This window comes from Bufo gargarizans, chromosome 1 (assembly GCF_014858855.1).
Source record: "Bufo gargarizans isolate SCDJY-AF-19 chromosome 1, ASM1485885v1, whole genome shotgun sequence".
NCBI lineage: Eukaryota > Metazoa > Chordata > Amphibia > Anura > Bufonidae > Bufo > Bufo gargarizans.
Window position 1 is genome coordinate 194,069,525 of NC_058080.1, and position 72,089 is coordinate 194,141,613.

General features: G+C 44.2%; 2 protein-coding genes across 3 annotated transcripts in view; one reads left to right on the forward strand and one right to left on the reverse strand.

Annotated features, from left to right (window-relative positions):
- Positions 1-1,583: 1,583 nt before the first annotated feature.
- Positions 1,584-57,441, forward strand: CLGN (calmegin). Its single transcript, XM_044302446.1, has 14 exons — positions 1,584-1,644; positions 14,096-14,172; positions 18,421-18,479; positions 20,774-20,915; positions 21,805-21,886; positions 36,067-36,259; positions 38,235-38,424; positions 44,176-44,289; positions 47,708-47,864; positions 47,951-48,166; positions 50,746-50,865; positions 51,688-51,832; positions 54,833-54,927; positions 56,906-57,441. The coding sequence occupies exons 2-14, from the start codon at positions 14,102-14,104 to the stop codon at positions 56,984-56,986; spliced, it is 1,665 nt and encodes a 554-aa protein (XP_044158381.1). The 5' UTR covers positions 1,584-1,644; positions 14,096-14,101; the 3' UTR covers positions 56,987-57,441.
- A 7,015-nt stretch (positions 57,442-64,456) lies between these two features.
- Positions 64,457-72,089, reverse strand: part of SCOC (short coiled-coil protein) — a 17,180-nt gene continuing 9,547 nt past the window's right edge. For both annotated transcript variants that reach the window (XM_044302582.1, XM_044302508.1), the window contains exon 4: positions 64,457-66,389. In XM_044302582.1, coding sequence (XP_044158517.1) covers positions 66,247-66,389 — 143 coding nt within the window. In that variant the 3' untranslated portion in view covers positions 64,457-66,246. The remainder of the gene's footprint in view (positions 66,390-72,089) is intronic.

The window sequence follows — 72,089 nt, forward strand, 5'->3', positions numbered from 1 at the left end:
ATATAGCCACCTTTCTTTGCAAGGACACTCAAAAGCCTGCCATCCATGGATTCTGTCAGTGTTTTGATCTGTTCACCATCAACATTGCGTGCAGCAGCAACCACAGCCTCCCAGACACTGTTCAGAGAGGTGTTCTGTTTTCCCTCCTTGTAAATCTCACATTTGATGATGGACCACAGGTTCTCAATAGGGTTCAGATCAGGTGAACAAGAAGGCCATGTCATTAGATTTTCTTCTTTTATACCCTGTCTTGCCAGCCACGTTGTGGAGTACTTGGACGCGTGTGATGGAGCATTGTCCTGCATGAAAATCATGTTTTTCTTACCTTGCAGACTTCTTCCTGTACCACTGCTTGAAGAAGGTGTCTTCCAGAAACTGGCAGTAGGACTGGGAGTTGAGCTTGACTCCATCCTCAACCCAAAAAGGCCCCACAAGCTCATCTTTGATGATACCAGCCCAAACCAGTACTCCACCTCCACCTTGCTGGCGTCTGAGTCGGACTGGAGCTCTCTGCCCTTTACCAATCCAGCCATCTGGCCCATCAAGACTCACTCTCATTTCATAAGTCCATAAAACCTTAGAAAAATCAGTCTTGAGATATTTCTTGGCCCAGTCTTGACGTTTCAGCTTGTGTGTCTTGTTCAGTGGTGGTCGTCTTTCAGCCTTTCTTACCTTGGCCATGTCTCTGAGTATTGCACACCTTGTGCTTTTGGGCACTCCAGTGATGTTGCAGCTCTGAAATATGGCCAAACTGGTGGCAAGTGGCATCTTGGCAGCTGCACGCTTGACTTTTCTCAGTTCATGGGCAGTTATTTTGCGCCTTGGTTTTTCCACACGCTTCTTGCTACCCTGTTGACTATTTTGAATGAAACGCTTGATTGGTCTATGATCACGCTTCAGAAGCTTTGCAATTTTAAGAGTGCTGCATCCCTCTGCAAGATATCTCACTATTTTTGACTTTTCTGAGCCTGTCAAGTCCTTCTTTTGACCCATTTTGCCAAAGGAAAGGAAGTTGCCTAATAATTATGCACACCTGATATAGGGTGTTGATGTCATTAGACCACACCCCTTCTCATTACAGAGATGCACATCACCTAATATGCTTAATTGGTAGTAGGCTTTCGAGCCTATACAGCTTGGAGTAAGACAACATGCATAAAGAGGATGATGTGGTCAAAATACTCATTTGCCTAATAATTCTGCACGTAGTGTATGTGAAAGTGGAGTGAGCTGTCAGAGTCCTGATAAATCTGGCCCCATGAGTGTTTCATCATACCAAGTCGACATGACAATGCATCATATGTTATTTTATATGCTGTGGCATAAAGCCTAGAAATCGTTTTAGAATTCTGTCTGAAATAGTTTGTTTGTGGTAAGTACATCATATAGACTTGTAAATGAATGTGCCCCTGTCCGTTCTCTGGCATTGCTCTGTGTATGTGACCAGTCAGCAGTGCTCCTCACGTCTTATGTGTTTGGTGCTTCCAGGGCCTTAGAATGCAGCCAGAGTGGAGATGGACATGTCTGGCCCTATTTCTTGTTTGCATGACAACTGCAGAAGTCAGTGACAAAGAAGAGGATAATGAGGATGATGTGATAGACACCACAGAAACCAATGGAGAAGAGCATAAGAGTTATTTAGAGGTAGGAGCTGCATATTTTCTACACTGTGGCCCAGATTTATTAAAGTATTGGCGCCTAAAATCTGCTTATAAAGTGGCACATCTAGGGTTTCTACACTTTTTTCCGACATGGGGCCTAAGGGGTTGGGGGCCTAAGTTGCACCATTATGTTCCCCAACTGCACCACGTTTCTGGTGTAAAGTTCTTTCTGAGAGTAAGCCAACCAATAATTTTTATACAGTCAACGAAAAGTGACTATCCCTACACCAGATTTATCATCCAGCCTGAGCCCCTCTGATAATTCTGGTGCAGGTCTAGACTGCCCAAGTTCTAAGCATCTACAGAATTAGTAGATCTGGGCCTGAATAGTGTGGTACCATGTTAGCCAGAAAAATTTATGTGATGTTAAATACTTTTGCGTTAAAGAGGACTTTTCACCACTCCTGACATGTCTGTTTTAAAAGCTATATGCATTCCCCATGTAATAATGCAGGGTACAGAAATACACTGCTTAAGGGCTTATGCACACGAACGTATTTTCTTTCCGCTTCCGTTCCTTTTTTTTTTTTTTTTACAGACCGTATGCAGAGCAATTCACTTCAATGGCGCTGTAGTAAATGGTGTCAAGAGCAAGGATTTGGCTTTGTTTCTCATGATAGCTCTACTTGGAATAGAAAGGAACTGTACAAAAAAGATGGTTTGCATCTTTCTCTCAAAGGAACAAATGTACTTAGTGAACAACTCCAAGAATTTGCGAAAGAGTATTTAAACTAGGAAGGGGGGGCAAAAGAGTGAAAATAAAAGAGTCCAATTGCCCCCCGAAACAATGCCAGAACAGGTCAGAAGCACAGAGGTTAAGAAATGATAAGCTCAGAGTCCTGTCTACAAATGCTCGCAGTTTAGGTAAAAAAAATCAATGAACTTGGGTCAATAATGGCATCTTAGAATGTAGATTTAGTGGCTGTTACGGAGACATGGTTTAATGAAAGAAATGACTGGGACATAACCATACCAGGGTACTCTTTATACAGAAGAGACAGAGAAGGCAAGAAAGGAGGAGGAGTGGCCCTGTATGTGAAAGATAGCATTAAATCTAACCTAATACAAGTTGGTGAGGCCAACATAGAGTCAGTTTGGGTTACGTTGCAGTTTGCTAATCATGCAGTAACTCGTGTAGGTGTGATATATAGACCACTTGGTCAAGTTAAAGAACTAGATGATCTACTAGTTGAAGAAATAGCTAAAATGACAATGAAAGGAGAAGTTGTCATTATGGGAGATTTCAATCTTCCAGATATAAACTGGAAAACCAAAATAGCAAGTTCTACCAGGAGTACAGATATTCTAAATTCCCTACTGGGGTTATCTCTACAACAAATGGTTGAGGAGCCAACCCGGAGGGAGGCCATTTTGGATTTGGTATTCACAAATGGGGATTCGGTATATAATGTCATTGTAGGCGAAACCTTGGGATCTAGTGATCACCAGTCAGTGTGGTTTAATATAAGAACTGTGAAAGAGTCCCACCACACAAAAACAAAAGTTTTAGATTTTAGAAAAACAGACTTTTCAAAAATGAAATTAGTCATAAACGAGTCCTTATCAGACTGGAACGGATTACATGGAGTCCAGGAGAAATGGGACTACTTAAAAGGTGCATTATTGAAGGCAACAGAAAATTGCATTAGACTTGTCAGTAAAAGCAAAAAAAGGAAGAGACCACTGTGGTACTCAGCAGAAGTGGCCCAAATCATTAAAAATAAAAAGCTAGCATTTTGTAATTATAAAAAAAACCAGAGCAATGAAGATAAGGAAATCTACAAGATTAGGCAGAAAGAGGTCAAGCAAGTTATAAGAACTTCTAAAGCTCAGGCAGAAGAAAAACTAGCTCAGTCTATGAAAAAAGGGGATAAGACATTCTTCAGATATATAAATGAAAAAAGGAAATTAAAACAAGGAATAACTAAATTAAAAACAAAGCACAGAAGGTATGTAGAAGAGAATAAAAGGGCTAGCCGACTGCCTTAATGAATACTTCAGTTCAGTTTTTACAAAAGAAAAAGAAGGAGAAGGACCTCCACTAGAAAGGATGACAAATAAATCGTTTGATGCATGTGTCTTTACAGAGGAAGATGTTCTAAGTTTGCTGTCTAAAGTGAAGACAAATAAGTCACAGGGGCCTGATGAGATACACCCAAAATTATTAAAAGAGCTTAGTGGTGAGCTGGCAAAACCGTTAACAGATTTATTTAACCAATCATTAGTAACAGGAGTCGTCCCGGAAGATTGGAAATTAGCAAATGTTGTGCCCATTCACAAGAAAGGTAGTAGGGAGGAATCGAGCAACTATAGACCAGTGAGTCTGACATCAATAGTGGGCAAATTAATGGAAACCCTATTAAAGGATAGGATTGTGGAACATCTAAAATCCCATGGATTGCAAGATGAAAAACAACATGGGTTTACTTCAGGGAGATCATGTCAAACAAATCTTATAGATTTTTTTGACTGGGTGACTAAAATAATAGACGGTGGAGGTGCAGTAGACATCGCATATCTAGATTTTAGTAAGGCTTTTGACACTGTCCCACATAGAAGACTTATCAATAAACTGCAGTCATTGAGCATGGACTCCCATATTGTTGAGTGGATTAGGCAGTGGCTGAGTGACAGACAACAGAGGGTTGTAGTCAATGGAGAACATTCAAAACAAGGTCATGTTACCAGTGGGGTTCCACAGGGATCTGTACTGGGACCAATTTTGTTTAATATCTTCATAAGTGATATTGCAAAAGGCCTCGATGGTAAGGTTTGTCTTTTTGCTGATGACACAAAGATATGTAACAGGGTTGATGTTCCTGGAGGGAAACGCCAAATGGAAAAGGATTTAGGAAAACTAGAAGAATGGTCAGAACTCTGGCAACTGAAATTTAATGTGGATAAGTGCAAGATAATGCACCTGGGGCGTAAAAACCCAAGGGCAGAATATAGAATATTTGACACAGTCCTGACCTCAGTATCTGAGGAAAGGGATTTAGGAGTAATTATTTCAGAAGACTTAAAGGTGGGAAGACAATGTAATAGAGCAGCACGAAATGCCAGCAGAATGCTTGGATGTATAGGGAGAGGTATAAGCAGTAGAAAGAGTGAAGTGCTTATGCCGCTGTACAGAACACTGGTGAGACCTCACTTGGAGTATTGTGCGCAGTACTGGAGGCCATATCTCCAGAAGGATATAGATACTCTAGAGAGAGTTCAGAGAAGAGCTACTAAACTGGTACATGGATTGCAGGATAAAACTTACCAGGAAAGGTTAAAATACCTTAATATGTATAGCTTGGAAGAAAGAAGAGACAGAGGGGATATGATAGAAACTTTTAAATACATAAAGGGAATCAACTCGGTAACGGAGGAGAGCATATTTAAAAGAAGAAAAACTACCACAAGAGGACACAGTTTTAAATTAGAGGGGCAAAGGTTTAAAAGTAATATAAGGAAGTATTACTTTACTGAGAGAGTAGCGGATGCATGGAATAGCCTTCCTGCAGAAGTGGTAGCTGCAAATACAGTGGAGGAGTTTAAGCATGCATGGGATAGGCATAAGGCTATCCTTCATATAAGATAGGGCCAGGGACTATTCATAGGATTCAGATATATTGGGCAGACTAGATGGGCCAAATGGTTCTTATCTGCCGACACATTCTATGTTTCTATGTAGAAAATACTGAAGTTACTCCGTGTGCATTCCTTTTCCGTTTGTCCGCATGGCCGTTCCACAAAAAAGTAGTGCATTTCTTATTATTGTCCGCAAATCACGGTCTGAGGCCCCATTCAAGTCAATAGGTCCGCAAAAAATACGGAACGTACACAGAACACATCCGTGTGTCATCCATATTTCATCCATATTTTGCAAATCCATACTGTAGAAATGCTATGCCCAGCCCATATTGTTCATTTGTTTGGTGATTAATAAGTTACTGTTTCCGATCCGCAAAAATGGATCAAATACGGAAACCATACGGATATGCTTTGTGGAATAACAGAACGGAAGAGGACTTAAATCAGAGAAAAAAAGCCTCAGATACAGACAAACGGATCCGTGAAAAACGGACCGCAAAACAACGGTCGTGTGCATGAGCCCTAATACTGTGATTGAGTTTCATGAAAATGTGCTTGTGCCTGAGTTCCCATAATGTTGTATAGAGAGGGGACGTTGTAACAAACCTCCCATGGCTGACTCCGCCCTGCTCTCAGGGAGCAGAAGTAGGAGGAGAGTGTGATGTCTGAGGAAAAAGCTGCACCTCATTAGCCATTTTGCAGAGTTATCAAAACTTCAGAGTTAGTTCCATGTACCAGCCCATAGAAGGGAAAGGTTACAGAAGATCCAGGCAACCCAGAGAGGGAGTGAGAATATTGGCAAAGGAAGGTAATTGTCGTTTATCAGGCTCTAGTCTCCTTTGCATTAAGTGGAAAGATTCTACCAGCTGCCCACCATAACCAAAGACAGAAAGGCCACCTGTCAGGAGATAGTATTCCTAGAGAGGATATAGAAGTATATGACTGTACAGTACAGCAGAGATAGTACATCCCTCCAGCCTGGGATTGATTGATAGGGGAAAACCTCCCCTTATGCAACTTTTGGGAACTAACCTGAGCCCTTGTAGAAGCCGCCTTGCTGTAAATGACTTTTGCACACATTGATGACCTTTGGATCAGCTTCAGTAAAGTACTGGGAATTTGTTAAGAGAACTGCTCTCCTTATTGTGCGAACTTATAACTTATTTGCACCCTACGGTGCTGGCGTCACGAACACCAGGGACCCTGCCTCCATGGCACCTTAAACCCACACCACCAAGGGCAACTCAACCAGCATCTGGCGGGAGTCCCTGAACAACAGAGTGTGCCCCGAAGGAACTGGTGCTGTCCTTCCCTTCACTGCATGCTGGCCCAGGGAGCGCTGCTAACCGTGAGTCAAACTGCTACTACCCCCATCAGCCCACCATAATTTACACATATTGCCCCTGTGGCCTGGTCGTTGCAATAGCAATTCTGGAGCATATATTGTTATGACTCTATGTTGTGCTATTCCTTTATTATTTCTACTAGAAGTTAGGAATGAATTGCTAGCAGTCTGCAGTACGGGTACAAAGGGGTGTACCTGCACAGTCTGAAAATGGCAGCACTGATTGGATAGAGTGAGTCTATGCAGGGACACCCCCCTAAATTGTTACTTTAAAAATGAGAACAGTATAGCAGTGATACCTTTTATTGGCTAACCAAAAAAATTCTGTTTTCAAGCTTTCAGAGCGCAGAACTTCCTTCATCAGGCAGTATACAAATGAATGACTGTGAGAAAGGCACAACACTTAAAAGATGTTACAGACATTTGTACATGAGGTGATACATCATCAAGATAAGGCTTTATTCACACGTCAGTGTTTTGGTCAGTGATTTCCATCAGTGATTTTGAGCCAAAACCAGATAAGGCTCTAAACACAGAACAGGAGCAGATCCCTTTCCCTTAAACCTTATGTCTGTGGAGGATCCAATCCTGGTTCTGGCTCACAGTCACTGATGGAAATCACTGACCAAAACACTGATAGGGCTAAGAGAGCAATAAAACTGCAATTATTGTTACAGATGGACAGGCAATAGGGATATTACAGTAGATTGTCGAGAAGGAAACGTTCCTTCCCGACAATCTGCTGATCGTTGGTGGAATGCAGAGATCTCTTCCAGAGTATGGGGTGGAACGATCGCTAATGCCATCGCTCTTCCCCATACTGATAGACTTGTTTGCCGGCAGCAGATTGTGTTTACACAACGCGATCTGCTGCCGGTAAACAAGGATTTTTGTGTTCGCACACAAACAAATCTAATTAGCCGATGAACAAGGTTTCGCTCATTCATCAGGTAATCAGTGGTACATTTACACCGCCAGATCGTTACTATAAATGCTCGTTAGTGATGATCTATACGATTCTCGTCCTGTTAAAGGACCCTTCAGGAATCAAGGGGATATGGAATCCGTCTAATGGGGAGGGAGAGAAAGGGTGTCCATGTAACAGGGCATAGATCCAGGTGTCAGACTGAGTTCTCTTTTCAGTGATTGCAATGTGATCAAATTGAATTCCCAGATCTTTCTCTCCCTGCTGGTTTTGAATTTACCTTCAGTATTAAGACCTTGAAGCCCATGATACTGTGGTCTGGTCCAGAGGTGTGTGCAGTTTTTCCTTTATTGTGTGCCTATGTAAATTCATCCTTGAACTGAGATTCTGCATGGTTTCGTTAAAGGGCTTCTGTCAGCCCACTAAACCGTTTTTTTGTTTTTTTTGCTTACTAATAATCCCTATACTGCGAGCTCTGCATACATAAGTTAAATAATCATTTTGGTTCAGTAGAATTTGATAAAATGCTATTTTTAAAATATGCAAATTAGGGCTGAAACGATTATTCGAATAACTCAATTAAATCGAGTCAAAAAATTCATCGATGCAGTTTCCCTGCATCGAGGAATCGTTTACATCACGTGATCACGGAGCGGGAGTGAAATTAAGCGTCTCACTCACCGCTTCCGTGTCCTCCGGAGGCCAGAGAGGCAGGACTGAGCCGGCCGGCACAGCTGAGGGAGGAGGAGGGAGCGAGGAGGAGGGAGGAGGGAGGAGGAGGGAGTCTCTCCCTCCCCACTGTGCGCGGCTGCCGCTGAAGACCAATGAGGACAGAGTAGGAGGAGGAGGGGAGGGACTGTGGCCACTGCGCCACCAATGAATGTGCCGGCCATATCCCACAGGGTCCCCCTCCTCCCCCCCCCCCCCATCATTGGTGGCAGTGTCAGTTCCGATCGGAGCCCCAGCAGTGTAATGCTGGGGCTCCGATCGGTTACCATGGCAGCCAGGACGCTACTAAGGTCCTGGCTGCCATGGTATGTTAGTGAGCAGAGAGCAGCGCATTATACTCACGTGCGCTGTGGCCGCCGGTCGCTCCTTCTTCTGTCTGTGCGGCGGATTGCTAATGCTTACAGCATTAGCAATGCGCCGCACAGACCTATGAGAAGGAGCGACCGCCGGCCACAGCGCACGTGAGTATAATGCGCTGCTCTCTGCTCACTAACATACCATGGCAGCCAGGACTTCAGTAGCGTGACTCCTGGCTGCAATGGTAACCGATCGGAGCCCCAGCATTACACTGCTGGGGCTCCGATCGGAACTGACACTGCCACCAATGATGGGGGGGAGGAGGGGGACCCTGTGGCCACTGCCACCAATGATTAATACTGGGGAGGGAGGGGGGGGGGGGTTGCGTTACCAGAGGGGGCAGGCAGATCAGAGGCTGGGGGGAGGGGGGCAGGCAGATCAGAGGCTGGGGGGAGGGGGGGAGGCAGATCAGAGGCTGGGGGGGAGGCAGATCAGAGGCTGGGGGGAGGCAGATCAGAGGCTGGGGAGAGGCAGATCAGAGGCTGGGGAGAGACAGATCAGAGGCTGGGGAGAGGCAGATCAGAGGCTGGGGAGAGGCAGATCAGAGGCTGGGGAGAGGCAGATCAGAGGCTGGGGAGAGGCAGATCAGAGGCTGGGCGAAGGCAGATCAGAGGCTGGGGGGAGGGGGGGAGGCAGATCAGAGGCTGGGGGGGGAGGCAGATCAGAGGCTGGGGGAGGCAGATCAGAGGCTGGGGGGGAGGCAGATCAGAGGCTGGGGGGAGAGGCAGATCAGAGGCTGGGGGAGGCAGATCAGAGGCTGGGGGGGAGGCAGATCAGAGGCTGGGGGGGAGGCAGATCAGAGGCTGGGGGGGAGGCAGATCAGAGGCTGGGGGGGAGGCAGATCAGAGGCTGGGGAGAGGACAGATCAGAGGCTGGGGAGAGGCAGATCAGAGGCTGGGGAGAGGCAGATCAGAGGCTGGGCGCAGGCAGATCAGAGGCTGGGGGAGGGGGGAGGCAGATCAGAGGCTGGGGGGGAGGCAGATCAGAGGCTGGGGGGGGAGGCAGATCAGAGGCTGGGGGGGCAGATCAGAGGCTGGGGGGGGAGGCAGATCAGAGGCTGGGGGGGAGGCAGATCAAAGGCTGGGGGGGAGGCAGATCAAAGGCTGGGGGGGAGGCAGATCAGAGGCTGGGGGGAGGCAGATCAGAGGCTGGGGGGAGGCAGATCAGAGGCTGGGGGGGAGGCAGATCAGAGGCTGGGGGGAGGCAGATCAGAGGCTGGGGGGGAGGCAGATCAGAGGCTGGGGGGGAGGCAGATCAGAGGCTGGGGGGGAGGCAGATCAGAGGCTGGGGGGAGGCAGATCAGAGGCTGGGGGGGGAGACACTGCTGGGGCTCCGATCGGAACTGACACTGCCACCAATGATGGGGGGGAGGAGGGGGACCCTGTGGCCACTGCCACCAATGATTAATACTGGGGAGGGAGGGGGGGGGGGTTGCGTTACCAGAGGGGGCAGGCAGATCAGAGGCTGGGGGAGGGGGGCAGGCAGATCAGAGGCTGGGGGGAGGGGGGGAGGCAGATCAGAGGCTGGGGGGAGGCAGATCAGAGGCTGGGGGGAGGCAGATCAGAGGCTGGGGAGAGGCAGATCATAGGCTGGGGAGAGACAGATCAGAGGCTCGGGAGAGGCAGATCAGAGGCTGGGGAGAGGCAGATCAGAGGCTGGGGAGAGGCAGATCAGAGGCTGGGCGAAGGCAGATCAGAGGCTGGGGGGAGGGGGGAGGCAGATCAGAGGCTGGGGGGGAGGCAGATCAGAGGCTGGGGGGAGGCAGATCAGAGGCTGGGGGGGAGGCAGATCAGAGGCTGGGGGGAGGCAGATCAGAGGCTGGGGGGAGAGGCAGATCAGAGGCTGGGGGAGGCAGATCAGAGGCTGGGGGGGGAGGCAGATCAGAGGCTGGGGGGGGAGGCAGATCAGAGGCTGGGGGGAGGCAGATCAGAGGCTGGGGAGAGACAGATCAGAGGCTGGGGAGAGGCAGATCAGAGGCTGGGGAGAGGCAGATCAGAGGCTGGGCGCAGGCAGATCAGAGGCTGGGGGGAGGGGGGAGGCAGATCAGAGGCTGGGGGGGAGGCAGATCAGAGGCTGGGGGGGGAGACAGATCAGAGGCTGGGGGGGAGGCAGATCAGAGGCTGGGGGGGAGGCAGATCAGAGGCTGGGGGGGGAGGCAGATCAGAGGCTGGGGGGGAGGCAGATCAGAGGCTGGGGGGGAGGCAGATCAGAGGCTGGGGGGGGAGGCAGATCAAAGGCTGGGGGGGAGGCAGATCAGAGGCTGGGGGGGAGGCAGATCAGAGGCTGGGGGGAGGCAGATCAGAGGCTGGGGGGGAGGCAGATCAGAGGCTGGGGGGGGAGGCAGATCAGAGGCTGGGGGGGAGGCAGATCAGAGGCTGGGGGGGAGGTAGATCAGAGGCTGGGGGGGGGAGGCAGATCAGAGGCTGGGGGGGGAGGCAGATCAGAGGCTGGGGGGAGGCAGATCAGAGGCTGGGGGGAGGCAGATGGAGAGAGAGAGTGGTTAATGGAGGCTGCAAGCACCACCTTGGCATGTATAAAGTTATTGGTTTAGAGAGCGGTTAATGAAGGCACCTCCAAGGTGCTTTCATTAACCTCTTCAAACCAATAACTTTATACATGCCTAATGCCAAGGTGCTTCCATTAACCCCTCCAAACCCAATGGGCATGTATAAAGTTATTGGTTTGGAGGGGTTAATGGAAGCACCTTGGCATTAGGCATGTATAAAGTTATTAACCCCTTCAAACCAATAACTTTATACATACCTAATTACGTACGTTATTTTAAGTAGCTTTTTCTTATTAGATTACTCGATGAATCGAGAAATATAATCGATAGAATACTCGATTACAAAAATATTCGTTTACTGCAGCCCTAATGCAAATTACCTTGCTACCAGCAAGTAGGGCGGCTACTTGCTGGTAGCAGCCGCATCCTCTGCGCCGATGACGTCACAGCTACACCCAGCGCAGGCGCATTGAGGATGGAGCGGCTGCAGGCGCCAGATTTTGAATGCAAACAGGCAGGGCCAGCAGAGAACGATTCCGTTCCCTGGCCCTGTCAATCACAATGCGGAGGGGGCGTCATTAGGATCGGAGGATGCGGCTGCTACCAGCAAGTAGCCGCCCTACTTGCTGGTAGCAAGGTAATTTGCATATTTTAAAAATAGCTTTTTATCAAATTCTACTGAACCAAAATGATTATTTAACTTCTGTATAGGGAGCTCGCAGTATAGGGATTATTAGTAAACAAAAAAAAAAAACGGTTTAGTGGGCTGACAGAAGCCCTTTAATATAGTTTGCGTCACTGGGGCACTTTGTGCATTGTATCATGTACACCACTGATGCACATGAGAAAGTGCCAGTGATTTTGTAGTCCTGTTGTGTGCTGGCATGTGGACGGTGTCTGTTTATAAGATGTGGCTACAGGTTTTGCATATTTTACTGTTACAGGGGAATGTGCCCATCTCTGATGGTGTTGACAGGGCACTTCTGACTATGAGATTTCTTTAGTTTGGTTGCTTGAGGGAGAGGAGAGGTCGATGTTGGAAAAAGTGTTCCAGTATTTTATCTTGAGGACCTTTCATTTGTCCTCACATTACAATATGAGTACCTGGCAGTGTAAGGCCTTTTTAGTAGGTGCCAGGGCGCTTTTTTTTCCAGATGCGCTGCTCCATTTCTCCGCTGTGTCCTCCGTTCACTTTTGCCGCCCTGTATGCTAATTAGTAGCATCGGTACAGGGAGGTAGAGACTGCCACGTTTCTCAAGGGGCGTTCCTATCTCCCTGGCTGTAACACTCTCCACTGTGATTGGGCAGCTCACAGCTCTCAGGACCAGTGAAAGGTCCTCTTTAATATTGGTTGGAGATCGTTAGCAATTCTCCTCAAAATGTTCATTCTGGGGTTGTAGGTGACCACAAGGGGCACCCTGCTATTGTCTTTGTTTTGTTTGTAATTCAAGAGGCTGCTTGGAATCCTTGTGACCTTGTGGATCTGTACAACTATCATCAGGGAGCAGTATCCTTGTTGTAGAAATGTTGAGTCAGCAGATGTTGTTTTTGGTCTTCAGTGTCTGGGCAGATCCGGATATATATCGCAGAGATTGGCTGCAAATGATGGATCTTTTTGTGTGATGGTAGCTGTCCCATCTTAGGCATGCTGGGTGACCTGTAGTTTTATGGTAGACTGATGTTTGTATGGTGGTGGTGTTGATATGTATAGTTCTATCCAGAAAGTGTATCTGGGATTTGAGTAGCTAAGAATTAGATTGATGGTTGGATGGAAGTTGTTGAAGTTTTTGTGGAAGGAAAGCAGCTTATCCTCAGAGCTTGGCCAGACTAGTATCAGGTCATTAATGAACCGGAAGTATGCTAGAGGTTTAGTCCTGCATGTTGATAAAAATTCCTCCTCCAATTTGGCCATAAACAGGGTGGCATGCAGGAATGACATTTTACTGCCCATGGCGCTTCCCATACATTGAAGGTATATATAATTTCAAATGAAAAGTAATTATGTTGAAGCACATACCTGATTAGTTATAAGGTTGGTTCTGTGGATATCTTGTTCTTTTGAAGGTAGTGTTGACATTCAGCTATGTCATTCTTGTGGGGGATGTTGATTCTACATCCATTATTGCCAGTAGAGATGAGCCAAGTTTACAAAACTTTGATTCGGCTGCTTCTTCGAATTTCACAAAGAAATTCGCTTAGTGATGACTTACTTCAGTGATTGCACCCCCCCCCCCCCCCCCGTCATTTAACCCCTCAGATGCTGCGTTTATTACTGATTAAAAATTAGGGCTTTGAGGGGTTAATTGGTTAAAAAAAAAAAATCCCCTCATCCATTTGAGCGCAAAGAGGCCACCTTGGTCATTTTGATTGAGGATCCCACACGAAATATCTTGTGCAGCTCGTAATGACAGGCTGGTCGGCGTGGATCATATGTCACCGCGCACAAGATTTTGCGTGGGATCTTCGATCAAAATGACTGTGGCAGTCTCTTCACGCTTAAATTGATAAGGTGAGTAAGTTTTTTTTTAATTTTATTTTTTTATGCCATTTCAGGCAAAATTGATTCGTTACCAGGAAGCATGAGGAAATTTGGCTTCGCGGTGAATCGAATTTTGTCCGAAATCCGGAACGATGTCCACTTTAGATACTTCCATTTGCTCAACACTAGTTGCCAATATTGCACCCTCTGATAGTAGACCTAGGGCTGAGAGTTTGTAGAGAATGTCCATGACCTTTATCTGTAAACTGTTAGCAACACTCAGAAGATGACCTGTTAATAACTTGACAAGTTTCATAGATTCATGTACTTGAGAATTTCCTGAGTTGTGAAGATTCTTCACAATATATCTGATCAAAATACTTTTTAAATACTGGTCCTCTGAAAGGTTTCTCAGAAAGTAACATGCTGTCCACCAATACTCTTCATAAAATATGTAGAATTAGCTGCTCCTGAATCGTGTTGAAACTTATAACAAGTATTATTTTGTTCATAGCAGGTTATGTACCAGACACCTGTGCCCAGTGGTGAAGTGTACTTCTCTGAGACATTTGATGATGGATCTTTGGATAGGTATGTTACTTTCGAAGGTCATATGCTGTACTGGTGGCTCAGTTGGTAGCAATATGTGGTCAGAATCTGCCGGCAACAAGTGAGTGGCGGTTTGTGATTTCTTTAAAGGGAACCTGTCAACAACGTTATGCTGCCCATACTAACGGCAGAATAAAGTAGAGACAGGTGAGTTGATTCCATCAGTCTGTTATTTATAAGATAAAAGTAAGTGGTTGCCGAGAACCAGCATCACAATCATTGCAGACTGGGCCTGGAAAAGAGTCCGGCCACCTGAGAAGAGTCCTGGTTAGTCATGGACTCCTGCTCTCCTGCCCACCTGCTGATGACCTGTCGTCTACCTAGTTTTCTCCCTTTCTATCTAGGAGAGAACTGCCAATCATCAGCAGATGGGCGGTAGAGCAGGAGATTATGTATAACCAGGACTCTTCTCAGGTAGATTGGACTCTTTTCTAGGCCTGGGCTGCAATGATTATGATGCTGGTTCTCAGTAACCACTTACTATAAGCTCATAAATGACACACCGCTGACATCAGCATTTCTGTCACTATTTTATGCTGCCCTCAGTGAGGTCACCATAAAGTTGATGACAGGTTCCCTTTAAGGTTTACTACTTTTATCCCTGGCTTCCAAAATGTAGATTTGATAAAATATATGTGTCCATAGATTATATGTACCTTCATGTAACTTAGACATGTCCCGATTTCTTTTCTTACTGACATATGGAATTTGTGGGAAAAGTAGTTTTATCACATGTTGTATTAAGGAGGTATTGTGTCAATGATGTAGAGATTTCTTTCTCTCATGATTTATACTGAATCTGTGATTAAAAAATGCTGGCAAATATTGATAAGAATGGATCAATATTTTGAGATGGAATGTCACAAGTCAAATATGCCATTGAAAACTTTATGACACTTATAGTGCACTATTATAGTGTGCGCTTGTCAGCAGGAGACGTTCAACTTTAACATATTATCCACACGGACAGGTCATTTGCATTTGAGGCATTGTCTCTTTTCTTCAGGTTAATTGTACATTGTAAAATCTGTGCTGTGGTTTCTTTAATTTGTTGGGGACACAGGACGAGAATACTCCTCCTGAACAGCGGGTACCTCCTGCATTAGGACAAGCATTCTCATCTTGCAGTTAGCCCTCTTCCCCACATGTGCTGTTGCGATCACCGGCAGGGGTCCGGCTGTTACTGGCAGCCGGGCCCATGCTGTATCCGCCAGCATCAGTGAAAACACTGATGCAAGCAGAATAACCCGCAATAAAAAATTGGAATTTCAAGTAAAAAGAAAAAAAACGCCCTTTCCCATAATCAAGCCATATACAAAAATAAAAAGAAGACATATTAGGTATCACCGCATCCTTAAATATATATTACATGATCTACCCCATCAGATGAACGCCGTAAAAAAATAAATAAATTAAAACTGTGCCAAAATAAAAAAAATTTGGTCACATTGCTTTACAAACCGTGTAATAGCAAGTGATCAAAAATACTATGTATGCCAAAATGGTACCAATTAAAAGCTTAGCTCATCCTGTAAGAAACGAGCCCCTTTCAATAAGATTGGCAGAAAACTATAAAGCTAAAAAATATGGCTCTATGAAAATGGAAACACAAAAACAATATAAAAAAATGCTTTTGTGTAATATTGCAAAAATAAACCCCCCAGAAAACAACATATTGGGTATTGCCGCCTCTGTAACAACCAGCTCTATTAAAATAGCACATGAGCTACCCATACACACCATATGAATACCATCAAAAAGTTAAATACAGTGTCAAAATAGCCTTTTTTTGGTCACATTGCCTTCCAAAAAGTGTAATAGCATGTGATCAAAAAGTACTTTGTACCCCAAAATGGTACCAATAAAAATGTCAACTCATCCCGCAAAAACAAGCTCCCACACAAGACAACTAAAAATATTTGCCTCTCAGAATATGGCGACACAAAAACCATTTTTTTTAAAATGCGTTGTGTAAGAGCAGTAAGAACATAAACTAAGAACATATTTTTGTTATTGTACTGACCATCAGAACAAAGAGAACGTAATTTTTTTTTCTGCACGGTGTACGCAGCAATAACAAAACCCAGAAAGCAGTGACAGAATTGCTGCCTTTTGTTTATCCTGTTTCCAAAAAGCTAAATAAAAAGTGATCAAAAAGTTGTATGTGCCCCCAAATTCGAACCAATCATGATGGGCCACATGTAGGTTGTTTATAAAACCAAGAAGCATGGCATAATAATAAGAGGGCATGCATTTCACAGTGGCACACAATGGGCACAACACATTAAGCACTGAGATGGCATATCTTTGTACAAATTGCAATTTGTGCCATCTGCTGTGAATTATTTTTGCAGAATATCTGTTGTCAAAATGTTCAATGCACCCCTTGGTACTTACTGGGTGGGGTGTGGTTTCTAAAATGGGGTCACTTCTTGGGTTTTCATAATTTTTTTTTTATTTCAACTCAAAGCCTGTTGGCCAGTGCTGTATAAATCACCAATGTAGGTCTGAAATGCGTATGGGGCTCTTTCTCTTCTGATCCCTCCCATGTGCCCATACAGCAGTTTATGACCACATATGGGGTATTGCTGTACTCAGAAAGAAATGGGTAACAAATGATGGTGTCTTTTTTCTCCTGTAACCCCTTTAAAAAATGTAATATTTCATTTTCACCACCAAATGTTTTTAAATTCTATGAAATGCCTATTAGGTCAAAGTGCTTACTACGCCCTTTGAGTCCTGCGGTGTGCCCATAAAGCAGTTTACGACCATATGAGTTGCTGCTGTATTCAGTAGAAATTGCGTACCAAATTTAAGATCTTTTTTCTCATGTTACCCCTTCTAAAATGAAAAATCTGGGGCTAAATCAACATTTTATTGGAAAAATATATATTTTTAATTTTAACAACCAAGTGTTTCTAAATTCTGTGAAACGCCTGTGGGGTCAAAGCAGTCAGTACACCATTCAATAAATTCCTTGAGGGTGTAGTTTCAGGGGCAGTTTTGGGGGGGGGGGGGGGGGTTTCCATTCTATAGGTACCTCAGGGACTCTTTGAATGTGACATGGTGCCTGAAAACCATTCCAGCAAAATCTGCCCTCCAAAAACCATATGGCGCTCCTTCCCTTCTAATCCCTTCCGTGTGCCCAAACAGCAGTTTACGACCACACATTGGGTATTTCCTGTCTTCATGAGAAAATGCTTAACAAAATTTGGGGTGCTTTTTATCCTGTTACCTCTTGTGAAAATAAAAAATGAGGTCAAATTGGTCAGTCCACCCTTCAGTAAATTCCTCAGGGGTTGTTTTTTCCACTGTATTAGTAACTTAGGGTCTCTTCAAATGTGACACAGTGCCCAAAAAATATTGCAGCAAAATCTGCCCTCCAAAAAGTATATGGCGCTCCTTTCCTTCTGAGCCCTGTAGTGTGCCCATACAGCAGTTTACAACCACATGGGGTGTTTCTGTAAACCGCAGAATCAGGGTAATAAATATTAAGGTTTGTTTTGCTGCCTTAAAGGAAAAATAGATTAAAATGAAAAATCTGCAAAAACTTCAGAAATTTCACCTCCATTTTCTTTTTTCACCTGCATTTTCGGTTAATGAAGTTTATAAAATCAGTTTTGAATAATTTGAGGGATATAGTTTCTAAAATTGGGTTATTTATGAGTGGTTTCTACTATGTAAGCCCAACAAAGTGACTTCATAACTGAATTAGTCCTTAAAAAAGTTGGTTTTGGAAATGTTCTTACCTTAAAAAGTTCTTCTAAAATACTAAGCCTTCTAAAGTCCTAAAAAAATAAAATGACATTTACAATATGATGCCAACATAAAATAGACATATGGGGAATGTTATTTGATAACTATTTTATGAGATATCACTATCCGTCTTAAAGCAGAGAAATTCAAATTTTATAATTTTATTTCCAAAGTTTTCATAAATTCTTTATTTTTTATTTATTTTTTATAAGTAAAGGTGAAACATATTTACTCAGATTTACCACTGACATGAATTATGATGTGTCACGAGAAACAGTCTCAGAATGGCTTGGATAAGTAAAATAATTCCAAAGTTATTACCACATAAAGTGACACGTCAGATTTGCAAAAATAGGCTCTGTCACGAATATGAAAAATGGCTGTGTTGTTAGGGGTTAATAAACAGTAAACCACGGGCTATTAGCTGCAAACTATTTCCAATAATGCATTAATCTGACTTATTCTCAATACCAGGTGGGTCCTCTCTAAAACCATGAAGGAAGATGTCGATGAAGACATAGCTAAATATGATGGTAAGAAATGTGCAGATGGAGTTCTCCAAAGGTAGAGCTCACCACAAGGAAGTGCTATTTTTGTCTTGGAGGAGCCAGGGGACTGTGGACCAGCTGGAATTAGGCTGGTCGTCTGTCCTAAGAGGACTGGTGTCCAGAAGGGACCTGAGTAAGCTTAATGAGAGCCAGAGTGCTGAAGAGGGACCTCAGGAAAGATAGTATTTGCCTTTAGAGATCAGTTAGGGTTCTGAGGTAGTACCCTATTCAATGGCTAGGGTGTCACTATTTTTAATTTTAAAGTGTAACTGTTGTTCCGGTTTATTATCATTACGGTGTAGGGGCAGGGATGGTAAATATTTTTGTAATTTACTTGATTAGGAAATGTGTTCCTTTGCCGTGGAAAACAGGGTAGAGTGTCTCTTCTGGGAAGACGTTTACACTGCCTGACCCTATCAATGAAAGTGGAGAGGGAGCGGCAGTTACAGAGAGAGCTGAACCTCTATGTGTAATGGCGACGCCCCCATTGCTCCTAGAGGCTCATTTGCATATATTAAAGCCTCAGTTTTCTCAGCAATGCGGGCACATATGAACATGGGACCAACACAGATGCCTTCATCTGCCAAGCGCACATGTAACAGGTCAGCCAGTTTCATAGGTAGGTACAAATCTGCTGACAGATGCCCTTTAAGAAGAAGAATAAAGCTGTCTCTATTGTCTTGCCATTATATTGTATGCTCTTTATTCTATGCTCAATCACTTCCTCAACGTTCAGGATGATGCTAGCTTTGATTACCCCCCCCCCCCCCCAAGTAAAAATATATATCTTCCAGGACTCAAAAGCAGCTATTCATCAGTTTTGTACCATTGTGTTACCAATTATACATGCACTCTCTACTACCAGGATATACCGTATATGGGCACTCTATTGCCACTAACATTGCATGTGTGGCAATTGCTGGACTATTAGGTCCATTATTTATATTTTATTTTTTGGAATAAGTCTTTTTATTGTATTTTGAGGATACAACAGAAGTATTGCAAAATATAAGAACCAGAAATTCACAGCGTATTGAAGATCACATAAAAAAACAATAGAACGTCTCCCAACAGTAGGGTTTACAATCAAGTATTAGCTCCATTCTTGTTAGTCTGACATTGGAATATTTTTGTCTCAGATTTGGCCAGATTGTTAGGCCCCTTTCACACGGGCGAGTATTCCGCGCGGATGCGATGCGTGAGTTGAACGCATTGCACCCGCACTGAATACCGACCCATTCATTTCTATGGGGCTGTTCACATGAGCGGTGATTTTCACGCATCACTTATGCGTTGCGTGAAAATCGCAGCATGCTCCTCTTTGTGCGTTGTGGTGCGATAATCCACGCAACGCAGGCCCCATAGAAGTGAATGGGGTTGCATGAAAATCGCAAGCATCCGCAAGCAAGTGCGGATGCGGTGCGATTTTCACGCACGGTTGCTAGGAGACGATCGGGATGGAGACCCGATCATTATTATTTTCCCTTATAACATGGTTATAAGGGGAAATAATAGCATTCTGAATACAGAATGCATAGTCAAATTGCGCTGGAAGGGTTGAAAAAAATAAAAAATAAATTTAACTCACCTTAATCCACTTGCTCGCGTAGCCCGGCATCTCGTCTGTCTTCATCTGAGCTTTGTGCAGTAACAAGGACCTTTGGTGACGTCACAGTCATCACATGATTTTTTTTTTTTTTAACCCTTCCAGCCCAATTTTACTATGCATTCTGTATTCAGAATGCTATTATTTCCCCTTATAACCATGTTATAAGGGAAAATAATACAATCTACAGAACATCGATCCCAAGCCCGAACTTCTGTGAAGAAGTTCGGGTTTGGGTACCAAACACGCGCAATTTTTCTCACGCGAGTGCAAAACGCATTACAATGTTTTGCACTCGCGCGGAAAAATTGCGGGTGTTCCCGCAACACACCCGCACGTTTTCCCGCAACGCCCGTGTGAAAGAGGCCTTAGGGTTTTCAGACCATCAGATACCAGACTAATGAAGTAAGCTAATACTAGTAAATACCAACCCATTTATTTCCTTATCAACCTTTTAAAAACGTTCCAGACTTTGCTGATATACAGGTTTTTCTCCTAGGACTGTGGGGATGATAACATCTAGAGCATGTCTAAAGTGATGCCATGTACTAGCGCCCGATGATTGGGTCACAGTACAAGGACATGGGTTATGGGTATTTTTACTGTTATAAATGACACTTTGCATACTCAATTATATAATTTTACTATATATGTATATATGATTTTATTTTAGGTGAGTGGGAGGTAGAAGAACTGAAGGAAAACAAGTTATCAGGAGACTTGGGACTTGTCCTGAAATCCACCGCGAGGCACCATGCCATTTCAGCGAAACTAACAAAGCCTTTTGTCTTTGAAACTAAACCTCTAATTGTACAGTGAGTGTTCATCCTATTGCGCCTAGTGATAGTTCGCCATTGCTATAAAACTGATCATACCTGGACCTCTTGCTCACCTGTAAAATTTACTCCGCTCCAGCGCTGGTGCCCCCCTCATGTGTCTTTGTTTACATGGCTACAGCGATGACATGCCTGGCAACCTACGAGGCATCAGTAACATATGAAGTGAGACCAAAATGGCTTCATTTAAAGGGGTTATCTGACCCCTGAAATGCCCTCCCCTTTGCCAGGGCCCCTCACACACAGTGTACTTACCTCGCTCCCCATCACCCGCGTAGCTTCTGAAGCTCGCACAGCCACTATCTCCCCGTTGCACGGATGAAAACATCTGGCGTGTGGGAGAGGGGGCAGAAAATAGCAGGTGGTGATGGGGACGAGCCTCCCTAGCATCGCGGGTGACTCTAGGGAGGCCCATCCCCATCACCACCTGCTATTGGCTGTCTTTCAAACGCTGGATGTTTTCATCTGTGCGACGGGGAGATGCAGCGGCAGCTACGCGGGCTTCAGAAGCGATGCGGGTGCCAGGGAGCGAGGTAAGTACACTGTGTGTGACGGGCCCAGGCATATGGGAGGGCATTTCAGGGGTTGGATAACCACTTTAAATACACATAGACCAAAGGGGAGCACCAGGCAGCTGCACTGGATTGGTGGAGATTGTACAGGTGAGTTTTTTTTTTGGGTAAAGATGTCTCAATAAATTAGAATTACTGGGTCAAAGAGGAGGAATGGCATGGCTTCACCACTACCAATTAGCTTTTTCCACTCTCTCTGCTCTCAGTACAGTTCTATCCAGTTGAACAGTTTTGTCATTTTGTACAGACTCTTTATTAGATGCATCTTGTCAATTTTTTTTTATACTTTTATTCAGGTACGAGGTGAATTTTCAGGACGGCATTGATTGTGGGGGCGCATATATCAAACTTCTGTCTCATTCCAGCGATCTGAATCTGGTGTGTGAGTTAAATTTGTTAAATCCATTTTTATCAAATATTCTTAGTAGAAAATTGCAGCGCATTCACATATTGGTATGATATTTCCGAGCACTTCCAGTATATATTTCCAGGGTCACACATCGCTTCTCATTTTGGTGGGATTGACTGTCATTACCCCAGTGGCAAAAGTTGGATAAGTAGGTTTGGGCATGTTGAAGTTCACTATCCCCAATCCCTTGTAAAGTCCAGGATAAATTCTCTGCTAGATATGTCTTTCACTGATTTATTTCCCTGCCCCTACAAGCATACATGTTTATGAGGGTTTACGAGAGATGGCTGTCAGCCGAATACTGCTATCTTATAAATGACTTTAGGGATGGTCCAGATTCTGATATATTGTAAAGAGTGTGACCACAGATGTTTCTGCTTATGGTCCTATAGCTGAGAATGGTTCTTCTTATCTGAAATGAGCATCTCCGTTGTTGAACCCCGTTCCCTGTGAACCTTCAGCTACTATAAATTAGAATTAAGGGGGTGTACATATCTTCGTTGGAGCTTCCACCTCTGTCACATATTTCACTATATCAATAATTAAATAAGATGTCGCACTCGGAAAAATGGACCCCAAATCGGTGCACCTGTGTATTGAGACCACTCACTCAATGCAATAGGTAAATATTAAACAGTGCAACAGGGCACTCAAGAAATCGTGACCATGTGGTTGGTACAGTTTGATATCTTTATTACTATTGTGAATAATGTTACTCAAACAAATCAATTGTAAAAATCGATAGATGAATCGATAAAATATTCGATATATTGAATAAAAATAATCAATTTACACAAGGGCTCAGGATAATATAGTGCAAATATCGACAGTCATAAAACACAATCTCAAATTCAATTGTTCAGTCCAAATTTGGTGTGTACATCTGGGTATTGATAAAGTCCAATCGAATATTGTTATGTCCCACTTCCAATTGCAGCAGCGTCCCACTGAAAATGAAGTAGATAGCGGCGTCCCGCTATAAAATTACTTGCAAGTAAAATTTACCTTATATCAACCGAAGGTTCTCCAGACTTTAAACTTTGGATCCGCTCCTCTCCTCAGAAGTGTCTGTGACACGATGTATCAAGAGGTTTTCTTAGACGACTCTGTGTTTCTGTTGGATTTAACTGCCAAGTCCACCAGATCTCAATCTATTGGTGGAAAGTCTGCAGTGGCGTTTGTAGCAGAGATATTTCGTCGAAAGAGGCTTCCAAATGTAGTCTGTAAGTCGGTCGGCCTCTTTCGATGAAATATCTCTGCTACAAACGCCACTGCAGACTTTCCACCAATAGATTGAGATCTGGTGGACTTGGCAGTTAAATCCAACAGAAACACAGAGTCGTCTAAGAAAACCTCTTGATACATCGTGTCACAGACACTTCTGAGGAGAGGAGCGGATCCAAAGTTTAAAGTCTGGAGAACCTTCGGTTGATATAAGGTAAATTTTACTTGCAAGTAATTTTATAGCAGGACGCCGCTATCTACTTGTCATGGTCTTACCTTCTTGCTGTTCTCCTTCGTTTGACATGTGCTGGCGGCCATCTTGGTTTCTGGGTTTCTTGTAGCCTCCCACCCTGCGGCTTCTCCTTCCCACTGGGAGGAGCTGGATGCCTAGCTCATATATATAGGAGGTCTGTGGCTTCAGTTCCTTGCTTGGTCCTCCTGTGTTCACATGCTTCTAAGACTGCTGCTGCTTCTGGTTCCTGATCCTGGCTTCGTCTGACTACCCTGCTGGTTCCTGATCCAGGCTTCGTCTGACTACCCTGCTGGTTCCTGATCCAGGCTTCGTCTGACTACCCTTCTGGTTCCTGACCTCTGGCTTCGCAAGACCCTGCTTCGGTTTAGCCATCCGTTTGGACTTTTGCCTTACAGCTTGATTTTCAATAAAGCCTTCTTATTTCCACTTATCTCTTGTTGTACGTCTGGTTCATGGTTCCATGACATTAGGACCAAGCCATGAATTCTGACGGTACAGGGCCATCCTCGCTACCTACGCTGGTTGCCAGACTTGATCAGCAGGATCACCTGTTGGGTCGGTTCGCTGTGGCGTTGCAAACCCTGCTTGAACGCACGGCTCATTTAGCTTCCGTTGCCGATGGGTCGATTGTCGCTCCTGGGCCCGCTCCTACTGCCGCTCCGGTTGTTGCGCCAGAGTCTACCCCGACACCTGTTGCTGCGCCTGCGGTGTTTCGGGGTATGACCGGTTCTGCCCCCCTTCCACAGCGCTTTGGGGGAGAGCCAACTCAGTGCCGAGGTTTCCTTAACCAGGTGGGCATTTATTTCGAGTTGCTGCCACATGCCTTTCCTACTGAGAGATCAAAGGTGGGCTTCTTGATCTCGCTGCTCTCGGACAAGGCCTTGGCCTGGGCCAGCCCTTTATGGGAGAACAACAATCCGGTGGTTGCCGAGTTTTCCGGTTTTGTTGCTTCTCTTCGGAAGGTATTCGATGTGCCGGCTCGTGCTGCCTCTGCTGCGAAGCTCCTTATGTCCATCAGACAGGGTTCACGATCCGTAGCTGAATACGCCATTGAGTTTCGTACCCTGGCAGCAGAGGTGGGCTGGAATAATGAGGCTCTGGTCGCTGCTTTCTCTCATGGTCTCTCGGATGCCTTGAAGGATGAGGTTGCAGCCAAGGACCTACCAGTGGAGCTCGAGTCTCTTATTTCTTTCCTGATTTTGATTGACACCAGACTCAGGGAGAGACCTTCCTTTAAGGAGAGCCTGCGGAGGTCTTCTAACAGATTGGCGCCTACGTTTGCTGTCCCACCCGTGCCTCCCTCTCCTCCAACGCCTCCTGGGGATGACTTGTCTGGGGGTGAACCCATGCAGCTGGGGTTTGCTCGCCTGTCCGAGGGGGAGAGGGTACTCCGGAGACGCGAGGGCCGATGCATGTACTGTGGTCTCGGTGGGCATTTTCGGTTGGCATGCCCGAGCCGTCCGGGAAACGCTCGCACCTGAGATCCTGTCGGGGGCAGATCTTGGGTGGAGTCTCCTCGTCCCCAGTTTCCCGTGTTGACAAACCACTGATTACTGTTGTCCTCTCCTGGGTCGGGGGCTCGGTGACGACCCAGGCGTTGGTGGACTCTGGTGCTGGTGGTTTGTTCATTGATAGTGTGTTCGCTGCTGCCAATTCCATTCCTCTGCAGCCTCGAGGTTCCCCACTGGCTCTTGAGGCGATAGACGGCAGACCCCTTCTGCCGCCACACGTGACTCAGGAGACCCTTCCAGTGGGGATGGCCATTGGTGCCGTTCACAGAAAGTCGGTCTGTCTCCAGGTTATTTCGTCTCCACACTACTCGGTGGTCTTGGGGTACCCCTGGCTCCAGAAGCATAATCCGACTTTCGATTGGAGATCGGCCGAGATCCTCTCGTGGTCACCGCAGTGTGGGGCTAGTTGCATCCATGGGCCTGTCAAGTTGCTGTGTACTTCCTCGGACTCTCTGTTGCCTCCTGAATACGAGGAGTACCGGGATGTATTCGATAAGGTGCGTGCGGTTGCCCTACCTCCGCACCGCCCATACGATTGTGCCATAGAGTTACAATCTGGTGCCGTTCCTCCTCGTGGCAAAGTCTATCCACTGTCGGTAGCGGAGAATGAGGCCATGGAGGAGTACGTGAGGGAGGCGCTTTCACGCGGACACATTCGCAAATTCTCGTCCCCGGCAGGGGCTGGATTTTTCTTTGTGAAAAAGAAGGGCGGTGAGTTGAGGCCTTGCATCGATTACAGGGGTCTCAATCGCATCACGATCAAGAACGCTTACCCGATACCCTTGATTTCCGAGCTGTTCGATCGCCTCAAAGGGGCCACGGTCTTTACCAAACTCGACCTGAGGGCGGCATATAACCTGGTAAGGATCAAGGCGGGCGATGAGTGGAAGACCGCGTTTAACACCAGGACCGGTCATTATGAATCCTTGGTTATGCCCTTTGGGTTGTGCAATGCGCCCGCAGTCTTCCAGGAATTCATCAACGATGTTTTCCGTGACCTGTTGCAGCAGTGTGTGGTGGTCTATTTGGATGACATCTTGGTATACTCTGAATCCATGGAGGCCCACATTCTGGATGTCAGACGAGTGTTGCAACGGTTACGAGAGAACAAGCTGTTCGGTAAGCTTGAGAAATGCGAATTTCACCGATCCCAGGTAACCTTCTTAGGTTACATCATTTCCGCTGAGGGGTTCTCCATGGATCCTGAGAAGGTTTCGGCTGTCTTACAGTGGCCCCAGCCCAGTGGTCTTCGTGCCCTGCAGCGCTTTTTGGGCTTCGCCAATTATTATCGGAAGTTCATCAGGGACTTTTCCATGCTAGCCAAGCCTCTCACGGATCTGACCAGGAAGGGCATTAATCCCCAGGTCTGGCCGCTCGAGGCCATCCGAGCTTTTGAGGCTCTAAAGTCCGCCTTCGTGTCGGCTCCGATTCTGTTGCATCCCAAACCTGGGTTGCCTTTTGTCCTCGAGGTGGACGCGTCTGAGACGGGAGTAGGCGCCCTTCTGTCTCAGCGTAGAACACCAGAGGGTCCTCTGCTTCCTTGGGTTTTACTCCCGGAAACTGTCTTCCGCGGAGTGCAACTATCAGATTGGTGACAGGGAGTTATTGGCCATCGTGCAGGCCCTTAAAGAATGGAGGCACTTGCTCGAGGGCTCGGTGGTTCCGGTTCTCATCCTGACGGACCACAAGAATCTGACCTACCTCTCTGAGGCCAAGAGATTGACACCACGTCAGGCCAGATGGGCTCTGTTCTTGTCACGTTTTAATTACGTGGTCTCCTACCTACCCGGTTCCAAGAACATCAGAGCGGATGCCTTATCACGGCAGTACTCCGAGCTGTCCGGGGAGGAGTCGATTCCGACTTCGGTCATACCTCCGAATCAGATCCTGGCCGCCATTCGCACCAGCCTGACCTCTCCCCTGGGTGAGCAGATTTTGGCGGCTCAATCTGGTGCTCCCTCTGGGAGACCCAACCGCAGATGTTTTGTGCCTGAGGAGTTGCGCACTCGGTTGTTGCGAACCTATAATAACTGCAAGGCCGCGGGGCATCCTGGAAAGAATCAGCTGTCCTGGGCTGTTTCACGTCTGTTCTGGTGGCCTTCTCTACGTTCCGACATCGCCGCATATGTAGCGGCATGCTCCGTTTGTGCCCAGAGTAAGTCCCCTCGGCACCTTCCGTTGGGCCTTTTGCAACCCATAGCCACCGGGGAGCGTCCATGGTCACACCTGGGGATGGATTTCATTGTGGACCTCCCTGCATCCCGAGGCCATACGGTCATTCTCATGATTGTGGATCGGTTTTCCAAAATGTGCCACTGTGTTCCTCTCAAGAAGTTACCCTCTGCACAAGAGTTGGCCTCGATTTTTGCCAGGGAGGTCTTCCGGTTGCACGGTTTGCCCAAGGAGATTGTGTCGGATCGGGGGAGTCAGTTTGTGTCCAGGTTCTGGCGCGCCTTTTGCTCCCAGTTGGGGATTCATCTCTCTTTCTCCTCGGCCTACCACCCTCAGTCCAATGGGGCCGCAGAACGATCCAATCAGGCCTTGGAGCAATTCCTTCGTTGCTATGTCTCCGATCACCAAGACAATTGGGTTGACCTCCTGCCTTGGGCTGAGTTTGCCAGGAACACGGCGGTGAACTCTTCCTCTGGGACGTCTCCCTTCATGGCTAATTATGGGTTCCAACCTGCCGTGTTACCGGAGGTATTCTCTCCCCAGGATATTCCGGCTGTGGAGGATCACCTTTCCGTCCTACGTGCTTCTTGGGTACAGATCCAGAGGTCCCTTGAGGCCTCTGCGCAGCGCCAGAGACTCCAGGCTGATCGCAGACGAGCGCCCGCTCCTTCCTACCAGGTCGGAGACCGCGTATGGTTGTCCACCCGCAACCTCAACCTTCGAGTGCCCACTCCCAAGCTGGCGCCTCGCTTTGTTGGTCCCTTCCGAGTGCTTCGCAGGGTAAACCCGGTAGCTTATGCCCTTGCGCTTCCTCCTGGCATGCGGATCTCCAACGTGTTTCATGTCTCCCTGTTGAAGCCACTGGTGTGTAATCGTTTCACTTCCTTGGTTCCTCGGCCTCGTCCGGTCCAAGTGGGCAATCGTGAGGAGTATGAGGGGAGCAATATCCTGGACTCACGCCTGGTCCGCGGTCGGGTGCAGTTTTTGGTCCATTGGCGTGGTTATGGTCCAGAGGAGCGTTCCTGGGTTCCCTCCGCAGATGTCCATGCTCCTGCCTTGCTCCGAGCCTTCCACGCACGCTTCCCTCAGAAACCGTTCTTTACTCCGCGGAGGGGGGGCCCTTGAGGGGGAGGTACTGTCATGGTCTTACCTTCTTGCTGTTCTCCTTCGTTTGACATGTGCTGGCGGCCATCTTGGTTTCTGGGTTTCTTGTAGCCTCCCACCCGCGGCTTCTCCTTCCCACTGGGAGGAGCTGGATGCCTAGCTCATATATATAGGAGGTCTGTGGCTTCAGTTCCTTGCTTGGTCCTCCTGTGTTCACATGCTTCTAAGACTGCTGCTGCTTCTGGTTCCTGATCCTGGCTTCGTCTGACTACCCTGCTGGTTCCTGATCCAGGCTTCGTCTGACTACCCTGCTGGTTCCTGATCCAGGCTTCGTCTGACTACCCTGCTGGTTCCTGATCCAGGCTTCGTCTGACTACCCTTCTGGTTCCTGACCTCTGGCTTCGCAAGACCCTGCTTCGGTTTAGCCATCCGTTTGGACTTTTGCCTTACAGCTTGATTTTCAATAAAGCCTTCTTATTTCCACTTATCTCTTGTTGTACGTCTGGTTCATGGTTCCATGACACTACTTCATTTTCAGCGGGACGCTGCTGCAATTGGAAGTGGGACATAACAATATTCAATTGAACTTTATCAATACCCAGATGTACACACCAAATTTGGACTGAACAATTGAATTTGAGATTGTGTTTTATGACTGTCGATATTTGCACTATATTATCCTGAGCCCTTGTGTAAATCGATTATTTTTATTCAATATATCGAATATTTTGTCGATTCATCTATCGATTTTTACAATTGATTTGTTTGAGTAACATTATTCACAATAGTAATAAAGATATCAAACTGTACCAACCACATGGTCACGATTTCTTGAGTGCCCTGTTACACTGTTTAATATTTACATATTTCACTATGTTCTATTTTGGCCAGTAAAAGGACAAACACAAACCCCATTATATTCATCAGAGTGCATTGGGCACTGTTGCTGTCCTTCCTCTAAACTGCGTTCCAAATTATTATGCACAACAGAGTTTCAAAACATTTTATAGGTTGTAAAGATCTGAAAATGGTCATTTGTTGACTTTGCAGCTTTAAGAGGGGGAATTAAAAGCTATTTTAATAAACAAGCCAAGTTATATGTTAACATAGGACCCCTTCTTTGATATCACCTTCACAATTCTTGCATCCATTGAACTTGTCCGTCTTTGGAGATTTTCTGCTTGAATTTCTTTGCAAGATGTCAGAATAGCCTCCCAGAGCTGCTGTTTTGATGTGAACTGCCTCCCACCCTCATCGATTTTTTGCTTGAGGATACTCCAAAGGTGGAAGGTTGTCACACCATGAGCTTGTAGTATGAGTAGTATGCCCATAGCAGCCAATGACTCAGAGGTATTCTTTCAGCATGAGATGGTGAATTGTCATGCATGAAGATGCATTTGCTATGGGAGGCACGTTTTTCTTTTTGTATCATGGAAGAAAGTGGTCAGTCAGAAACTCTACATACTTTACAGAGGTCATTTTCACACCTTCGGGTCCCCTAAAGGGGCCTAGCAGCTCTCTCACCATGATTGCGGCCCAAAAGATGGCTCCGCCACCTCCTTGCTGACATCGCAGCCTTGTTGGGACATGGTGACCATCCACTACTCCATCCATCTGGACCATCCAGGGCTGCACAGTACTCATCAGTAAACAAGACTGAAATTTAGTCTTCATGTATGTCTGGGCCCACTGTAACCGTTTCTGCTTGTGATCACTGTTTAGGAGTGACTGAATAGTAGGTTTATGCACAGCTGTAAGCCTCTGTAGGATCCTACGCCTTGAGGTTGGCGGGACCCCAGAGGCATCGGCAGCTTCAAATACCTGTTTGCTGCTTTGTAATGTCATTTTAGCAGTTGCTCTCCTAATCGGATGAATTTGTCTGGCATAAACCTTCCTCATTATGCCTTTATCTGCATGAACCTGTCTGTTCTCTAAATCAGTCACAAATCTCTTCACAGTACAATGATCATGCTTAAAGGGATTCTGTCACCTCGTTTTAGCTTACAGAGCTGCGGACATGCACGGCTAGATCGCCGCTAGCATGTCCGCAATATACCTGTCCCATAAAGCAGTATCCTTTTATTGTGCTTAACCCCTTAGGGACACAGCCTTATTACACCTTAGGACCAGGCCATTTTTTGCAAATCTGACCAGTGTCACTTTAAGTGGTGATAACTTTAAAACGCTTTGACTTATCCAGGCCATTCTGAGATACTTCATGACACTGGTAAAATAAAGTTAAAAAATATTTTTTTTTGCATAAAAAAATGTCAAATTTACCAAAAATTGGGAAAAATTAGCAAATTTCAAAGTTTCAGTTTCTCTACTCCTGTAATACATAGTAATACCCCTAAAAATTGTGATGACTTTACATTCCCCATATGTCTACTTCATGTTTGAATTATTTTGGGAATGATATTTTATTTTTTGGGGATGTTACAAGGCTTAGAAGTTTAGAAGCAAATCTTGAAATTTTTCAGAAATTTACAAAAACCCAATTTTTAGGGACCACTACAGCTCTGAAGTCACTTTGCGAGGCTTACATAATAGAAACCACCCAAAAATGACCCCATTCTATAAACTACACCCCTCAAGGTATTCAAAACTGATTTTACAAACTTTGTTAACCCTTTAGGTGTTGCACAAGAGTTATTGGCAAATGGGGATAAAATTTGAGAGTTTCATTTTTTTGCCTAATTTTCCATTTTATTCCATTTTTTCCACTAACAAAGCAAGGGTTAACAGCCAAACAAGACTGTATCTTTATTGCCCTGACTCTGCCGTTTACAGAAACACCCCATATGTGGCCGTAAACTACTGTACGGCCACACAGCGGGGCGTAGAGTGAAAGGTGCGCCATTTGGTTTTTGGAAGGCATGTTTTGCTGGACTGGTTTTTTGACACCATGTCCCATTTGAAGCCCCCCTGATGCACCCCTAGAGTAGAAACTCCATAAAAGTTACCCCATCTAAGAAACTACACCCCTCAAGGTATACAAAACTGATTTTACAAACTTTGTTAACCCTTTAGGTGTTGCACAAGATTTAATGGAAAATAGAGATACAATTTCAAAATTTCACTTTTTTGGCAGATTTTCCATTTTAATATTTTCTTTCCAGTTACAAAGCAAGGGTTAACAGCCAAACAAAACTCATTATTTATGGCCCTGATTCAGTAGTTTACAGAAACATCCCATATGTGGTCATAAACCGCTGTACGGTCACACGGCAGGGCGCAGAAGGAAAGGAATGCCATACGGTTTTTGGAAGGTAGATTTTGCTGGACTGTTTTTTTTGACACCATGTCCTATTTGAAGCCCCCCTGATGCACCCCTAGAGTAGAAACTCCAAAAAAGTGACCCAATTTTAGAAACTACGGGATAGGGTGGCAGTTTTGTTGGTACAAGTTTAGGGTACATATGATTTTTGGTTGCTCTATATTATACTTTTTGTGCGGCAAGGTAACAAGAAATTGCTTTTTTGGCACCGTTTTTACACCATTCATCTGACAGGTTAGATCATGTGGTAATTTTATAGAGCAGGTTGTCACGGACGCGGTGATACCCAATATGTATACAATTTTTTTTATTTATGTAAGTTTTACACAATAATTTCATTTTTAAAACAAAAAAAATGTTTTAGTGTCTCCATAGTCTAAGAGCCATAGTTTTTTCAATTTTTGGGCGATTATCTTAAGTAGGGTCTCATTTTTTGTGGGATGAGATTACGGTTTGATTGGCACTATTTTGGGGTGCACATGACTTTTTGATTGCTTGCTATTACACTTTTTGTGACGGAAGATGACAAAAAATGGCTTTTTTTACACTGTTTTTATTTTTATTTTTTTACGGTGGTCATCTGAGGGGTTAGGTCATGTGATATTTTTATAGAGCCGGTCAATACGGACGCGGCGATACCTAATAGTATACTTTTTTTATTTATGTAAGTTTTACACAATGATTTCATTTTTGAAACAAAAGAAATCATGTTTTAGTGTTTCCATAGTCTAAGAGCCATAACTTTTTCAGTTTTTGGGCGATTATCTTGGGTAGGGTATGATTTTTGCGGGATGAGATAACGGTTTGATTGTTACAATTTTGGCGTACATGCGACTTTTTTGATCACTTTTATTACCTTTTTTGGGAAGTAAGGTGGGCAAAATTCCAATTTCATCATAGTTTTTAATTTTTTATTTTTATGGCGTTCACCGTTCCGGTAAAGTAACATTACCGTTTTATAGATCAGGTCGTTACGGGCGCGGCGATACCAAACATGTGTAGGGAATTTTATTTTTTTCATTTTTAATCAGTGATAAATGTGTTTTTTGATTTTTACTTTCTTTTCACTTTTTTCACTTTTTTTTTGACCCAGACCCACTTGGTTCTTGAAGATCCAGTGGGTCTGATGTCTGCATAATACAGTACAGTACAATATATATTGTACTGTACTGTATTTTACTTACACTTTGTCTGAACAGATCTATGCTTTCAGCACAGATCTGTTCAGAACCATGGACAGCAGGACGCCTGAGAAGGCATCCTGTTGCCATGGGAACCTTCCCCGTCTGCTCAGTAGTTGCCAGAACTTCGCAGACGGGGAAGGGTAAGGACGGGGCTTGGGGGGCTGCCTGGAAGCTCTCTCCCTCTCCATTCGGAGGGCTGCAAAGGCACAGCAGCCCCCCGATGGGAGAGGGAGGGAGCTCCCTGAGCTGTTAACCTTTTCCATACAGCGGTCCGTACGGACCGCTGTATGGAAAGGGTTAAACGGCTGACATCGCATCACCGATGTCAGCCGTTTATACCAGGGTGCCAGCAATGTGCTGGCACCCTGGTATACCCACTAGACGCCAACGATTACGCAATGGGAGGCGGGCGGGGGATCGTGATCCCGCCTACCGCACCGCCCGCCTCCCGCACCGCCCGCAACCCTCCCCCTGCACCTCCCACCGTGCTCAAATAACTCAGGGGTGCAGGGGGGAGGGATACTGGGAAAAAGTTTTAATCCTAAAGTTTCTGATCCCCGCGGTCAGGGACAGCGGGGATCAGAAACTGCAGAAATCGCAGAAAACTGCAGGTCTGAATTGACCTGCGGTTTGCCGCGATCGCCGACATGGGGGGGTCACGGGACCCCCCCGCGCATTTAGCCTAGGTGCCTGCTCAATGATTTGAGCAGGCACCGGGTTCCGATCACCGCCAGCCGCACGGCAGTGATCGAAAATGCACAGGGCGTACATGTACGCCCTGTGTCCTTAAGTACCAGGGCACAAGGGCGTACCTGTACGCCCTGTGTCCTTAAGGGTTTCTACCACTTCGTTTTCACATAATTAGGTGTCAGACACTAGCGATCCGCTAGTGTCTGCTCTGCCAAACAATCCTAATATAATAGCTTTTGGGGCAGCCGTTTCACTAAAAAAAGAACTTATATTGATATGCTAATGACCCTCTAGGTGCTATGGGAGCGTCTTCCCTGCGCAGACATCTCCACTGCGCCTGCGCCGATGGAGCACTATGACGTCGCAGGCGCAGTGGAGATGTCTGAGCAGGGAAGCGGTCGGACATTCACTGCACATGCGCCGAATACAGACGCGCACGACGCATGCACGAGAAGTCGCCCGCTTGATCGCATTCCAGAGGGGATGGGCGGGCTGGAGGGACGCGCTGGGCGGCGGCATCTTGTGAAGGTAGACCGATCCTCTAGGTGCTAATGACGCTCCCATAGCACCTAGAGGGTCATTAGCATATCAATATAAGTTCTTTTTTTAGCGAAACGGCTGCCCCAAAAGCTATTATATTAGGATTGTTTGGCAGAGCAGACACTAGCGGATCGCTAGTGTGTGACACCAATTTATGTCAAAACGAAGTGGTAGAAACCCTTTAAAAAATGATTTTAGAGATATGTAAATGAGCCTGGTAAGGTGCCCAAGGGGCTGTACTAACCTTCCTGGTGCCCAGCCACGCCCCCTGTGAAGGAGCCCAGCACCGCCTATGTCCTCCGAATGTCCTTCTTCACAGTTAGATTGCCGTAATCTCGCAATACTCGAGCTCACGCATGCGCAGTTCCTTCCCTGAGGCTGATGCCAGCACAGGGAAGAAACACTATACCAGCACTGCTCATGCGCGAACTCGCGCATCGCAAGATTACGGCAATCTAACTGTGATAAAAGGAGGAGATTCGGAGGACGCAGGCGGTGCTGGGCTCCTTCACAGGGGGCGTGGCTGGGCACGAAGAAGGTTAGTACAGCCCTTTAGGCTCCTTACCAGGCTCATTTACATATCTCTAAAATCATTTTTTTAAGCACAATAAAAGGACACTGCTTTATGGGACCGGTATATTGCGGACTTGCTACTGGCGATCTAGCCGTGCATGTCCGCATCTCTATAACCGAAAACGAGGTGACAGAATCCCTTAAAGTTTTTGTGAAATGTCTAATGTTTTCATACTTGTCCAAGGCTTTGCACTATTTGAAGCTTTTCGCAGCAGAGAGACGTTTTTCCCATATTTCCATATTGCTTGAAACCTGTGGCCTGCTTAATAATGGTGAACGTCCTTCTTAAAGGGCCGCTCTGAACTCGGACATAAGCTCTTCTTCACTTATGTACCATGTATTAGTGGAGCTTTGGAGAATTTTTAACTCCAATGCTCCCCTTTCCCTAAACTGCTGCAAAGTACACAGCTTTTTCTCAGTGTGCTAGGTGGAGGTTTCCGCCTAGCAGTGATTCCAGTGATGTCACCAGCACTAATGGGTGGTCTTTACCACTGCCCTAGCCTGTAAAACAGCCTAGGTAGTGAAGAAATAGCCTTTGCCCTGCACGATGCAGGGCAAGGGGGAGCATCGTTTCTAGAAATGCTCCACTCAGACATGGTAAATAAGTGAAGTGGAGCTTATGTCTAGTTTCAGCTCTGAACCCTGACAGCCCCTTTGCTGGATTGATTAATTTTTCCATCACATTATACACTGCTCTTTTCTATGGTTATGGTTATGACCACCCTGCAATCCAGCAGCAGTGGTCGTACTGGAACACTACAGGAAAAAGCACTGGCCTCTCTGGTGGCCGGGACTGTGGCAGCGCACGTAGGCTAGTGCTTTTTCCCATAGGGTCCAAGCATGGCCACCACTGCGGGATTGTAGGGTGGTCGTAACCATGGAAACGAGCAGTGTATAATGTGATGGAAAAATGAATCCAAGCTAGCAAAGGAGGCAATATGGAAAATCACAATACATTAGTGTTTTGTATTAGCTTCCTATACATGATAAATGTCATTTGCCGAAGTAAGACCATCCCTTTAAGTAGTTTTCCTTTAATTGGGCTCACCTGGCAAACTAATTATCACAGGTGTTTGAGATTGATTTCAGTCATCCAAAGAGCCCTGAGACACAATACAATCCATGAGGTTTAATTGAAAAACAAAAAAATTACATCTTATGGCACCTAAATCCAATGTAATACTTTGGAACAGGGTGTAATGGAGCAGAACAGCAGAAATGACCAGAGCCAATGTGAGCCAGCCCTAACTCTACTCACATTAACAGCTCTGCTTCCTCTTCTAATCCGGTTAGGGATTGTAGGGATTAGAAGCCATAGGCTTTGTCTGGTACTGCAGCTCAAAGCCGTTCACCTGAAGGGGATGAGCTACACTAACAGACACAGCCCATGGACGGGAGTGGTGCTAGGTCTTTTATTTTTATAAAGTTGAGCCTAATTTCTAATCCCAGAAGACTCTAGTAAGCAGGTAAAAATAGGAAATGGGTGTTTTAGAGAATATGTTGATGGGATTACTGGGAGATTAGAAGGATGGCAGGTGGAAATATGTCTATTGTATTGTACTTTATAGTACTATAGAATGGGTTTTTCTATAAAATTATTTCTCATTTACATTTGTCACAGGAAGAATTCCAGGACAGAACCGCATATACAATTATGTTTGGTCCAGACAAGTGTGGAGAAGATTATAAACTGCATTTCATCTTCAGACATAAAAACCCTCTAATCGAAGATTATGATGAGAAACATGCAAAACGGCCTGAGGTTGACCTGAAGAAATTCTTTACTGACAAGAAGACACACCTCTATACTTTAAGTATGTCACTGTCATATTAAATTCCTTCTGATGAATGGCAGGAAATCAGAGGTTACAATTCTTTGCCCACAATTGCCTGCTCCATCAAGCTTTGTAAACCAGGGAATAAAACCTCTGTATGCCTTTTTATCCTTTAGGGTTGTTTCACACGAGCGGATGCCGTGCGTGACATCCGCTGCGTGAATGACAGCCAAGACCCGATGCGGACTGCAGAAGCACGGAGCAGTAACATGATTAATAATGCTCCGTGCCTCTCTGTGATATCTTTACTACGAAATCACGGTGACAACTTTATCTCACTGTGATTTCGTAGTAAAGAGGTCACAGAGAGGCACGGAGCATTATAAATCATGTTACTGCTCCGTGCTTCTGCTGTCCGCAGTGGGTCTTGGCTGTCATTCACGCAGCGGATGACATGCACTGCATCTGCTCGTGTGAAAAAGCCCTTAGAGGGAGGCCAGAACCGCTTGCCCTCACTGATGTCAGAGAAACACATAGGTCTCTGCTGCTTTTCATAGAGATGAAATTTACTGAAAACCTGTTGAGCAGGTGGACATGCATACCTTAGTTCTCAGGGTAAATACACAGGCGATGATACGTCTACTAAACCACTGTTCTATAGTCTCGCCATGCAACAATATTGGTTCTTCAGGAAAGTCTTTTCAGGTACCAAGGACAAAAAAGACATCATATTTTAACTTCTTTTCAGATAAAACACTGCTTGTATTGAATAATGTAGGCTTTTCGAGAACGCAGAATATTTCTCATTTAGGTTACTAATTCACGAGGTAAAAGCAGAAGTGTTTAGGAATTTATCCAGATGATGATCTGGAGTCAAGTAAATTGGGTAAGATGCCTTGCATCACATTTATTATGTGTTGCACACACCTTTTGTGCCTCACTAGACAAGTGGTCATGGAGTATGTAGCAGTTAGGGGTGTAGGGTTGTGAGAAGGGGTAGAAGTTAAAATGCAACATGAGATCAAATGTGTTTGGCAGCTGTTTTCTCCACTCTTCGTATTGAATACACATACACATTCAGCCAAACTGATTGTGTATGGAGGAGTTGGGAGAGATAGCTGTCTGCCGAGCGAACGGCTGACAGCTATTGAATGTGTATGGCTGGTCTAGACAGCTTTTGAATGTGTATGGCAGCCTTTAGTTTTAGGGCCCCCATACACAATTAATAGCTATCCGCCAGATGATTGTTCGGCTGATAAAAGGCGGGTTTACACGGGCCGATGGAGCGGCCAATTGTCGACTGCTCGCTCAGTTAAGGAGATGGCGGCATTTACACGCAGCGATCCCCTTCACTGTATGAGGACGAAGGATCACTATTGCTACCGTGCATCCCCATACAGAATCATTGTTTCTGGGCAGCAGATCACTGTTTAGACAGAACGATCTGCTGTCCAGAAGCCATGATTGGTGGTGCCTGCACGGACGACAGACAGGATCACCCAATGAACAAGTGTTTTGCTAGTTCATTCGGGTGATCGTTGGCTCATTTAGATGGGCAGATTATTGTGAACAAGTGGAACGGTCTTTGGACAATTATTGGTTTGTCTAAATCCAAGCCGACCTCCTCCCGGCTTCCCAATACACATACATGCTTGGCGCAGCTGAACGTTTCTGTGTATTCTATAGGGAGAGCTTATCTCTTAGGAGAACAAAAGGACTAATTTTGCCCAGTCCCAGTCCGTTATCATCTGTCGGGAGCTTCCCTTACACATTAGACTGTCGGCCAAAGCCACCGTTTTTGGTAGGTTCAGCTTGCAGCAAATAAATGTGTATGGGGGCATTTAGACAAAATTAGTAAATCTGTCCCTTTGTTTACTACTGCCAGTCCTAACTGGCCCATGAATACATTGATAAATGTTGTTTGTGGGCCAACCCCTTTAAAGAAAAGATTACAGTTTTTACAACTGCCTGGAATAAAAATTTGAAGAATTTCTCATTTCACTTTGCTTACCAGTTCTAAAGCCAGACAACACATATGAAATGCTGGTAGATCAAACAGTTGTTGGCCAAGGAAGTCTTCTGGAAGATGTCATACCACCTCTGAATCCACCTAAAGAAATAGATGATCCAAAAGACAAGAAACCTAAGGAATGGGATGAACGCCCCAAAATCCCTGATCCTAATGCTGTGGAGCCAGAAGACTGGTAGGAAAAGTCTTATTTAGCAGTTACCAGATGTAGTTCTGTGCTTTCTGAATGCTAATGCTAATGCAAAAAACAAAGGTTAAAGAAGGAGTAATGATTTTTACATCATTAATAATAGATGCAGGTTGTATTGTAAAATCTGGGACTAAATTCCCCTTAAAGACGACCATAGGCAATACATTGATGTAGTAAGTCCCATAGTTCATGGGCTGATCAGATAAGGCTACTTTCACACTTGCGTTCGGAGCGGATCCGTCTGGTATCTGCACAGACGGATCCGCACCTATAATGCAAACGCTTAGATCCATTCAGAACGGATCCGTTTGCATTACCATGAACAAAAAAAACAAAAAAAAAAAAATTGAGCCATACTGTGTCAACTTCAAACGGATCCGTCCCTATTGACTTACATTGTAAGTCTGGACGGATCCGTTTGCCTCCGCACGGCCAGGCGGACATCCGAACGCTGCAAGCAGCGTTCGGGTGTCCGCCTGCTGAGCGGAGCGGAGGACAAACGGTGCCAGACTGATGCATTCTGAGCGGATCCGCATCCACTCAGAATACATTGGGGCTGTACGGATCCGTTCGGGGCCGCTTGTGAGAGCCTTCAAACGGAACTCACAAGCGGAGCCCTGAACGCAAGTGTGAAAGTAGCCTAAGGCCTCATGCACACGACCGTTGTGTGCATCCGTGGCCGTTGTGCCGTTTTCAGTTTTTTTTCGTGGACTATTGACTTTCAATGGGTCCGTGGAAAAATCGGAAAATGCACCGTTTTGCAGCCGAGGCCGTGATCCGTGTATCCTGTCCTATTTTTTTGACGGACAACGGTTCACGAACCCATTCAAGTCAATGGGTCCGTGAAAGAACACGGATGCACACAAGATTGGCATCCGTGTCCGTGATCCGTGGCCGTAGGTTGCTTTCATACAGACGGATCCGAAGATTCGTCTGCATAAAAGCTTTTTCAGATCTAAGTTTTCACTTCGCGAAAACTCATATCCGACAGTATATTCTAACAGAGGCATTCCCATGGTGATGGGGACGCTTCTAGTTAGAATACACTACAAACTGTGTACAAGACTGCCCCCTGCTGCCTGGCAGCACCCGATCTCTTACAGGGGGCCGTGATCAGCACAATTAACCCCTTCAGGTGCGGCACCTGAAGGGGTTAATTGTACTATCATATCCCCCTGTAAGAGGGCAGACCCCCCCTCCCCAGTTTGAATATCATTGGTGGCCAGTGCGGCCCCCCCCCCCCTCCCTCCCTCTATTGTAATAAATCGTTGGTGGCACAGTGTGCGCCCCCCATCGCCCCCCTCCCTCCCTCCCTCTATTGTAATAAATCGTTGGTGGCACAGTGTGCGCCCCCCATCGCCCCCCCTCCCTCCCTCTATTGTAATAAATCGTTGGTGGCACTGTGTGCGCCCCCGATCGCCCGCCCCTCCCTCCCTCTATTGTAATAAATCGTTGGTGGCCAGTGTGCGGCCTCCCATCTCCCCCCGCCCCCGATCATTGGTGGCAGCGGAGTTCCGATCGGAGTCCAAGTTTAATCGCTGGGGCTCCGATCGGTAACCATGGCAACCAGGACGCTACTGCAGTCCTGGTTGCCATGGTTACTTAGCAATAGTACAATAGTAGAAGATTCATAGTTACCTGCTTGCTGCTGCGATGTTCGTGTCCGGCCGGGAGCTCCACCTACTGGTAAGTGACAGGTCTGTGCGGCGCATTGCTAAATGAACTGTCACTTACCAGTAGGAGGAGCTCCCGGCCGGTCACAGACATCGCAGCAGCAAGCAGGTAAGTATGAATCTTCTACTATTGTACTATTGCTAAGTAACCATGGCAACCAGGGCTGCAGTAGCTTCCTGGTTGCCATGGTTACCGATTGGAGCCCCAGCGATTAAACTGGGACTCCGATCGGAACTACGCTGCCACCAATGATCGGGGGGGGGGGGGGAGATGGGAGGCCGCACACTGGCCACCAATGTTGTTACTGCTATAGAGGGAGGGGGGCCGATGGGGGGTGCGCACTGTGCCACCAACGATTTATTACAATAGAGGGAGGGAGGGGGGGGGCGATGGGGGGCACACACTGTGCCACCAACGATTTATTACAATAGAGGGAGGGAGGGGGGGGGCGATGGGGGGCGCACACTGTGCCACCAACGATTTATTACAATAGAGGGAGGGAGGGGGGGGGGCCGCACTGGCCACCAATGATATTCAAACTGGGGAGGGGGGGGGGGTCTGCCCCCTGCTGCCTGGCAGCCCTGATCTCTTACAGGGGGATATGATAGTACAATTAACCCCTTCAGGTGCGGCACCTGAGGAGTTAATTGTGCTGATCACGGCCCCCTGTAAGAGATTGGGTGCTGCCAGGCAGCAGGGGGCAGTCATGTACACAGTTTGTAGTATATTCTAACCTGAAGCGTCCCCATCACCATGGGAACGCCTCTGTGTTAGAATATACTGTCGGATCTGAGTTTCACGATGTAGCTCATATCCGACAGTATATTCTAACATAGAGGCGTTCCCATGGTGATGGGGACGCTTCAAGTTAAAATATACCATCGGATTGGAGAAAACTCCAATCCGATGGTATAAAAGAACTCCAGACTTTACATTGAAAGTCAATGGGGACGGATCCGTTTGAAATGGCACCATATTGTGTCAACGTCAAACGGATCCGTCCCCATTGACTTGCATTGTAAATCAGGACGGATCCGTTTGGCTCCGCACGGCCAGGCAGACACCAAAACGACATTTTTTTCATGTCCGTGGATCCTCCAAAAATCAAGGAAGACCCACGGACGAAAAAACGGTCACGGATCACGGACCTACGGACCCCGTTTTTGCGGACCGTGAAAATAAACTGTCGTGTGCATGAGGCCTTATGCTGATCCCATGTGTGTAGTTGTCCATACACGGGTTATTTTGCCCTTTCCTATACTCTACAAGCGTTATTCGCCAGTTATCATTATGGCATGGAAGTGATCATTATAGGGGTATACATCATTAGATATCTGCATTTATGAAAATTATTTACCATATAGCAGTTGTCAGTTCATCAGATCAATGAAATCTATGATCAAAGTTCATACGTAAGACGTCCATGCATGGTAGATTAAAGTTGACGGAACCTGGCAACGTTGCGAGATTGACCAGTTCCTGAAAGTACATATGATGTATTTCAAAATGCTATTCATTTATTTAATTTCTGCAGCTTCCAGGTACTACTTATTCAACTCCTCGTTGACATACACATGCTTGCTTAACCGATGATTATTGAGGAGTGGGGAGGGATGACTGTGGTCACTATCGACCGAATGGAATAAAGGTGCCCATATACCTTCAGTGGCTGACAGAGACAATTATTTGGCTTGTTGTAGAATATGGCTGACAAATTACATTTCAGGACGCTAAAAACAAAACTAAAAACTTTATTGTAATAAACTGGTTATTAAAACACTGGGTAGAAGACACTTCAGTCACTATAGTGTTAGGCTACTTTCAGACTTGCGGCAGAGTGATCCGGCAAGCAGTTCCGTCGCCGGAACTGCCTACCGGATCAGGCAATCTGCATGCAAACGGACAGCATTTTTAGACGGATCCGGATGCGGATCTGTCTCACAAATGCATTGCAAGAACGGATCCGTCTCTCCGTTTGTCATGCAGACAAACGGATCCATTTCTATTTATTTTTTCTTTCTACATTTTCACGCATACGGCATTCCGGGTATTTTTAATGCTGCGGTATTTCTTCCATCCAAAACGCCATTCAGTGACTGAACTGAAGATATCCTGATGCATCCTGAACGTATTTCTCTCCATTCAGAATGCATTAGGATAAAACTGATCAATTCTTTTCCGGTATTGAGCCCCAGTGCCGGAAAAGAAAAACGCTAGTGTGAAAGTGCACTTATTTCCTTTAAATATCCCGATATTGTGGGCAAGGACAAATACTGCTATCTTACAAATAATGTGCCAGAGCAATTTTCTCTCATTAGCTGGCAGTGTATCTCCTAGTATTGTCCTTGTTCCATATCAATATCATTAGTGAGGGTCTCGGTGGGGAACCAGTGTATATACCACACTGCCGCTGCTCTAATATTCAGTGTATTGCCAAAGTTCCACAGCTTATTTAACCTTGTATCCCTCACTACTGAATTATACAAAACATTGTTGCAATCTGTCAATTATTAACTCTTTCTCAAGTAACTGGCTAAGGTCAAATATAGGCTCAACGCTTTTCTGGTTTGAAACAAAACCCCCATCAGGAGCCCTTTGATTCCTAAAATTCTAGCCTACTTCAACATACAAACAGACAGACAAACATGTATGAGCGCACGCCACCTCTTCTACCCAGTGTTTTAATAAGCAGTTTATTACAATACAGTTTTTTGTTTTGTTTTTAGCGTCCTTAAATTAAATTTGTGAGCTATACGTATAAGTGACGCATCAGGAGAGTAAAATACGTGATTCCTGTGATTTGATTGTTGTAGAATACCACTCTCAGGAAACCCAGTTTTCAGGAAGAGTAATGTTTATGACGGCCAGTTGGGAACATTAACACACATTTCACACTCAAAGGGGGGAAGGACACCCATTCAATTTATATATGATCATCTTATACTATACTTACATGTCTAATCCTCATTGGATGGGTTAAACACTTCACTACCTTATTGGAGACCATCAAGCATGTACAGCATGTGATCGTCTAGTGGTCTTCGTGGTTAACATATAGCCAACATTTGATATTCATTACAAATCTCCCTTGTCTCGTCCACTCTTATTTATGGCCCCTCACCCAAGTGAGTTCCACCCCGCACCTTTGGAATGCGTCCATATTTCAAGAACTTGAGAATGTAATGTCTGGCATAACAGGTATTTTTTTACTTATGATTTTTAATTTCTCTTTCAGGTCAACAGCTATCTGACCCAACTTTCCATACACATACATCCTTTACTGAGCGTGTACAAATTTACAGTAGGGAGAGAGGAGAAACCGCTGCCAGACATCTCTGGCGATGGCCTATCTCCCAACAGGACAAAAGGATTGGGCGTTAAATTTTAACGTTCTCAATCCTCCTCTCCCTCGACATCATATGGCAGGGTAAACTCAAGAGCTCCCCATACACGTTAAATTGTCAGCTGGTCCTGTCGAAAACTGGGGCCAGCTGGCAATGCTCTAATGTGAACGGGGGCCTTAAATGTATGGAACAAATCTTGGCCAGTCCAAACTTGCTCGTTAATATGCGGATCTGTTCGTCAATTATCTCATGTATGGCCAGATGAGTTTCACTTGCATGAGATGATTGGGAATATAATTTCAGCTATGAGAAATCTCAGGTAGTCTTCAATGAGTCTGAGAATCTCTTGTAGCCATATGCAATGGGTTCCCATTTGCTTTTAGTGCAAGTTTTATGCAGAGTGGATGCTCATTTGTAATGAGAGGGAATTAATAATTTAGTCTGGTAAATAATAAGTCCATATTGCAGGGCTGTAGAAAGCCAAAAGCTAAGTAGCAAATACACTTAAAATATCTGAGTCCTTTCCATTGAGTGCATTTGCGGGACTTCTTCCCTAGCTCATTAGAGTATCACATTGCCTTGTCTCCTGAATTTTACATTGTTTTCACATTATCTCTATGCCAAGCACTTATGCTTTCTTAGTGGAATTACCATATTCTATTGTCTTATTATATTATAATTGTACTCTGTCAGAAGTGTATTTTTAATGTATTTTTAGGGATGAAGGGGGTCCTGTTAAAATAGAGGATGTGAATGCTGTGAAACCAGAAGGCTGGCTGGATGATGAGCCTCATCTGGTACCTGATCCAGAGGCTCAGAAGCCAAGCGACTGGTAAGAAGCTGTTTGTTACACGTATGATGATTCATTGTGTGTTAAATTTGGATACTTTACAAATTTTATTACAGAAAATATTTGGAGCTAGATATACAGAAGACATTGTTGACAGTCCAGGACAAGTTTAACTCCTTAAAGGGGTATTCTGATTACTACACTGAATAGAGGATAACTGATTGGCGGAGGGCCAACCACTGGGGCAGGACACTTACTGATCCTGTGAATGGAGCAGCAGGTGGAGCATATGCCCTGCCGCTCCATTCATTCTCTATAGGACTACCATAATACTCTGTTAACCTCTTCCAGACCTCAGCCATGCATAAAGTCCGGTCTTCAAAGATGGTGCCCACTCGCAAGCGCAGTGGGTGCCATAACAGCCAGGTGTCTGCTGTTTTACACAGCAGACAGCAAGGGCTAATGTCTGCGATCGGCGATAATGCAGATCACATACATTTAATCCCTTATGTTCCATGGTCAAATGTGACCACAGCATCTGAGAGTGCTAAAACAGAAGCCTTGTGCTTTCCAGCCCAGACCGCCTTCCCCTGGCTGAGATTGGAGAAGGCGCTCCAAACTAGAAATAGGCCTGAGTCTCTACAATGCTTCCATGCTGATTACTAGTCATTTCCAATGCTGGCATGCAGATGGCAGCACTGCATTGAAAAATATCCTGAATCCTGCATTCTGTAATGAATAGAAATCCATTACAGAATACAAGTGGCAGTCTAATAATTGTATGTTATAGTCACATACGGGGATTTAAAAAATAAGTTGGAAAAACAGTTTTTAAAAATGTAAAAGTTTAAATCACCCCCCTTTTCCTATAACAGGGATGCTGAACCTGCGGCCCTCCAGCTGCTTGCCAACTACAACATCCCAGCATGCCCAGACAGCCTAAAGCAGGGCATGGTGGTAGTTTTACAACAGTTGGAGGGCCACGGGTTGAGCATCCCTATCCTACAATAGATAAACAATAAATATTAAACATTCTGGGCATTGCCGCGTCTGAAAATGCCTTTACTATTAAAATATAAAAATATTAATCCCAAATTGGTAGAGGTATAACAAAAAAAACTCAACTCAAAATGGCTGCTTCAGCATTTTTCAGTACTTCACCTCCCAAAATAATTTGAATAAAAAGTGATCAATGAGCCATACACACTCTAAAAGCCCTCATATGGCTATGTAAACGAAAAAAATATATATATATATATATGGTCCGGAAAGGCAGGGAGTAAAAAACTAAAAAGCCGAAACCGAAAATTGCAAGGCCCTAAAGGTCATGGACTGAGCCAATTTCGGGACCCAGGATAACCAGAATTCTACTTATTATGTACTCCTTCTGAGTTACAGCCTGCATTATAGTCCAGAGCTGCAATCACAGTTTAGGTGGTCGTCATTGGAAAGAGTCAACCAACTTGTCATGGGACACATCCATAACAGCTTAGCTGAGCTCCTGCAATGCAGTGACAGTCTTAATTTTCCCAAATTACTGTAATGACAGGTATAAAGTATCACAGAATGAAAATTTCTAGAGCAAGTTCTGTACAGACATTGATCCAACTGTACTGACAGGTCTGATTAGCTATTTTCTTATGGAGATCTGCCACCTGCAGGCCTCCATTAGAACTGCAGCTATAATAGCCTTGAAGAGAAAATAAGAAGTCAGCTCCAATCAGATATCTGCACATAGACCAAGACTCTTGGTCTATGTGCAGATATCTGATTGGAGCTGACTCAGTGACCTCTTTTTTTCTCTTTTACACATAAACGGTTAAACTATATTCCTTAGTAAAAATGACCAGTCCACACCACACCATGAGGGCCCCCCTGAGCAAAGATTAGTAAATGTGGCCGGTGGTTCAGCAGACAGAGAGAACCCAACCCCTTATGCCTCCCGTCTCTTTAATAATCCCCCACTAATGGGGTTATTTAAATTACTGGTGGATTATTAGAGAGACGAGAGACATAAGGGGTTCTCTCTGTCTGTCTGCTGAACTGTGGCCTGGGGCCACCACCGGCCAGATTTACTAATCTTTGCTCAGGGGGGCCCTCATGGTGTGGTGTGGACTGGTCATTTTTACTAAGGAATATAGTTTAACCGTTTATGTGCAAAAGAGAAAAAAAGAGGTCACTAAGTCAGCTCCAATCAGATATCTGCACATAGACCAAGAGTCTTGGTCTATGTGCAGATATCTGATTGGAGCTGACTTCTTATTTTCTCTTTTGCACATAAATGGTTAAACTATATTCCTTAGTAAAAATGACCAGTCCAGTCCACACCCCGAGCAAAGATTAGTAAATGTGGCCGGTGGTGGGGCCCCAGGCCACAGTTCAGCAGCAGACTGCAGACAGAGAGAACCGAACCCAACCCAACCCCTTATGTCTCCTGGGGCCGTCTGTCTCTATCACCCACTAATTTATGAATGGATCTGATCACCTGGGGTTAATTAATAATTCGAGGTGACCTGACCGACTGACCGGCCTAAATTTCTAATATAAAATAAAATCAATATGCGTGCTGCTTTTTGCTTTACCTACCTCCTCCCCTCCTGGCGCGGCAGTGGCAGGTCTCAGGTCTGGCTGTGTAAGGTAGGTACTAGGTGAGTGACTCACCACCCAATCCCTTTAGCTCCGGACCGGAGGCAGAGACTTAATACCTGGACTCCCTGCTGCTGGCCTGGCTGCTACGCCGTGGCGCCACTCACCAGGCTGCTGTGAGTGAGTCACACACCCTCTTTTACCACGTGACGGCGGGGCGCCGACGTGCTTGCTAAGCAGCGCTTGTAAGTTGTTCTGAAGACTGCTGCTGGCGCTGCGCATAGTGTGAATCAGAATGGGATGGGACTGGGAGTTGGGACTCGGGAAACAGAGCTCCCTTGGGCCCCCAGGAGCAACTGGGCCCGGGGCAGCTGCCCCTTTTGCCCTGCGGCAAAGTTGCCCATGGCTCTAGGAAGAGCCCTGGTTGTTCCAAACTTCTTGCATTTAAGAATTATGAAGGCCACTATGCTCTTGGATACTTTAAGTGCAACAGAATATTTTTTTGCCACCCTTCTCAAGATCTGTTCCTCCACTCAGTACTGTCCCTGGGCTCTACGAGCAGTTCTTTCCTTCTCTTGTTTTCTGCTCTGATATGAATTGGTAACTGTGAGACCCTATATAGACAGGGAGGGGGTATATTTCCAAATCATGTCCAATCAACTGAATTTACCACAGGTGGACTCCAATTAAGGTGTATAAATATATCAATGGTGATGAAGAATTGGGAGGCCCCCAGAGCTAAATTTCAATAGCAAAGGATCCAATTTTATTTTTTTATTTTTTAATACATTTGTATATTATCACAGTGATCTAGGGTAGTGTGTTCCATATGCACATGTTACAATATTATGAAGGACTTATTTGATGTTCATAGGAATGATGAGATGGATGGTGAATGGGAAGCTCCTCTGGTTTCCAACCCGAAGTGTAAGAGTGCACCTGGATGTGGAGAGTGGGAACCCCCACTTATAGACAATCCTAACTACAAAGGACCATGGAAGCCTCCTATGATTGAGAACCCTAATTATCAGGTGATTATTCTATACGGCCACTACTATTTTATACAACATTATATTTCATACCAGTCCTGATCCACTCATTCTTTATTTTTGTACAGGGAATTTGGAAACCACATAAAATCCCAAACCCACATTATTTTGAGGACCTTAATCCATTTAGAATGACACCTTTCAGTGCCATTGGTTTGGAACTGTGGTCAATGACTTCTGATATATATTTTGACAACTTTATCATCTGTACAGAGAAGGAAGTGGCTGACCGTTGGGCTTCCGATAGTTGGGGACTGAAAAAACTGGTGGCCAGTGCCAATGAGGTTTGTTATTGCAGAAATAAAGGGCGGTCAATTCTTCATAGAGAGAAATGAGAAGAAAGAGTGGGTTACAAAATAGACACATACATTCTCCTCAACATTGAAACTGCAACACCAAGAAGGAAAAGTTGTAGAATTATGGAAATCCCATGGTCGATGGACCAGTTAACGATATGAAATGATTAAAATACATTCTGTTTTAGTCAGTATTGAGTATGAGCACCACCTATAGAAATACACACACTTACACACCTTGGCATGCTATCAATGAGGTTATTAAAGGGGTTTTCCGAGACATCAATACTGATGACCTATCCTCTGGACAGGTCACCAGTATCTGATCAGTGGGGGTCTGACACCCGGAAACCCCCCCCCCCCCCTCCCATCCGCTTTTTGAGAAGTCACCGGCACTGTGAGAGCCATGGCCTTCCCTGTGCTTGGTATCGCAGCTCAGCCCCATTTACTTGAATAGAGCTGAGCTGCACCTAGGCATTGTGACCTATTAACATGTCGGCACTCGCCCTAGGAAAAGCTGGAGAAAGCCGCTGCTCTAATGCCAGAGAATGTAGCCGTCTCAAACACCTGATCGGCAGGGGTTCTAGTTGTCAGAGCCCTACAGATCAGACACTGATGACCTATCCAGAGTAATACTGAGTATTCATCAGTATTAAAGTCTCTGAAAACTTTAATGTTGTCTGAGTAATTTTCTGCTGCTGTGAATGTACTCGGGCACAGAACTCTTCAGGATTCGCCGCTCACAGCTCCATTTGCATTTCCTGACCAATGACATCCAAGATGTGCTTAATGGGAAACAAGTCCAGAGACGCTGCAGGCCATGCAGCCTGCTCACAGTAGAACAAGCAACATGATGGCCAGCATTCTCTTGTTGAAAAAACAGCTCCATGAATAAATCAATGTAACGCTGAGTTATCAGTGTACCTGAAATGAAGACTACCATTTCTTCACACCATAATGGTGTGACATTGTCTGATGAAGGCCTTTTCATGGCATTGCTCACATGGTCACCAGAACAATCGCTGACTGTGACTAAAGCGGAACTGATTGCTGAAGAGCATAGACTTCCATTTCAGACCCCATGCTGCCTTGCTGTGCCAATGATTGTCTTTGAGAGCGGTGGTAGGAGGTCAATGGACTTCTGGAACCTAACCCAATGTTGTGCAAATTCCTTATGATGGTATGTGTAGACACTGTTTGCTCCCTTGGTCTGGTATGTGATGTCCAATTTCATTTGCAGTACAGAATGGATCACTAATACCTCATTCTTCTAATCGGACAATGCGTCCATGTAGAGGTGCTCCTCTATGCATCTCTTACTGTCATTCCAGTTCATCATTGTTCTCCCAACCACTGGGACACATAGCATTGAACAGTGCTGACATCTCGGGTTAGGCGTGTAGTGATCTGCTGGAGTGATAAGCCAAGGCCTCTCAGTTCAAAGATTCTGTCCCTCTCACTTTGTAACAAGTGGAGATAACTGGCATGTATAATCATCCCATGCGACTTGATCCGATTTTTGAGGTTTCACGTGGCTAAAAATAAAAAGGTTGCTGCTTTCAGTCTGGCCTTAATGCCCCTGCCCCCCACATGCCAGAGCGTGGAGCTGGATGCTTGAAATTTTGATTATCTGTAGATCTTAGCGACACCTGCTACTTCCTCAATTTGCATAACCCTACGGCTTGTCCTTCTTGCGGGTGCAATTTTAATGTTGAGGAGTGTATATTATGTCCATTGTAAATGTTCCATAGCTGAAAGAACAGATATATATTCTACATAGTGTACATTTTGGATGCACGGAAGTAACAAGCCTTCTTCAGAATTCAAGTCATAGAAGGTTGAGGTAGAAATGTCTAAACTGCTTACATATTCCACTCTAGAATTTACAAGTTAATATACTATACTGAGTGTTGAGACCTCCACCAATCACTAGAATGAGGAGAGAGAAGTGTGGGCATATTGCGGTCCCTTTCCTTGTTGTAGTTGGCGGGCTCTGTAGAAGTCTATTTATTGCCTTGTCTCAATTCCGTCCTCTGAAGTGTGGAGAGCACTATATGTGCACGCTTCTCTCTCCTTGTTCTAGAGATCATGGGGCTCTCATGACCCCCACTAATTAAAACTTTTGATAATGTCTCTATGACATATCAAAAGTTTTACCAAAACTCAGTGACCTTTTAAGTCTAACACTTCTGTCTCAAGATGTTACTCCATTTTCTACACCACCTCTTCACTGGAGTAAAATTGTGACAATTTTTGCAACTCTTTAAAAGAGGCAGTTGATAAATGTGGCTTATATTAGTTTGTCAGACTAACTACACTCATATTCCATGTGGCAAAAATTTATCTAAATAAGGTAAAAAAATTGCAAAGCCATATTTTGTAACTTTTTGAAGCCAGATTTCTGCAGTGCAGACCTTGATTAATTCCTCTCATGGAGAAGTATCCTTAATAATCTAGGCTAAAACCAGCTTCCTTGGTTTGGTCAGGGGTAATAGGTTCAGGCCATGTCATGTGTTTTGATGGACTGCAACTACTTGAAGATGCTTGTTTTATCACTTTTCTTTCAGCCAGGCTTGATTAATCAACTCCTGAGTGCTGCAGAAGAGCGACCATGGCTTTGGGGCCTTTATATCCTGACAGCTGCACTCCCTGTGGGTCTTCTGGTCCTGTTCTGCTGGCCCAGAAAGGTTAGGACAACTACCTTTTTGTCAAATTGGTTACTTCATTACTCAGACTCATTCCTAGCTACAGAAATGTACAAATCAAATAACCTTTTTGTGCAGTGATGATTATGCTGAAAACAAGGGGTCTTTTCACATGTCCAGAGCCTACTGTGAAGATATACATTGGGAGGATCTAATGATATGACCTCTAATGGGAGGCTGCAACGTATCTCACTGTATACAATGGGATATGTTTGTAATGGACTTCCATTTAAAAATTAACTAAAAATAAATTACATTATACTTTTCTATGGGATAGACGGTCTGTTAATCTATTTTGACATTTACAGGCCCCATAGAGGCCAAATGGACACACCTTTGACCTCCGTTGGGTTAATGGAGCCTTTTGGATATGTTTAGTGTATATGCCAGGAGTTTTTCCCAAGATATATGCCCTAATATGATGTGAAAATAGCCTAAAATGTACTGGAAACAGGGGCGTAGCTATAGGGTGTGCAGAGGTAGCAGTCGCTACTGGGCCCAGGAGCTGAGGGGGCCCAAAGACCCTTGTGGGGCCACATAGGAAGACACTAGTATTATAGAAAGTGCATGCTGGTCAAGTTACACTTCTGATTGGAGGGAAGGGGTTAGGTCAAGAATTTGGTATTGGGAGGGGGGGTCGTCAATTTTTGCCTCAGGCAACAGGAAGGCCATGTGCTTCCATGGCCACAAAGCACTGAGGGAAGGGGAGTCCAAGCTGAACTCTTGCACCAGGGCCCATGAGCCTTTTGGTTATGCCCCTGACTAGAAACAAACCCATATTCTGCACTTTTTTCCTTTCTTTAGAAAATTGAAGAAGAAGATGATGATGCAGACTTTTCAATGAGTGATTTTCTAGAACCTGATGAAACTGATTTAGCTCTCCAGAAAAATATGAAGAAGGGGGATTTAGAAGGCACTGAAGATCACAAGAAGGCAGCACTGGACAAAGGTGAACTGTATCTCCTGTGTAATGTTTAGCTGATATATAGCAGTCTTTCTCAACTCCAGTGAATCCTCACGACCCCCCAGCATGTCATGTTTTTTGGATTTCCTTAGTATTGAGAGATATCCTTATTGTCAATGCATCATGACTTACCACAAGTATTCATTCTGTGGGATATTCTCAAACATGACCGGCAGGTAGACCCTGGGGACCGGCATTGCGATACACTGGCCTATAATATAATATTAGCCTGTGGTCACAATGGTGCTATTTTACTGCACTGTGTTATTGGGCCAATAGTCTGTGTAACTGGAGTCAAAATTGCTTCAGTTATGCTCTCCTTCCTCTCCTGTGTTTTTTAAGATCTGGTTGTATTAAATCAAAACTGAACAAAACCTGATCAGGCATGAAAATAATTGTAAATCAATGGGTGCTGGATCCGTTTTTTTTTTCGTTACAGAAAAAAACGCATCCGGCACCATTGACTTAGGCTAGTTTCACACTAGCGTTGTTGGATTCCGTTAGGCAGTTCCATTGCCGTAAATGCCTGCCGGATCCAGAAATCTGTATTCAAAAGGATATAATTTGTTTCTGGATCCGTCTGACAAATGCATTGAAATACTGGATCCGTCTCTCCGGTGTCATCCGTCAAAACAGATTAAAAAAAAATTCTTTCACATTTTTAAAGGTCTGCACATGCGCAGACAGGAAAACCGGATCCGTCAATGCAGCAATTTCCTGAACACTTGGTATCGGATCCAGCATTAATACATTTCGAAGGAAATTAATGCTGGATCCGGCAAGTATTTCAGAATTTTGGCCGGAGAAAATACTGGAGCATGCTGCGGTATTTTCGCCGGCCAAATACCGTAACAGGGACGGAACAGAAGACATCCTGATGCAAACTGAACGGATTGCTTTCCATTAAGAATGCATTAGGAGAAAACTGATGCATTTTTTTCCGGTATGGAGCCCCTGTGACGGAACTCAATACCGGAAAATTTTAATGCTAGTGTGAAAGTAGCCTAAGACCTCATGCACACGACCGTTGTGTTCCGTTCCGCAAAATGGGGTTCCGTTGTTCCGTGATCCGTTTTCGTTTCCGTGTGTCTTCCTTTATTTTTGGAGGACCACCAGACATAAAGAAAGGTAAAAAAAAAGGTAAAGTTTAAGACAGGTTTGCCATGCAAATGATAGGAATAAAACGGACGCGGAAGCGCGGATGATAATCTTGTGTGCCTCCGTGTTTTTTAGCGGTCCCATTGACTTGAATAGGTCCGCAAACCATTTGTCGCGGACAAGAATAGGACAGGTTATAGTTTTTTGACAGACTCGAACCACGGATCACGGACGGCAAACGGTGCACTATCCGCATTTTAAACGGCTCCATAGAAATGAATGGGTCTGCATCTGAAACGCTAAAATTGGCGGAACGAACGCGGAGACAAACAACGGTCGTGTGCATGAGGCCTTACATTGATTTTCATGCCTGATCAGGTTTGTCCAGTTTTCCAAAGGTTTTGTGCCCAGCCCCAAAACGCATCCTGATTAGTTTTGTCCCCATTGACAATGAACAAGGACAAAACTGATCCGTTTTAATTCAGGTTTTGAGATCCTCTGCTGGATCACAAAAACTGAATTAAAAATGCAGATGTGAAAGTAGCCTTTAAAGGGCTTCTGTCACCCCACTAAACCTTTTTTTTTTTTTTGCTTACTTATAATCCCTACACTGCGATTTATGGCTACATGATCAAATTAATCATTTTGGTCCTGTAGATTTAGTTTAAAACAAGCTTTTAAAATATGCTAATTACCTTGCTACCAGCAAGTAGGGCGGCTACTTGCTGGTAGCAGCCGCATCCTCCGATCGTAAAGACGCCCCCTCCACATTGTGATTGACAGGGCCAGGGAACGGGATCGTTCTCTGCTGGCCCTGCCTGTTTGCATTTAAAATCTTGCGCCTGCGCCGCGGCCGTACCTGTCTTCAATTGGCGCAGGCGCACTGAGAGGCGGCCGCTCCATCCTCAATGCGCCTGCGTCGGGTGTAGATGTGACGTCATCGGCGCAGGCGCATTGAGGATAGAGCGGCCGAGCGAGCGGCCGCCTCTCAGTGCGCCTGCGCCAATTGAAGACAGGTACGGCTGCGGCGCAGGCGCAAGATTTTAAATGCAAACAGGCAGGGCCAGCAGAGAACGATCCCATTCCCTGGCCCTGTCAATCACAATGTGGAGGGGGCGTCTTTAGGATCGGAGGATGCGGCTGCTACCAGCAAGTAGCCGCCCTACTTGCTGGTAGCAAGGTAATTAGCATATTTTAAAAGCTTGTTTTAAACTAAATCTACAGGACCAAAATGATTAATTTGATCATGTAGCCATAAATCGCAGTGTAGGGATTATAAGTAAGCAAAAAAAAAAAAAGTTTAGTGGGGTGACAGAAGCCCTTTAAACACTGGAAAAAAGGACTAATCCCATTTAAAATGTAGATCGTGTAAACATCTAGTCTAAAGATGCGCCAGATTTGATAGGGGCCTGGTGGAAAACTTCTGAATTGTTCAATCCTGACCTGGTGCCAAGACTGGTATCTGGTGACAATGCCCTGCTGACTACTAGTTACAGCGTCAGGTATCTGCTGAAGAGGTGCGGAGCTTAAAGAGATGAATATTGAAGACCTTTCCTCAGGAATAGTAATCAATATGGGGAACCACTCCAGAGACACCCACTGATCTGCTTTTGAAAGGTGCAACAGTCTCAAGAAAAAAACAGAAATATTATTTATGCAAATTAGGGCTTCAGTGCACCAGAACCTTTTTCCTCGGTGCACATGAGCTTGCATTTACTCAAGAATAAAACTCTTTTCCTGGGGACACCAAAACCACTTTTCACAAAACAGGTATCATTTTAATCAGCAGAACCAACCATACCAGGTGGTAAGCCTGGTACAGTAGGGTTCATACTGCTGACTGGTGTTTATAATGTTTGATGATTTTTTACGTTTTGTTATTCATAGACATTGGCGAAGATAACATAGAAAATGAGGAGGAGGATCTGAGTCAAGAAGATGAAGATGCTGGAGCCACATTAAATCAGTCCTCAGGGGATGAGGTAAAAGTAGCAGCACAATTATAAAAAAAAAATATACATATATATATATATTACTCTTCTCTTACCACTTGCCCAATATGTGCATTGCAAAAATCACACCGTCTCACAAAAGTTTATTGTGGCCAATTTTGGGGAGAGATGTATGGATAAAAAGCATTGTGGAAAAGGACAGTTTTAGGGCTCATGCACATGGACGTATTTTCTTTCCATGTCCGTTCCGGTTTTTTTTGCGGCCCGTATGCGGAACCATTCGGTTCGCAAAAAATAAATAAACAGAAGCTACTCTGTGTGCATTTCGTTTCTGTATTTCTGTTCCGCAAACAAATAGAACATGTCTTATTATTGTCTGCATTACGGAAAAGGATAGTACTGTTCTATCAGGGGCCAGCTGTTCCACAAAATATGGAATGCACACGGACGTCATCCATTTTTTTTTGCAGATCTGTTTTTTGCTGACCACAAAATACATACCGTCGTGTGCATGAGCCCTTAGAGTGTGGTAACATTTTTCACATATCCTCTGTGTATGGGTGCCTATACGCTGTGCAGCCGCAGTACACCTAAGGCCTCATGCACACAACAGTATTTTTTCACGGTCCGCAAAATGGGGTTCCGTTGTTCCGTTTTTGTTTCCGTGTGTCCTCCTTGATTTTTGGAGGACCACCAGACATGAAGGAAAGTGAAAAAAAATCTAAGTCAAGTCTGCCTTGCAAATGATAGGAAAAAAACGGACACGGATCACGGACGCGGATGACAATCTTGTGTGCATCCGTGTTTTTTAACGGACCCATTGACTTGAATGGGTCCGCGAACCGTTGTCCGTGAAAAAAAATAGGACAGGTCATATTTTTTTGACGGACTGAAAACACGGATCACGGACGCGGATGACAAACGGTGCATTATCCGAGTTTTCAACGGACCCATTGAAAGTCAATGGGTCCGCAGAAAATCACGGAAAACTTAACAACGGACACGGAACACAACAACGGTCGTGTGCATGAGGCCTAAGTCTTCTGTCCCCTAAAAGCCTTGTCTGGAGGAAGAACATAGGAGCGTGCACTACTATTGGCCATATTTCAAACAGAGTGCGCCCTTTCTATTTAATGGGCCTTTGAAAACCACAGACAGTACATGGATGCCATCTACATGTGGTCTATTTTTCACACTGATCTAATGTATAATGAATTGATAAAAAGTCTGTAAAAAATGTATTTTTGTGGCACTTTTGATTGGCACTATTGAGTGACAGCCGTAGTCCAAAGCAGTAGGCCATCTTGTAGCCCCAGCCTAAAGGGGTTGGCTATTTTCTGGCCACGTGTGACCAATGTCTGGGTAAGATATGGCACTTACTAATATAGTCTTTGTTCATATTCTGTGCTGTTTGCTATATTCCATAAGCCATGCTCCCCTCTTAGGCAGAACTTCTGTGCTGTCTTCACAGAGGTCCTGTCCATAGGATGGCCGCTGATGGAGGGTCATGTGACCAGGCACATCACTCAGCCACCTCTATTTAAACACACTGCACTAAACTCCTGGCATATGGACCTCTGTGCAGACAGCACAAAAGACGTGGCAAACAAGGGGGCATGGTGCAGATAATCAGCAAATACTATATCAGTAAGTGTCATCTCACAGAAACATTGGTCAACAGTATCCAGAAAGTGACCAACCCCTTTAAACTTTGCCCCATGCCAGTACATTGTATAAAATAAAAAAATAATCCTAAACTTGCCATATGACCGCCACAGCCTAGCGGTATACGGAACAAGGATGTCAACGCCAGTGATAGGTTGCAGCAGTCACATGACTTACACCTCAACGAAACTGCAGCAGTCTTGTAATCAAAGAATGGGAAGGAGGACAGCAGGAGAAACAGGCAACTATAGGATTTTTTATTTTATTTTTTGCACAGGGAAAAGTTTACTATAACTTGTACAATCCCTTTAGGCTAATATTGATTTTGAACTTTCCCCAACAGATGAAAGAGGCAGACGAAGGGGCAGATTCTGGAGATCACTTAAAGAAATCCCTCCGTAAAAGACGAGTACGGAAAGATTAAGACTTCCAACATATTTAAAGGACTGTTAGAGCCGGTTTGCCAACGAGTATATGCTTGGTGACTCATAAAATACACGGACAAGGAACCACATCTTACCTCTTGGTCCAAGACTTTGTGAAACCTAAGCATTCCCGATTCATGTGCTTTTGTCAGAGATTTCAAATTTTTGTGTGCATTAGTTTTCCTTGAGATTTCAGATACATCCAGGTTTTGCGTTATTAGACCGCTTATTTCAGTTTCTAGTAGTCTTCATGGCCGATTCTTTCATTCTAAATGTTCTAGACATTGACCAGTAGGGGGCACCAGGTATTTTCACATTGCTCTCCTGAATGTGTTTGTTTCCTTACTATACACTACAGTCTCTCTCCCCATTAGATGAGCTGCACACATAATGCTCTGCACTGAATTTTAATACCATAAGAGCATGTGAGGTGATGCCAAGGCGGACGAGTTGCAGAACTCCTAAGGACAACTGAAACACTTAGTAGGCCATTCTACTGATCACTTCTGGATGAAACATTTCTCAGGATGGAACAGAAGTTATAATAGCAGGCTTTGTTATTTATAAAGCACAGAACTTATATATGCATATGTATTTTGGGGGCCGCCCTCAATAATGGTTTCTACAGTCAGGAATATGTATGAAGTTATCAAACTTAGGGCTTGTTCACACGAACATGCCGTATTTTGAAGTCTGCAAATTGCGGATTCGCAAAACACGGATGCCGCCCGTGTGCCTACCACAATTTGCGGAATGGACGGCCCTTTATAGAAATGCCTTTTCTTGTCTGCAAAATGGACAAGAATAGGACATGACTCATAATTTTTGCGGGGCCACGGAACGGAGCAACGGATGCGGTCAGAACACAGAGTGCTGACCGCATCTTTTATAACCCCATTGAAGTGAATGGGTCCGCACCCGAGCCGCAAAAAATGCAGCTCGGATGGGGAACCAAACCACAGTCGTATGAATAATTTACACGACAGTGAAAAACCTCTGTCACATGACACAATAGTGGTCTATGGGGTTATTCACACAGCCATTTTTTTTTTCTTTTGACAGCCCATGAATAACGACTGTCAAAAAATAGGACATGTCCTATTTTTACGTTGTAATGGACCGTCAGCAACCATACAATTGAAGGGGGATTTTAAAGTGGGTGTTTTCAATGGCCGTTTCTCAGAAAGGACACAGTGAAAAAAATTGCTTGTTAAAAAAGTTTTGCAGTTTTTAACAGCATTTTTTTCATCGTTGTGTGAATGTAGCTTTATCCTTTTTACTGTGTACTTGCTGAGTATTTTTGAAATTTTGCTTCCCAAGGAGTGGTTAAAGGGGTTGTCCCATGAAAAATATTCTGGTTTTCAAACCGGCAGCTGGATCTGAATATATTTCTAACTGCAGGTAATAAAAAAAATCTATTATAGTTATTCAATAAAATCTATATAGCGCCACATTCACTGGGATGTAAGCACATGCTCAATTCCATCAGCTGCAGCAGAAGGGACACACCCCTGAGAAAGGACATGGCCCTGAGCTGCCAGCTTGCCATAAATCTAGTAGAACAATTGGAACAACGGATGGGAAGATCTCTGGATCCATGTGAGGTACAGGACTGGTTCTAGCTTTGTTTTAGGTTGTGATGTACTAGATAATTTATTATTTTTAATTTTTTTACATTATTCATGGGATAACCCTTTTAATAACGGCCCTGCCATAGCGGTCAATGATTTGTACTGTGTTCTATTCAAAAAGTAGTTTTACATGTTGCTGTATATCTAATATATATGTACATTTTACCCCAAACTTTTATAGTCGAATAAAAACCTGTCAGTTTATTAAAAGATTATTTCCAATAAATATTTACTATAATTGGTTAATTATTGTTACATCAGTTCTGGACATTTTCCGTGTGAGGGCTGGATTTCCCAGGCTGGACACTGCTCCTCTCATCATAGTGACTTATGACGCTGTGAGCTCATGCCTGACCGCAGGTCTACTATACGGTCTTCACATAAAGCCACGAATACAATACAGTAGACCCACTGACAGGCAGGAAGTCACAGTATGATAAGCCACTAGGATGTTGTGCATTGAGGTCAGGGGACCAGTGTTCGGCCTGGGAAATGCAGCCCTCACACAGAGCATTACCTCGTCTGGACCGTTATTAGCCTAATAGTAATAGCTGAACCTTTGATATTCCTATAGACTTTGATTCGAGCGGCAGTGCACATACCACTCCATTCAAATAGGGAACGGAAAAGTCTTGTTGAACAGTGGGGGTCCCAGCAGTTGGACCTCACTAATCAAACACATAGCACCTATCCACAAGATAAGTCATAAGTGTTGATTATGGGAAAAACTGCTTTAAAGGGTCATGCATGGCAAAAATGAAAAATGTACCAAAGTCATGGAGTACATTCACAGGATAGTGAAAAAAAGAACATTAAAAACAGATAAACTGTCAGTTTATTATGTCTATTAGCATTAGTGTCTGTCTATACATTTTTAATGTCTGTTTTGCATCCATTAAAGGGAACCCGTCACCGTTTTTTTTAACCATAAGAATCATCGGCATCCTGAGATAGTTCTCCCCCACCCTAATCATCCTAGGGGTTTGTTTTTTTTAAACACCTCCAAGTACTTCTTTTACAGTCCAACTTTAGCTTTTTTTCAAGTTATGTAAATTAAATGCTTACCTCATCACTTCCCATTTCTAACCCCACCTCCCGTTATAAGAGTGACAGAGTATAAAGATTCTACCCTCCTCCCGAACTCACATCCCAAATGTACAGAACCAGTCACCTCACTCACTGCAAAAAAATATAAAAAATCTAGAATATTCGCGATTATGAAGTGCCGATATTTGCAATAAAAATTTGAATATTTGTGATCCACACTACTACTGATCATATAATGTATACTGCGCAGCTGCGAGACTTGGAAGAGAAGGGGTGGAGATGAGCAATCGTAGAGGGTGTGTCTTATTCGTTTGTGGGCGTGGCTGGACTCATCTCCAAAGCAAGGAGGAGACAGGACTCATCTAAGGTGCATTTACATATATGGTAGGAACACTTATTTTAGGGTTTTCTCTGAACTGATAGTTCATTCAGAATTGATTTTAATATCATTATTAATGTATTAAAACATATTTATAGAAAAGTGAGTGGATAAATAGGCTTAGAAAGTGATGACCGGTTTCCTTTAAAAACAGATGAATTTCATTGGCTTTTTGCCTCCCATTGTGCCCTCTGTATATACAATAACGTGTGTGTAAAACAAATGTATGCGTTTCAAAGGTCACTGGGACCAGAGCGTGGCTTGTTTCACCTCTGACTGTCTTTTTTCTTTTATTGAATAAAACATATACTTTTATATAGCGTGCTATCCCCTGAAGACGCCACCAGATGGCGAAACATGTAGGGATGCAGGCGCTTTTTTAGTTCAGATCTAGAGAGGTAGGGCCCCCACTGTGGGGAAAGATACACAGCTGTAGTAGAGATAGTGAGGAGCCAATAATAGGCAAGAGGGTATGTCCTGAGACATTATCAGGTGCCCTCTAAAATTCAAAGTGTATCTGGAAAAGCGATACCCAGGACGAAAAGACCATAAGTCCCACCTCTCTAAAGTCTGAGGAATTTTAATCCTTTAGATTTACAGTTTTTAAGTGCAATAAATAAAAGTATATGTTTTATTCAATAAAAGAAAAAAGACAGTCAGAGAGGTGAAACAAGCCACGCTCTGGTCCCAGTGACCTTTGAAACTCATACATTAAATTTAAATAGCGTGACCACCTCCTGTAGGACCTCTAAGTTTGTCGTGTGCATGTGTGTAAAACAAGGTGCAAAATCCTCCAAGCCGCAGGCTCAACAGCTAAAGTAGATGATATATATCCAAAAAATGAGGCAGGACTCCAGTAGATAAAGTGAAAAACAGTGGACCCTTTATTGACCCCTCTGCAACGTTTCAACCGCTCAATGCAGTCTTTATCAAGCAATACTTGATAAAGACTGCATTGAGCGGTTGAAACGTTGCAGAGGGGTCAATAAAGGGTCCACTGTTTTTCACTTTATATATATATTCTATCCAAAAGATGAGGCAGCACTTCAGTAGATAATGTACAGTGTAATTATAAAAAAAAAAATACACACATATATATATATATATATATATATATATACACACACACACACACAGACACAGAGCCTGGAACTTTTCCAATTTTTTCATGTTTCATCCACAAATAAATGTATTTTATTGATATTTTATATAATAGACCAACACATAGTAACAAGTATGTGTGAAGTGAAAAGAAAATGATACGTATGTAACCCTTAGGCCCCTTTCACACAAGCGAGTATTCCGCATGGGTGCAATGCGTGATGCGAACGCATTGCGCCCGCACAGAATCCGGACTCATTAATTTCAATAGGTCTGTGTACATTAGCGTTGTTTTTCACGCATTACTTTTGCGTTGCATGGAAATCGCAGCATGTTCTATATTCTGCAATTTTTCACGCACCGCTGGCCCCATAGAAGTGAATGGAGCTGCGTGAAAAATCGCATCCGCAAGCAAGTGCGGATGCGATTTTCACGGATGGTTGCTAAGAGATGTTGTTTGTAAACATTTAGTTTTTTTTATCCAGAATTCTAAGGCCCCTTTCACACGGGCGTGAGGTGAACGCATTGCACCCGTACTGAATCCGGACCCATTCACTTCAATGGGGCTGTGCACACGAGCGGTGATTTTCATGCATCACTTGTGCGTTGTGTGAAAATTACAGCATGTTCTATATTCTGCGTTTTTCACGCAACTCTGGCCCCATAGAAATGAATGGGGATGTGTGAAAATCGCATAGCATCCGCAAGCAAGTGCGGATGCAATGCGATTTTAACGCATGGTTGCTAGGAGATGATGTTAGTAAATTAATAAAAGTCAATTTACTGTAATTTTCCCTTATAACATGGTTATAAGGGATAATGATAGCATTCTTAATACAGAATGCTTACTAAAATGCTGCTTGAGGGGTTAAAAAATTAACTCTCCTCATCCTCTTGTTCGCGCAGCCGACATCGTCTTCTTTCTTCATCTTTCAGGACCTGCAAAAGGACCTTAGATGACGTAATTGCGCTCACCACGTGGTGATGTCTGCGCAGGTCCTGAAAGATGAAGAAAGAAGACGATGCCGGCTGCGCGAACAAGAGGATGAGGAGAGTTAATTTTTTAACCCCTCAAGCAGCATTTTAGTAAGCATTCTGTATTAAGAATGCTATCATTATCCCTTATAACCATGTTATAATGGAAAATAATAAAATCTACAGAACACCGATCCCAAGCCCGAACTTCAGTGAAGAAGTCCGGGTTCGGGTCTGGGTACCACATTCAGTTTTTTCTCACGCGCGTGCAAAACACATTGCACTTGCGCGGAAAAAAACTGAACATAGGAATGCAATCGCAGTCAAAACTGACTGCATCTGCGTGCTTACTCGCGCGGTTTCCCGCAATGCACACGCGACGTATCCAGAACGCCTGTGTGAAAGAGGCCTAAGGGTTACATAGCATCATAACTCAATATAATGCTATGCTAGGGAGGCGAGTACCGGAGCTTCTGCAAACACACGCTGTGAGTTCAATGTGAAACCAGCCTTACACTTCTCCACAACCTTATCCCTTACCTGTCTGGTGTGTTCCTTGGTTTTCATAATGCTGTTGGATCACTAATGTTCTCTTATAAACCTCTGAGGCTTTCACAGAACAGCTGTAGTTATACTGAGAATACATTACACACAAGTGGATTCTATTTAGTAATTGGGTGACTTCTGAAGGCAGTTGGTCACACAGGAATTTTTTTTTTTTTTTTTTTTTTTTTTTAAAAGGTATAGTGAAGCCCCCCTTCACTATGATACCTTGTAAAAAAAAATACAAATGAACGCCACACTATTCAGATTTTTAATTATTAAAAGTGTTGAAAACCATGTATCACTTTCTTTTCACTTCACACATACTAGCTACTTTGTGTTGGTCTATCACATTAAATCCCAATAAAATACATTTAAGTTTGGCTACTTTCACACTAGCGTTTCTATTCCGGTATTGAGATCCGTCATAGGGTCTCAATACCGGAAAAAAAATAAAAAATAAACTCCTCCTATTCATTGTCAATGGGGACAAAACGTAACTGCACAGAACTGAATGCTCCAAAATGCATTCCGTTCTCATACCGGAGAGCAAACCGCAGCGTCCTACGGTTTGCTTTCCGTTCTGGGATGCGGAGCAAAACGGATCCGTCATAACCCACAATGCAAGTCAATGGGGACAGATCCGTTTTCACTGACACAATAAAAAAGTGGATCCGTCCCCCATTTTCTTTCAATGGAGTTCATGACAAATCCATCTGGACTATGTTACAGATAATACAACTGGATCCGTTCATAACGGATGCAGATGGTTGCATTATCGGTAACGGAAACGTTTTTTGCTGAACCATGCTGGATCCAGCAAAAAACACTAGTGTGAAAGTAGCCTTTGTTGGTGTAACATGAAAATTTTTGGGAAAAGTTCAAGGGGTATAAATATAATTTTCAAGGCACTGTACAGGAATATGGGATACAGGACAGTGTACACGGGCAGTATACTATCCGCTCTCGCCACAACCCCCCACCCTACATGCTTTTCCACATTATCGCCCTCTCCTCCCAGCCTCTTTATGAGTGGTGCCACTCTGGTCTGCCCGCTGCTGCTCTACGGTTGGGTGGAGCTGGTCCATGTAAGTGTGCAGCATTCTGCCATCAGTGTGTGACTGTCCCTATGACATCACTAACATACTGTAGTAATTAAACAGTGATATCGCTGTTTGTTAATAATGCAGTATACAGTGAATTCTGGTATATCGCCCAACACTAGTGTGCACCCACTGACATCTATGTACTTAGGGGTAAGTGCGATACAGCTGACTCAGTTACTGGAGTCATGGAGATTGCAGCCACTTGATGTTGTAACTGAAAGCCTGAACAATGTAAGTTAGGCCTCATGCACACGACCGTTCTGTTTTTTGCGGTCCGAAAACCGCGGATCCACAAAAAACGGAAGCCGCCGGTGTGCCTTTGTGGAACGAAACGGGAGGCCCATTGTAGAAATGCCTATTCTTGTCTTCAAAACGGACAAGAATAGGACATGCTATATTTTTTTTGCGGGGACCTCTTTAAGGGTCAAGGTAAGTAAGAAGGAGAAGTCATATGAATTTTCTAATACCTTGTGTGCCCATACCCTTACAGTTTCAGGCCTCTATCACACTTTTTCCCCATTTAGACTCCATTAAAATGCTGTTTGTCAGTCTGTGTTGCCAGCAAGTGCATGCAGAATGAGGGGGAAGCTATGAAAAAGCCTCTGTCTCAGTCAACTGTTGGAGGGGTGAAATGCATTCAATAAGATTCTCAAGAAAAAAAAAAAAAAAAAAGACGTTACCAAGAGGTGGCATCAAATAACCAAGTACTTTATTTCAGAATAAATTAGAATAACTAAGGATGTAAACTTACAGTAGATTCCCTAATTACAGTGTTAGATCTCACTAAGACACTTTATACACGTTACAAAGCAATGTTCTATGTGGATATACTTAGCTGTGATTGGCACTGCAGGAACCCTGCCGAGGGTATCAAGGAGGCATTCACTTGTTTCTACTGCAATCCAAAACTAGGGAATGAGCTGCGGACGGATCTGTCAAACTTACAAGTATCTGCTTTAGTGGATCTGTGTTCCTGGCACAATGTGAATTCTCTTACACCGTACTCGTTACCTGGTAAACGTGTTTTCTTGTCCTGTCTGGCTGACAACATCTTTCAATAAATAGGGGAGGGGGACTAAGCAAATATTGGGGAGAATACTGTTCTGACCATTAGAGGTATTATTCACATATGACACAAGACTTCCAGCGGTTCCTCTTTACATCATGAATGGACTGATCTTGAAGGGTGTTGCTGGGCATAAAGCCATCTACTAGCTTATGACCAGCAGCGCCCCCTAATGACTACTATAAGACAATGCCAGGATCACCGAGCTGCAGGATTTTTTCTGTGAGGATTTTCACAGTTGGTATAGTAAATGACAAATAATGGCAGTTATAAAGAAAAAGTACGCACAAGGGCATAAGCTCAAATGTCTAGTGTCTCCAAAGTAAGTAACAATGCTTCCCTGCACATGGAGACTGCAGTGTACCGATGAACATCAGGAGAGGACACAGAATAAATCCTCATTCACACAACCGTACTTTTGGTCCGATTACAGGCAGATACATTTATTTCTATGGGGCTGCAAAAAGATGTTGCACAAATATGTCAACTGCGTGTTGTCCGCATTGGTGCCGCAAATTATAGAACAAATCCTAGTCTTGTGTGTTTTACTGGCAAGAATAGGCATGGTGAAAACAGCGGACGATGTCTGCATTTTGCGGATCCCTGGTTTGAGGACAGCAAAACAGATAGGGCAGTGTGAATGTGGCTTAGAAATGAATACACAAACGCAACATAAAACCAAATAAGGAGTATGTATTCACAAGTTGAAAACTACACGACAAGTGGTGAGAACACCCAGTTATCACTATTTTTGTCATCTTAACCTATACTTTCTGTATCATTTAAAGGCTTTTTCGTCCAAGCTGGGTCCCATGTTGTAGGGAGGAAGCACTTGGAGGGGATGATTATGATGATGCAAGGACATGCTGGGGTTCTCCAGAAAGGGCAGCTCCTACTATGGGAGGAGAATGGGGGAGGAGGAGGGGGACTCCCCTCCATCAACTCCACATCCCCTAATTGAGCAAATGGATCAGGGATGTCCAATAGAATAGCCTATGGCCCGCACCAGGATATTTTGTAATAGATACTGAACATATAGACATCATGCAAAATAAAGTATAGCCCTACTCTGCTATAGATGCAGCCGCTATACATACAGGGGCTTTAAAATACACCACAGCATTTGTAGAACACTTTCTTCTGTATATAACAAGGGTAATTACTGATGTGGAGTCTTTTAAAGCCAATTAAATGATTTCTCCTAAGACGTTACCTGTGTAGTCATTGACATTGTATGGTTAATCCAGAATGCCTGTTAGTGTATTAAAGTAGTGTCGTCCGTGCAGTCACCATGTGTACAGAAGGTTTACAGCTCGCTGAGTGAAAGCACGTTCTCTGCTAACTAGACCCATATTTACTATTCAGGTACAAACACCAGTGGAAACAAGGACAATACAGGCACAATCCGCCATTACTTCCGCTTGCTCTTAGTGTCTGTTGTCTGGAAGACGCTGGATGCAGACATGAGGTTCTCAATATACTGCCCAAGAACTTGGTTTTCTGACTTCAGCTTTAGGTTTTCCTCTTTTACAGCATCAACCCGAGCAGAGAGATCTGTTTGGAAATAAAATAGTGGAATTATGGGAATGATGGAGCCATCTCCTAACAAAACGACACCCCAGCTACACACGTAGAAATGGGTATTCCCAGCTCGATATTAATGGCATACACGGGATGGACAGGTGGACATGCATGCAAGGCTCTCTCCATTTTTATAGGAGTGCCGAAACTTCCTGAGCGCATTTATTCAGCAATTTTTGGAACTCTCACAGAAGTGAATGGTGTAGCACAGGCAGCTCACAAAGTGGGGCCCACACCTATCAGACACATCTAGGGATGTCCTGTGGATATGCTATAAATGTCAAGATGGGATTACCTGTTTAAGATACAAAAGATGTCTAACATTCCTCAAGACATTTGCTCAAATGCACAAAAAACATTTGGGAAAATCCGTAGCATTTATACCGCATACCGACATATATACCGCTTTCCACAGCACTTTACAGACATTATCACTCACTGGCTCACAATCAGTATGTGTTTGGAGGGTGGGAAGAAACCAGAATACCCGGAGGAAACCCACACAAACACGGGGAGAACATGCAAACTCCATGCAGATGTTGTCCCTTATCATATTTGAACCTAGGACCCCAGCGCTGTATGAGACCAGTGATAGCCACTGAGCCACCGTGCCACCACATATAGCCATAAACTTCACTGTCTAGGCAGGCAACAGCCACCACATCCAGGCAGAGGTTGACACACATTTGTGGCTGAAGTCTAAGGAGCTGAGTTTTCCCCTCTCCTCCCAAAAGATGTGTCCATGCCATAAATGTCTGTTATAGTGACACATCCTCTTTAGATATACGGCTGTGAGATAAGTAACAGAGAAACAGAGTGCTGAACCCTATAAAATATTCATACCAATGAGGATGCTGGTAATTGATTTTAACCTGTTCGCTACCAGCGCCATAGCTGTACGGTGCTGCGAACTAGGTACAAAATACCAGTGCAGTACAGCTACAGCGCGGTGTTCAACCGGTCCCTGAGCGTAATCGCTCGGTGACCGGTTGACGATGGCTGCTCAGGACGGCAGGCAGTCATCTTCCCTAGGGGTACAGGGATGTTTTTGCGCCCCCCTGCAACACCGATCGCTGTGATTGGTTGATTTCTGCAGAAATCGGCCAATAGCAGCTCCGGATTATTTTTCATTCATCCAGTAAGCTGCAGGGGGGTGGAATAGGGTTTGTACAGGGGTGACTGGTGCTGAACTAGTCAGCACCTGTCCCCCCTGGGTCAGTGTTTGGTGTCCCCTGCCAGCGATGCTATTTGCTGGAACAACGCTCCAGCCAATGGCAGCGCTACAGCTTCACAGGAAAGGGCTGAACTTCCCTGCATGCAGCCATTCTAGCTGGTGACTGCATGCAGACAGGTTCTGTGCCCCTCTGTGCTGCTGGTTGGCTTGCTGGGACTTGTAGTGCACCACCACAGCGATTTCAACTGTTCCTGTAAAAGAAGTACTAGTACTTGCAGCAGTACTAGATCTCTAAACCACCCTCTGTTCCTGTCCCACCCCCTCCTTTTCTTACGAACGCCATTTGGTCCGTGTTTTTTTTATTTTATTTATTTTTTTTTACAATTTTCCAGGTCTGCACAACTCTTTCTGCATGCGAGCTGTGACCGCCAAGTGATACCTGCCTGATCAGTACTTGGGTATTCTTTTTTGCGTTTTTTTTATCTGTGCTAATTTTTTGGCCAATTTTTCAGGAAACTGGGGTATATATATATATATATATATATATATATATATATATATATATATATATATATATATATATATATATATATATATATATATAGTACAGACCAAAAGTTTGGACACACCTTCTCAAAGAGTTTTCTTTATTTTCATGACTATGAAAATTGTAGATTCACACTGAAGGCATCAAAACTATGAATTAACACATGTGGAATTATATACATAACAAGAAAGTGTGAAACAACTGAAAATATGTCATATTCTAGGTTCTTCAAAGTAGCCACCTTTTGCTTTGATTACTGCTTTGCACACTCTTGGCATTCTCTTGTTGAGCTTCAAGAGGTAGTCACCTGAAATGGTCTTCCAACAGTCTTGAAGGAGTTCCCAGAGATGCTTAGCACTTGTTGGCTCTTTTGCCTTCACTCTGCGGTCCAGCTCACCTCAAACCATCTTGATTGGGTTCAGGTCCGGTGACTGTGGAGGCCAGGTCATCTGGCGCAGCACCCCATCACTCTCCTTCATGGTCAAATAGCCCTTACACAGCCTGGAGGTGTGTTTGGGGTCATTGTCCTGTTGAAAAAGAAATGATGGTCCAACTAAAAGCAAACCGGATGGAATAGCATGCCGCTGCAAGATGCTGTGGTAGCCAAGCTGGTTCAGTATGCCTTCAATTTTGAATAAATCCCCAACAGTGTCACCAGCAAAGCACCCCCACACCATCACACCTCCTCCTCCATGCTTCACGGTGGGAACCAGGCATGTAGAGTCCATCCGTTCACCTTTTCTGCGTCGCACAAAGACACAGTGGTTGGAACCAAAGATCTCAAATTTGGACTCATCAGACCAAAGCACAGATTTCCACTGGTCTAATGTCCATTCCTTGTGTTCTTTAGCCCAAACAAGTCTCCTCTGCTTGTTGCCTGTCCTTAGCAGTGGTTTCCTAGCAGATATTCTACCACGAAGGCCTGATTCACACAGTCTCCTCTTAACAGTTGTTCTAGAGATGTGTCTGCTGCTAGAACTCTGTGTGGCATTGACCTGGTCTCTAATCTGAGCTGCTGTTAACCTGCGATTTCTGAGGCTGGTGACTCGGATAAACGTATCCTCCGCAGCAGAGGTGACTCTTGGTCTTCCTTTCCTGGGGCGGTCCGCATGTGAGCCAGTTTCTTTGTAGCGCTTGATGGTTTTTTTGACTGCACTTGGGGACACTTTCAAAGTTTCCCCAATTTTTCAGACTGACTGACCTTCATTTCTTAAAGTAATGATGGCCACTCGTTTTTCTTTACTTAGAATTTGTATTATGGCAAGAAAAAAGCAGCTAACAGTCTATTCAGTAGGACTATCAGCTGTGTATCCACCCGACTTCTCAACGCAACGCAACTGATAGTCTCAACCCCATTCATAAAAGGCAAGAAATCCCACTTATTAAACCTGACAGGGCACACCTGTGAAGTGAAAACCATTTCAGTTGACTACCTCTTGAAGCTCATCAAGAGAATGCCAAGAGTGTGCAAAGCAGTAATCAAAGCAAAAGGTGGCTACTTTGAAGGACCTATAATATGACATATTTTCAGTTGTTTCACACTTTTTTGTTATGTATATAATTCCACATGTGTTAATTCATAGTTTTGATGCCTTCAGTGTGAATCTACAATTTTCATAGTCATGAAAATAAAGAAAACTCATTGAATGAGAAGGTGTGTCCAAACTTTTTGTCTGTACTACTCATCCATGGAATAATTTCATCCTTGATGTACCCTGTAATTTTACCACCTTATAACTGATTTTGTCCACAGAGCTTACATATCCACTTTTGACGAACCACTACATATTAATTTCTGCAATACACCTGTTTGGTCAAAAGTGCCCTTTCAAACCCTTAAAATGTTCATACGGGGGTGCTATTTCCAAAATGGCACTTAAAATACATTTCTGCCAATTCAGGTCAGCAAAATCCATATTTAGCTGTTTGACTCTAAAGCCGTGCTGTGCGGCCATACATCATTTTTTGAGCACAGATGGGGTGTTGGCATATTCGGGGGGAAATTGGGAACAAAGTGTGGGGTGCATTTTGTCCTGTTTCCCCTTGTAAAAGTAAAAAATGTGGGTGTAAAGCAATATTTTCTGGAATTTTTTTTATTTATTTTTTTCACAGCCAAGCGTTTCCCAATTCTGTGAAACGCCTAAAGGGTCAAAGTGCTCACTACACACCTTGAAATATCCCTTGAGGGGTGTAGTTTTCAGAATGGGGTCACTTTTGGGGGGTTTTCACTGTAGGGCCACCTCAGGGTGTCTTCATGTGTGACATAGCTCCAAATTACCATCCAGCTAAATCTGCTCTCCAAAAGACATATGGTGCTCCTTCTACTCTGAAGCATGTTGTGCGCCCATACATCATTTTTTGAGCACATATGGCAGGGATGGCCAACCTGAGGCTCTCCAGCTGTTGCAAAACTACAACTCCCAGCATGCCCACAGGTATCAGCCTACAGCAAAGCATGGTGGGAGTTGTAGTTTTACAACAGCTGGAGAGCCACAGGTTGGCCAGCCCTGACATATGGGGTGTTTCTGTAAACTACAGATTCAGGGTAATAGATTTGAGGTTTTTGTTTGGCTGTTAACTCTTGATGTGTAGATTAAATAGATGAAAGTTTAAAATCTGCTAAAAAAAAAAAAAAAAAAAAAAAAAAGGTCATTCCCATTTTTATTTAATTCTCGTGGGGCACCTAAAGGGTTAACCAAGTTGGTAAAATCAGTTTTAAATAGCTTGAGGGGTGTAGTTTCTAAAATGGGGTGATTTATGGGTGGTTTCTAATATGTAAGCCCCAGACAGTGACTTCATAACTGAACTGGTTCTTAAACATTTTAAGATTTGCTTCTAAATAAATAAAAATGTCATTTTTAAAATAATTCAAAACATGAAGTAGACATATGGGGAATGTAAAGTAATAACTATATTTGGAGTTATTTCTAGTATAAAAGTAGAGAAATTGAAATGTGGAAATTTGCTAAATTTTTCCAAATTCTTAGTAAATTATTTATTTTTTTTATAAATAAAAATGATTTTTTTTGACTCAATTTTACCACTGTTATGAAGTACAAGAGAAAAACTCAGAATGGCCTGGAAAAGTAAAAGTGTTTTAAAGTTATTACCACATACAATGACATGTGGGATTTAAGGTGAAAAGTGGCTTGGTAGTGAAGGGGTTAACATGCTGGGTCTGGCTGAAGAGACCTAGGGCATTAAAGCTACAATTCTTATATTTTCCAGCAGGTGGCAGGCCAACATAAGAAATTAGCAATTCTGAACAATGTATGGATGTGAAAAATCCATGACTGTTCAGAATAAAAAATAAAAAAAAATATTGGATTTTGTAAACTCAAATACGAGCTTCAAAAATCATTAAAAAATAAATGTAAAAATGAAAAAAAAAATTGAAAAGTCTAAATGATCCCACTTTCCGTAGCATAAAAAAAATACATAAATAACTAAAAATATAAACATTATGGGTATCACCGCAACCGAAAACGCCTGTACTATTAAAATATAAAAATATTTTTCCAATACGGCGCAATGGAAAAAAGGGTTAAAAACGGCCAATTTGCCATTTTTTCATCGCTTCTCCTACCCAATTTTTTTTTTGAAAATGCGATCAAAAAGTCACACACTGCAAAATATCAATAAAAACTACATATTGTCCTGCAAAAAATGAGCACCAACACAAAAAGAGTTATGGAGTCAGAATATAATGATGTAAAAAAAATATATATTTTAAAGTTTACATTCTTACACTATTTAGACGTAAAAATGTATACATATGTGGTATCGTTGTAATTGTACTGACCCAGAAAATGGGCACAGTTCAGTTTTGCCGCAAACAGAACGCTGTGGGAACAAAACCTGTATAACGGTGGAGGAAATGCATTTTTTTTTTTTTATTCAACCCCATTTGGAATTTTTTTCCTGCTTCCCACTACATTGTAGGCCATATTAA

Bases quoted from the DNA above. Each gene is read 5' to 3' on its own strand.
- CLGN (XM_044302446.1), top strand. From the start codon at position 14,102: ATGTACCAGACACCTGTGCCCAGTGGTGAAGTGTACTTCTCTGAGACA. The intron at 20,916-21,804 runs GTGAGTGTTCAT...ACTTTTATTCAG, and splicing joins ACTAAACCTCTAATTGTACA to GTACGAGGTGAATTTTCAGG. The intron at 48,167-50,745 runs GTTTGTTATTGC...CTTTTCTTTCAG, and splicing joins TGGTGGCCAGTGCCAATGAG to CCAGGCTTGATTAATCAACT.